The following is a 72,089-nucleotide window of genomic DNA, read 5'->3' as shown; positions in this document are numbered from 1 at the left end:
TTCTCTTCTTCTTTCATATTAGAGTAGCGAGTCGGTATATCTTTGACATCTAGCTTGATGGGTTGAATGTCAGTGCTATCATTAATTTGAACCATTGTTGCTAAAGTAGCTAAGGCATCAGCAATCAGATTTTTCTCCTGAGGTAAATGATCAAATTGAATATCTTTGAACTGATTGATCAACTCTAAAATATACTTACGAATAAAATGAGTTTCGAGTCTCTCATCTCCCATCCTTCTTTTAATTGATATATAACTAGAGCTGAGTCTTCAAACACTTTTAATGCTTTAACTTTTCTAACTATAGCAGCTTGTAAATCCATGATACATGCCTTATGTTCAATGATGTTATTTGTGTAATTAAAATTCAATCTCGTTATTAGAGGGTAGTATTATTCTTTAAAAAAAATTTGAATTGCCATAATCCTATGTCCTAAGGTATTGACGACTCCATCAAAATACATTTTTCAATACTTCTCTTTATGTTTTTTTTCTCTAATTGGGAAACAGTCATCAGATCTTCATTGAAAAACTTCAATCTCATTGGTTCATAATCTTTGATAGCATGATCTATGAGAAACTCGGCTATGACACTCTCTTTTACTGTCTTTTAGCTTACATATATGATATCATACTCCGAGAGCATTACTTGCCACCTAGTAATTCTCTCAGACATAGAAGGCTTCTTGAATATGTATTTAATTAGATCTAGTTTTACTATAAGCCAAATGGTTTGATAGAACATGTATCATCTGAGTCTTTTGATAGTCCAAACTAATGCACAACACATTTTTTTCAAAGAAAAATATTTGAACTTATATTCTGTGAATTTTTACTCAGATAATAAATAGCTTTATCTTTTCAATCATATTTATCTTGCTGCTCTAGCACACATCTCATTTAATTCTCACACACTGTTAGGTATAAAATTAGAAGTCTCATTGGAACAGGTGGCACCAATAATGAAGGATTTGATAAGTATTACTTAATTTATCAAAAGCTATTGGCATTCCTCATTCCATTCCCCAGGGTTGTTCTTGTGGAAAAGCTTAAAAATGAGATCACATTTATAGATAAGCTGAAACACGAACCGTGAAATGTAGTTCAATCTTTCTAGAAAACTTCAAACTTCTTTTGGTGTACTCGAAGGTGACAAATTTTCAATGGCCCATATTTTATTTGGATCAATTTCAATACCTCTTTCACTGACCATAAAGCCTAGTAACTTTCCTGTCTTTGCCCCGAAGGTGCACTTGGCTGGATTTAACTTGAGTTGGAATTTTTTTAACATTTCAAATAGCTTTTTGAGGTTTGTGACATGATCTACATCTTCTCGAGATTTTACTATCATATCATCCACATATACCTCAATTTTTTTGTGCATCATGTCATGAAAGAGTGTCATTATAGCTCTTTGATATGTTACCCTGCATTATTTAACCTAAAGGGCATGACTTTGTAGTAAAAAATTTCTTACATGGTCACAAAAGTGATCTTTCTATGTCATCTATGACCATCTTTATTTGGTTATACCCTGAGAACACATCCATAAAGGAGAACGTTGAATGTTTAGCCGTATTATCCATCAGGGTGTCAGTATGAGGTAAAAAAAAGTTATCCTTTGGGCTAGCCCTATTCAAATCATGATAGTCTACACACATTTACACCTTCCCATCTTTCTTAAAGACTGGTTGGCTACCCATTTTGGATACTTAGCCATTTGCAAGAAACCTACATTAAACTATTTTTTCACTTTTTCTTTAATCTTTAACAGTATTTCAGGCTTCATTCACCTTAGTTTCTGCTGTACTAGCTTACACTTTGGCTTCAGAGGTAGTCTATGCTCTGTTAACTCTATACTAAGCTTTGACATATCTTGGTAAGACCAAGCAAACACATCTACAAATTCTTGAAATAGATTTTTCAAACGTTGCCTGTCTTTCGATGAAAATGAGGTGCCAATTTTAACCTCTTTCTTATTCTCCTCATCTCCTAAATTCACCTAGTCAGTTATCTTCTGATGATGCTTAATTAACTTACTTTCTTGCTTAATCAATCTCATTAGGTCCGCAGGTATAACATACTCTTCAAAATCATCTTTATTGTTAAGTTCATCTGTGTTAATTGAACTCTTAAAATTAACCTCTTTATCATTATCATAATTATCTTATTGTTCATTTAAAGACTTGAAATTGAATGAAATGAGATATGTTGGCAAGATGTGTTTAAAAAAATAAAAAAATGACAATAATAAGGGCACAAGAAGAAATGAATAAAAATGCATTCTTTTTAATTTTTATTAAAATAATAAAAGATATATGGTCTAAACAAGAAAGATCACCCTAATACCTTGGGTAATAGCTATTGGGATGTATAATTACATTGAATTAGTCTCAAGGGTAAAAGGTATTTCAATGATACTCCAATTGTTAAGCTCATAATATGACGGACAAGGACGGACTTATCCTTTTTATTCAAGCTCCTTTTCATCTTCAATAGCATGGATGGACAAACAATTGAACGAATATTTCTTCCATACTTTGTTCAAAATCTCTTTTTGAATTTGAGTACATAAATTCTCCAAGCCTGAAGGTCTCGTGCAAGTGTGGGATGATTATTAGTCTTGCTATTTTACCTGCTTCTTTTCTCCCGATCTCTTATCCTTCTACTTCATAGCTTAAGCCTAACCTTTCACTGTTGTCCACCATTGTTGGGGGCTTTCTTATTCCTTGTAAGTTTTTATCCAGTCCTACTCTAGGATGCCAGCCCTTATTGATGACTTGACTCAACATTATCTTTAAAAATTATCGATTTTTAGGTTCTTTTCTTATAGAATTGACTAGTTCAAAAGATCGATAGGAATATTCCATTACTTTTTCAGCAGCTTCTACATATGGAGCATTTAAGGGTTGGGTCACTAGCATGTCTTCTTTCCTAATACCACTACCAATCGACTTTTTATATTAAACTTGATTTTTAGGTATGGGGTAGAGGGCACAACATCTTGCCATGTGAACCATGGCTTTTCTAGTAGACAATTGTAAGATAGAGAGATATCCATCACTTAAAACTTCATATTAAAAGTGCACAGTTTAATTTGTAAGGGCATCTCGATATCTCTCAAGACTTTTCGTTTGGTTTCATCAAAAGCTCATATGACCATTTAACTATCATTCATATGAGAGTAATCGATAGGCAACCTCGTCAAAGTTGACATGGGCATGACATTGATAGTGAGCTATTATCAATAAAGACTTAGCTATGATATGGCTCTTACACTTGACTGTGATGTACAGAGCCTTGGTGTTTTCTCTTCCCTCTGAAAAAATCTCTTCATCACTTAATGATATATAATTTGACATGACCAGATTTTTGGCTAAATGGTTCACATACTTGACAGACATATTATGTGCCACATATGCCTGGTTTAACACCTTCAACAAGGCATTTTAGTGTGGTTTTGAATTTAATAATAGTGATAATAATGAGATTTATGCTAGTATCTTGTTCAATTACTCAACCATTGAGTATTCATTATGTTTTACCAGCTTTAAGAATTCACAGGCTTCTTTTTCTGACATCGACTTTTGAGTTTCTTTTTCAAGCACATTTGGATTATTTTGTTTGTCTTTCATCTTAGCTTTCTCCCTTCTAGCCCTTTCTAATATTTTAAGAGTGTAGCATCTTTCACTTCGGGTGATGCCTCCTACACTAGTTATATTGGTAGTATCAGACTTAGAAGCATTCTCTTCTTACCCTTGAACTATCGTATCGTAGCCATATTTCTAGGGTATAACTTTATCATCCTTATATGGAATGAAGCCAGGATTTTAAAAGTTACTGGCCTGAAAATGAGTTTGTCTATAACAGACTTTGGCTTGTTCCTACAATGAATTGTTACCGACTTTAGAAATAATTTAATAGGCCTATCAGTTATAGATACTTCAACACTCTTTGAGACCTCTCCCTCTTCATAGAGTTCTATTTGGTATGAATCCATGAGCTTTTGTACCTATTGGCAAAATTACTCATAATTTTTAATAGAGTGGCTAATTGCCCTACTATGATATTTACAGGTTGTACCTGCTACATATGCTCCATGATAACCATACGAACCTACTAGTTGTATCATGTTAACTTTCCATAAAGCATCAAATAGTTGACTGAGAGGTGTCTTAATATTTACCACTTTTCTCTTCAAATGACACTTATGTTCCTTACTCAGAGCATTCATGTTATGATTAGGTAAATGATTGTCATTAACATTTGGTGTAGTTATCCCTTCTGTATCGAAGCTAATCATTCCATCCTTGATCAATCATTGCACTTTATATTTTAGAGCAATGTAATTCTTAGTGAAATGATCGATAATCCCATAATGATAGTTACAATGGGTTGTGGGATCATACTACTTAGGGTAAGGTGGCTTGAGTGGCTCTAGTCGACTAGGACCAATCAAATGATTGTTGTAAAGCTCACGATATAACTTTGTATAGGTAATAAGAATTGGATCAAATACAAGCTTTTCACGAGTAGTTTGTTACTCCCGTGAATCACCTATTGGGCTAGCCAGATGGGTTTAAAATCTTGAGATAGGTTAAATGTTAAGACTATATGTGGTATTTTGAGGTCTAAAAGAGGGCTGATATGTTTAGGGGTAAGATGACTACGGGATTGGTTGGTATGGGTAAAGGGAAGCATTATTCATAGTAGGATAATATGAAGATAATCCTTATGGTGGGTAGGGTTGATAACCTCTAAATTGTTGCCTATCAAAGCTCACAGCTTCAGCTTCAGTCTCTTTCTTCTTTGGAGCTCTTTTAATGGATGCTTTCCCTCTCTCTAACTTGTCATTCTTGATGGCACTCTCAATAATTTCTTTCGAAATCACCATATCGATGAAATTCTTGGTTGCATTCCCTATCATCTTTCATAATAAGGAGATTTCAGAGTCCTAATGAATAATACTGTATTTTTCTTTTTAGTTAGAGGAGGTTGCACTTAAAAAGCTACATTCTTTCACCTTTGGACGTATTTTTTAAAGGACTCATTTACCTTTTTTTTCATGTTCTATAAAGATAAAAGATCAGGAACCAAATCCATGATATACCGATATTGACTGATGAAGTCATGGGCCATATCACTCTAGGAACGGATGTGAGTTCTATCTAGTTGGATATACCACCTAATAACGGAACCTGTAAGGCTATCTTGAAAAATATGCATTAGTAGTTTTTCATTATGGGCATGGACTGCCATCTTCTAACAGTACATGATAATATGAGTCTTTGGGCCCTTCGTATTTTGGTACTTTAAACTTTAAAAAAAAATCACATCCGAGACTAAGCAAAGCCTAACAGCATCGATAGAACCATAAAATCCAATTCCTTCTACAGCTCGTAACTTTTGTTCCAGCGCACTAATCTTCGAGTTTTTCTGAGATTTAACCACTTTTTACTATTTTTTCTCTTTTTCTTTCAAGTCATCCAGATCAAGAACTTTGATCGGTTCTATTATCGTTTTAATAAAAATAAGATTCACATAGCTATGGTAATGCCCTAAGTTCGAAGTTGATGGCATTCCAGGGTATACAAGATATGTAAACTGCTGTGGCGATATATCCTGTATGGATTGGGCTTATTGTGAATCAAAATCGAGAAGATGTAGAATGTTAGCCATTTCTTATGATGGAGGACCCTGTTGGCTTGTGTTCTCTTTCATTCCCTTTCCCTTGTTTAACTTGTTGAGAGCATGCAAATCTTACTCAACTCATTTTCAAGCTGTTTTATGCTTTTTCTATTTTTTTAAGTCGATGAGAGTTTTCTTACTCCATTTTTCTGGCTCTAGCTCTTATATTATATCGGTGGGTAAGGTTTCTACTAGATGGAGCTATCTTTGAACCTTAAATACCATATTTTAGAATTAGCAGGTTTATACAACTATCTCATGAAAACCTAAAATGGTTATTTTGTTAAATGTAATGAATGAGAATGTAATGAATGAAAATGCATGCATGCGAAGAACATTTGCCTTAAGACAGTGTTCAACCAAAAGATTTCATTTATTCCAAAAAACTTTGTTTACATAGAATTTATCATCCTAGAGTTATAACCATATAATCATTTGATCTGCTTATACTGGTATCTTATTTTCTCAATGAAATTCAGTAGGGTTATCTATGTTCCCCTACTGGGGCCACCACTTATTTTAATATTTCTGCTTCTTCAACCATTTCTCTTGCTTTACATACCCATTTGCAAATTTGGGTTGTTAAGTGCTCAATATACTTCTGTCTTCCTAGGTTTTCCTTTTTACCACACCATACTTGGTATGATAACTCTTTACGCTCTCTAACCAATGCAACAATATAGTCTTCTTGTTCATTCAACCTTTGTCTCAACTTGCTTAGGTAGTTGTTCAACATGTTATTTTTTATCTGTACCTAGGTATTTTTTTTTAATTTAGCATATTCTTGCTTCAATCATTCACTTTCATTTGCCAACTGAATGATTGTTATCTCTTTAGCTTTTACCTTTACACATAACTTATGTTCATGGTGTAGCTCCGTTAGCTTTTTGACAGTTATATAACGTTCTCTAGCAATCTTGCAAACTTTGACTTCATGCTTTTCAGCTCTATCTTTCATTAATCTCTCCCCTCTTGAAGCTTCTGAATCTCTTACCTTAGCCTATCCTTTTTTATCTTGAATTTTTTCTTCACAAATTCTAATTCTGATGGTGTTTCTTCAAGCATTTCTCCTGTAGGTTATAAAAAATCTTCAAAAGTGAATACAACTTTTTATCCTCATCTTGATCTTCAAACTAAGTACCCATAAGTGACTTTATTAGTGAACGGTCCAAGACTCACCTTATGAGGGTTTTTTCATGCTTTAATCACATCTTTGATCATCTGAAATACTTTTGGCTCATTATAAGAAAAATCTAACTAATGAAGCTTGTGTCATGAGAATGAATTGTTCTGCCTCAACTGTCTTCTCACTAGAAGTGGCGCATAACTTGTTATCCCCTATAAACCCAAAAGTAGGACCATAGTGTTATCTCCACACTGATATAGCATAAGTTCATGATTCATCCACAAGGCCAACCATTTTACCTCGGTGCTTATCATCTTTGTTAAAGATGCTATCCATTCTTTTTTAGACTTTTGTTATGGCCACTCACTTTCATAAAATTCTTTGGTTAGAACTCGATTGTGGAAATAAAGTTTCAAGAAAACACATATTTTACACTCGAAGTGGCTTTTCATCCATAGGTACAATAGTTGTATATAGCTTGTCAAACGCCCTCCATTCTGGTGATAATAACTTAACGATCTAATGGTCTCTGCCAATATCATTATTGATGAGTTGTAGCCATTGATCACACTTTTGAATAAGTCAACCACTACTATTTCAATATAACCCAAAACCTTCGAAAAAATCACCATTTCATATATGGCTAAGGCAAACATGTCTAACCCCTGCTCCTCGTCAACATGTTGTACTAGGAAATCATGAAAGAACTTTCAAGATAGGCAAACTTGCTCTTGTTTCTTCCTTGTATGAGAATCCATAATCTTCTTGTTTATCCCCATAAGATGGGCCAGATTCTTACGGAATGTTGATTTATGTTTTTTGACATATATATTATCAAAACCCTGGAGGTGCAGACTCAACAAAAGTCAAATATTCTTCAATGATCGGTGTCATATCAACTTCATTGAAGGTGAAACACTTGTATGAAGGATCCTAAAATTACACTTAAGCTCTAATTAATTGATTATCAACATTCACTGCAATGAGGTGTGCTATATGTCCATGCCTCTCGCAAAACTCCTCTTATCTTGATGGACTCATCTTCTTCCATATATCAAGCAAATCCTCTAAATTATTTTGTTTGAGGAGGATGTATGTTTCTTGAGATAAAGTGAAAGCATAGTTGATTGGTAGAGAATCCTTCTCCTTTTATTGAATCTTTTCTGACTAAACCTTTACTTCGTTAGGTGACTTACAATGAGCTAATACAGATGAAGAGCAAAATAGTCATTCTGTGAAGTCCATGAAAAATAGATCGTCTTTCAAGCAAGTGTTCTTTATGAAACTTTATGATATGAGCATGAATCAATGCAAAAATGAATAAGAGAAGAGGTTAGTATACCAAATAAAGATAAATAAATAAATAAATAACTAAATAAATTAAAACATCACACATAATAAGAGGAACGAATCCTATGCTTTTGGTCAATTCTAAAGGGAAGAAGATGGCTCTATCTATAGGTTAGGTGTTTCTAAGGTTCACTATATGTGGTTCAAGGTCAAACTCTAAAAGATTCCCAAATTGCTCCTCACATCATTGTCCATCACAGATTAGTAAGGCACCTCAATCCTCACTCATTACAGGTTGCAACGAAAAAGATTCAATTTCAGTGGGAGTATTTTGCTAGCCACTATGGAGGCATTAAAACCTCACGAAAGCATAGGTACTTTACTCCCTCCTAGAGGAGTGGAGCTCGGGTATAGAGCTCATGTTATGCTTATGCATATGAATGACATCATAAGCAAAATAAAGGAATAGAGTGAATGAATGAACAAAGATCTTTAAAAAAAATCAATTTTATTAAGCTTTTGAATAACATAAACTTATTTGTTGGCCTAACTCTTAGCTTGTCCCTAATGAAGTCACCAAACTATCATAACGTCTAAATCTAGGGATCTATCACTAGATATTGACTTGAGGAGTTATCACCAATCTTTTTTTATTTAGGTACAATTGGCCACTTGACTGAATCTGTCTATTTTTAAAAAGAAATCCTAGGTTTGGCTTAGGTATCTTTAAAAGGTAGATTCAATGTTTGCGAAACCAACACTAGGTCTGAGAGTACAATTACATGTGGGAAAGGTTATAGCACCTTCACAACGCTCATCGAAAGATGATACTAACTCAATTTTGTGTTATCCATTAAGCTTTAAAAATTTTATCAAATGATTAATTATTGAAAATAATTTTTAATTGACTCCAATACTTTTGACAAAAAAATTAAGAAATTTCTCACTTCAAGAATATACAAAAAATCTATTATTTCTCTTACAAAAGCTTCATCATTGAATTATTTAATATTAAAAATTTTTCAAGAAAAGAAAAAACAGAAAATGAGAAATGAATGATGATTCGACTTTCAATATAGATCTTTTTTTAGTTTTATAATAAAAAACTCATGCTTTTATACAAGGAAAGATGATACCAACTCAATTTCGTGTTATCCATTAAGCTTTAAAAAATTTACCAAATGATTAATTATTGGAAATAATTCTTAATTGACTCCAATACTTTTGGCAAAAAATTTAAAAAATTCTCTCACCTCAAGAATATATAAGAAAACTATTGTTTCTCTTACAGAAGCTCCATCGTCGGATTATTTAATATTAAAAATTTTTCAAGAAAAGAAAAAAGAGAAAATGAGAAAGAAATGATGATTCGACTTTCAATATAGATATTTTTTTTTTGTTTTATAAGAAAAAACTCATGCTTTTATACAAGGAAAGATGATACAAACTCAATTTCGTGTTATCCATTAAGCTTTAAAAGATTTACCAAATGATTAATTATTGGAAATAATTCTTAATTGACTTCAATATTTTTGGTAAAAAATTAAGAAAATTCTCTCACCTTAAGAGTATACAAGAACACTACTATTTCTCTTACAGAAGCTTCATCGTTGGATTATTTAATATTAAAAATTTTTCAGGAAAAGAAAAAAAAGAAAATGAGAAAGGAATAATGATTCGACTTTCAATATAGATCTTTTTTTTGTTTTATAAGAAAAAACCCATGCTTTTATACAAGAAAAATTGATACTTTCAAATTCTCCTTAAAGCATTTTAAGGTTTTTTTTTTTTATTTTCAAGGAAAATTGATATTTTTAACTTTTCCTTAAAATTTTTTTTTGAAAATTTTATTTTTAAGGAAATTTGTACTTCCAACTTTTTCTCAAAAATAATTTTTTTTTAAATTTTATTTTCAAGGAAAATTGATACTTTCAACTTTTCCTCAAAAATATTTTTTTTAGAAATTTTATTTTCAAGAAAAATTGATACTTTTAACTTTTCCTCAAAAATATATTTTTTAAAATTTTTATTTTTATATTTTCAAGAAAAATTGATACCTTCAACTTTTTCTCGAATATATTTTTTAAAAATTTTATTTTCACGAAAAATTGATACTTTCAACTTTTCTTCAAAAATATGTTTTTTTTGGAAATTTTATTTTAAAGAGATCATTGAAAATTAAAGAATGTTTAATTAAATGAATAAATGATTTCAATTTAATCCATAGATAAATTGGCAAAAAAAAAATCATATTAATAGATAAATAACAAAAAAATAAAAAAATAAATAAAAAAAACCTTGGAGCTGCTCGGTTCAGCATGACAAAAGTGCGGCTTGAGAGACAGAAGCGACGGTTGGCTTGATACGCGGCTTGGCTCAATTGCTCAACAACGGCTAAACGAAATGTGTTGAAACACTGTAGGTTTGGTTCGATTTCGAGCGATGCGTGGATCTTGTCCCTTTTCAACTTCCCTAAAACGGCATCGTTTTCAAGTAGTATAAAAGGTAAAAATTTTCCTTTTTCGTCAGATGCTTCACTCCTTTCTCTCTCTTCCCTTCAATTTTCTCTGTATCTCTCTTTAAAACAAAGAACACCGGTGAAATTCTCGCCAGTTTTTGGGTTTTATTGCCAGAAATTGGATTTTTCACCAGAAAAGTCATCGAAAAACTTGAATTTTACAGAAAAATTCACTGGTATTTGGAATTTTTTAAAAATTTTTCAAAAAAAAAAATCACCAAAAATTTTTAAAAATTTCTAAAAATCTTAAGACCACTTATGCACCTTTTAAACACCTTTTTTTGCTTTTCTTTTCTCTTTATTTACTTTCTGTGTCTGTGTCTGTCTGTTCTGTCTCTGATCTATGGATATTTTATAAGGTGAAATCTGAATGCCCTAAAACTAGATGGGATTTCAATCCCTTTTAAGTTTTAACTCCAGGCTTTAATCCAACTAAAATGCCTCAACCTAATCCTACTTAAATTCAACCATCTTTTTTATTTTTTTATTTTTTCATAGAATCACTTAGACCCCCTAACAGATTGGAGTGTCTACAAATTTTAAATGAAAGTGTTCTAAAATGAATTAATTATTTGAATAAATATTTTTATAAAGAAATTTTGAATATTAAAATTCGATGAGATTAAAAAAGTAATTCTAATAAAAAATAATGATATTAAAGATAGAATAAATATGAAAAAATGCAATATACGTGTCATTATATTTGTAAAAAAGTATAGATAATACTAATAACATAAATAATAAAAAATAAATTTTTAAAAGAATTTTGTAGTTAGAGTTGAAAAAAAAAGTTATATAAAAAATGAAATATAATAAATTAGTTTATTACTCGTGCAATACAATAATTGTCTTCAATTATTTAAATGTGTGTAAAAGCATAAATTAACATTCTTTAATTATTTATATATTCAAAATATATGTAAAATACATATAATATAATTAAGATATCAAACCATTATAGAATTAAAATTTTTTATTAAAAATTTAAAAAATTTTTAAAATATGAAAAATCCTATTTAAAGAAGAATAAAATATTCAAAAGATATCATATATATAATATATATTATATTAAAAGTAAAGAATGCAGTTAAATATTAATCTAAATGTCAAGGTCTCGTACAAAGTGCTTACATATTCATCTATTCTCTATTAGCATCTAATATTGGAAACAACAAATTTTATATATTTTAAAAGAGAAAGATGTAAATAAGCTTTAAAATAAAATAGTAAAATATCTAGTTGCCAATTATTCTTTGTATAAAATTGGTGCATGTAAAACTATGACATAGTATCATTGCTTATGATACCACCACTTAATGCTTGCAAGTAAATTTATCAATCATCATTTTTATTAGTATTATGAAACATAAAACCTATTTTAAAAATTAAAGTGATTATTAAAAAAGTAAATTTAATGTAGATGTTTGTAAGTTAAAGTTAAGAAACTTACCATCAACAGTTATAAAAGAGAAAAATAAATATTTTTGTAAATTTTAACTTTATACTTCACAAAATATAAAAATGTAAACATAAATATTTGAGAAAAAATGTAGAGAAATATAATTGGCTTTAAGAGTTTCATTGAATTGTTTACTCTAATATGTTATACGTGATTTTAATTATTATTTTAATAAAATTTAATATATCTCAATATTTTGATTCAATAAATTTTTAAGATTTTAAATATTAAATAACATATATTTTTAAATCAAAATCTTTAATAATAATTTTTTTAGTATAATTTATCTTTCTAACATTGTTGCTTTTAAATTTAAACGTATATTTTAATACTGATTTTATTTCTACTACTAAGACGTTATCTAATATCACCTCTACGGTTATTTTCAATCTCAACGGATATAATTTCAGTCTATATCTAAATTAACCATCATTTAAATATCTAAGTTGGGATAGACGAGAATTTGAATGATAGATTTTAAGCAGCTCTAAATTGGCCAGATCCGATCTCGGCTTTTGAAACAGGTAAATGGTTTAAATGGAGCGCATCAATTAGGCGTGGGTACGAAATCAGGTTTGGACTTTTGACAGCAATTTATCATTTGAGCACGGTGCGTGGGTGTCTCATCCGACAACGAAGCAGCTGAAGGAAGAAGAATTGGAGCTTTCTGTTTGTTTTTTTGATGACGACGACGACGATGATGATGATGATGATGAGGGGTTGGAGAAGCTCTATGCTCTCTTCTTTTTCTTCTGCCTTTGATCATCTTCGACAATTGGGATCGGGTAACCCTAGATCTGCCACTTCTCTCTTTTATTCCCAAATCTCTTATTTCTCTACTACCCATTGCAAGAAGAAACCCAAGTATGTGTTTGATCAAATTGATGGTGCCTTAAACAAGTTTGATGAGATGCTACATATGCATCCACGTCCTTCTATTGTGGAATTTAGTCAATTATTAGGGGCCATTGTTAGAATGAAGTATTATGAAACTGCGGTTACTCTGTTGAGAAAAATGGAATTACTAGGAATTAATCCTGATGTTTATACTCTCAGCATTTTGGTAAATTCTTTTTGCTGCTTGCATCGTGTGGATTTTGGGTTTTCGGTTTTGGGGAAGATGTTGAAGTTGGGCATTGAACCAGATACTATAACACTCTCCACTTTGATCAATGGACTTTGCATTGGAGGTAAAGTAGCTCAAGCTGTGAGGTTGCTTGATGACATGATTCGAGAAGGGTATCAGCCTAGTTTAATCGCTTATACTACGATAGTAAATGGTCTTTGTAAAATCGGTGAAACTATTCGGGCTATTAGATTGCTAAGGACTATGGGAGAAATAGGTTATGCACCTAACATTGTAACATACAGCACTATCATCGATAGCCTTTGTAAGGACAAGAATGTAACCGAGGCTTTGAAGCTTTTCTCTGAAATGAGAGGTGAAGGCATTCCACCTAATGTTTTCACTTATAATTCCTTAATTCAGGGTATGTGTAATTCATGTCAGTGGAAGGAGGTCACAAGATTATTGAATGAAATGATGGCGAACAATTGCAAACCTGATGTCATCACATATAATATTGTGGCTGATGCCCTTTGTAAAGAGGGTAGGGTTTTAGAGGCTCAAAATATTTTTGATAGAATGATTCAACAAGGTGTTGAGCCTAATATAGTTACCTATTGTTCATTGATGGATGGATATTGTTTGCAAGGTAAAATGGGTGCAGCTAGAAAATTATTCAATTCAATAACTAACAAGGGTTGTGTACCTAATGTATTTAGTTACAGCATCATTATCAATGGATATTGTAAAGCTAAAAGGATTGATGAGGCAATGGAACTTTTTCATGAAATGACTCGAAATGGATTAATCCCTAATGTTGTTACTTACAACACTCTTATAGGTGGCATGTCACGGGTTGGAAGACTTGCATTTGCACAAGAACTTTTGAAAGAAATGAGTGCTCGTGGCCTAGTTCCAAACGCGATCACTTATTGTACTTTGTTGGATGGCTTATGCAAGCGTGGTCATATTCATAAGGCATTGGGACTTTTTCATGTAATGCAGAATAGTGGGTTAGATCCTAACATTGTCCACTATTCTATCTTAATTGATGGCTTGTGTCGAGTTGGGCAACTTAAAGTTGCAAGGAAATTATTTTGTGCTCTCAAAGTCAAAGGGATACACCCTAATGTTCACACCTATAATATAATGATCAGAGGACTTTGTAAAGAAGGGCTGCAGAATGAAGCATACAAACTGTTTAGTGAAATGGAAGTGGATGGTTGCATGCCAGATAGTTGCTCTTATAATGTGATGATTACAGGATTTCTTCAAAACAATGACATATCAAGGGGAATACAAATTCTTCGTGAAATGGTTAACAAAGGATTTTCTGCAAATGCATCTGTAGCAGCCATGCTAGTGGATCTAATGTGTCGTGATTCAACGGCTGAATATATTCGTGCAGTAGTTCAGAAACTTTGAAGACTATCAAAGTTCTAATATGGAGTGATTTCTTCCCAGCCAATATTAGTGCAATATATCCAAACAAGTTTTATAATCTGTCGGGGTTGCTAATAAATATCTAAGCAGTCCCTAATTCCATCATATGAACTTCCATATGGATGGCAGTATTTTACTCCTTGATTAGGCATTAGGCTGCATGCAAGTATCCTATTAAATTCAGGAAGAGGGCTGATTTTGAATTTTTCAGCCTGCGGGTACTCTTTTTTCTTCTGTTTTTCTCCTCCTTTTTTTATGTTTTTTTTTTTTTCTTCTAGGACACCTATAGGTATAGCAGTTTTAGGCTCTATTAATGGTTTACCATTCATTCTAGTTTTGATAATCTTGCAAAACGTATAATATTCTCCTTTGCAGAACAAATGTCAATGCTCGTTCATCCTGCTTTATAATCATATCGTCTTTTCCTGGTGGTGTTTCTTTGGAACTGGAAGCATTAGAAAGTTTTTTGTTGTGAGTTTTGTTGCATGGAAATGAGATATTTGGTTTGAATTGAAGTGAATGGTATAGAATTTAAATAATTCTTTTTTATTAACATAAATTTCCATTTGAAATGCATTTCCAATGCTCAGATGGCGAAGTCACCAGAGCTATCTCCTGTGGTGGTGCAGGATTTCTGTTGAGCCTCCACCATTTGGGGAACTGGCATGGCTAGCCACCTTATCTGCTCTAACTGAACATCTTACAGGGATAGGATCACATTGTGGAATTGTATGTACTGAAATTCAAAAAATTTCCCTGGATCTGTTATGAATTGACATGATTCTAATATAATGCATCTCTGTTTTCCTTTATTCTTCTTATCATATAAATTTATGTAGTTATGTTCTTATAGTTTTCCTCTCGATTTTTCCTCTACTTTATAGTTCCTAGTGAGGGACTTTGAACAATTTGATTAAACTTCTTGCCTTGCAATTTTCTCTTTTTGGTTGGTGTCATTTCTTTTGTGCTACTTGCCTTACTCTTTGCTTATCATTCTCAGATGTATAGTACAAATTTCATAGCAACAAATGCATGCCAGAAACTACTTATTTTTCTTAATATAAATTCCAGATCAAAGTGGACATAAACATTGAATGGGATTTATAAATGGATCACTGAATTATGGTTTTACCTCTGTCATTTCATGATCTGAACCTATAAAACTCGTTTGTGTTTGCTTGCAGTGACACCACCTTGGGTGTTTGCCACGATGATTTTAATACTTTCTTTAGTGAGACTGGGTCTGGCAAGCATGTGCCAAGAGCTATATTTGTTGATCTAGAGCCCACTGCCATTGATGAAGTTGGAGGAGGGACTATTAGACAACTCTTTCACTCAGGGCAACTTATTTCTGGCAAGGAAGATACTGCTAATAACTTTGCTAGAGGACATTATACAGGTACAAGCATCTTTTCTGCATTTCCACAGTGCTGGCAATTTTGTTATATTTGATCACTGGCTTAAACTTCTTTGGTGTTGTATACTGCAGTTGGTCAGGCAATTGTGGATCTTTGCCTTGACCAAGTGAGAAAATTGGCTGATAACTGCACTGGTTTGCAAGGATTTTTTGTATTTAGTGCTGTTGGCAGTGGAATTGGTTTTGGTTTGGGCTTGTTGCTTTTGGAGCGCTTGTCTGTAGATTATGGAAAGAAGTCAAAACTTGGCTTCACCATCTACCCTTCTCCTCAGGTAATTTCTTGAAGACTTCAAGGAAAAGTACAGGTTTCTTTTACCCTATGCTTGAACTATTATGTTTGTGCTATTCACTGAACAATTATCCCCAACTGTGCAGGTTTCTACTGCTGTTGTGGAACTTTATAATAGCGTGCTCTCAACTCATTCCCTCCTTGAACACACATGTTGCTGAGCTTCTTGACAATGAAGCTATATACGATATTTGTAGGAGATCCTTAGACATTGAAAGACCAACTCAAACGAACTTGAACCACTTGATATCCCAAATTATCACTTCTTTGACCACTTCATTGAGGTTTGATGGTGCCATAAACATGGACATCGCAGAGTTTGGACATTTTAGAGTTTCAGAATAACCTCTTGCTGTATCCTTGTATCCATATCATGCTCTCATCATATGCCCCAGCAATCTCAGCTGCAAAGGCTTACCATGAGCAGCTATCAGTTCCTGGGATTACAAGTGCTGTTTTTGAACCATCAAGCATGATGGCTAAATGTGATCCAAGGCATGGGAAGTACATGGCGTGCTGTTTAATGTACCTAAGGATGTCAATGCTGCTGTTGCTACCATCAGAACTAAGCTGACAGTTCAGTTAGTAGATTGGTTAGTAGACATCTCTTACATTTCATTTCCAAATAATTATGTATAAGGAATCTGATTATCATTAGGGCACAGAGTTCACCAAGGGGAAAACATTGATTTTGCCTTCGGTTTGTTATCTGAATGATTGCGATGCATCTTTTATTTGAGGTGCCTCACTGGTTTCAAGTGTGGTATCAACTATCAGCCACCCACTGTGGTACCATGGGGTGATCTTGCTAAGGTACAGCGTGCAGCATCCATGATCAGCCACCCACTATGCATGATTGGCAGAGGTTTTCTCCCGAATTGACCACAAGTTTGATCTCATGTATGCCAAGAGAGCATTTGTTCACTGGCATGTAGGTGAAGGAATGGAGGAAAGTGAATTCTCAGATTCCCGTGAAGATGTTGCTGCTCTCTAGAAACAGAAGATTACTAGATCTATATTTCATGAAAGCAGCAGCTAATGGTCCATCATGTTCCTCAACTCATTTCAGTTCATCAGCTATTCTTATTCTTGTAAATTTGTGCATGTGTACTTCATGTCTTGAATTTGTCTACCTTTGTATGTCTTTGCTCTGAACGTGGGTGGTTTCAAGTCTAGTTGTGAGAACCTATAGTTTCTGTGTTATAAGATGTGGCCCCTTTCAATGTCTAATAAAGCTTCTGCTTTGTGCCACGATTTATATAATGCAAGTCGAAATTTCCCAGAAAAATAACAGAAACAATAAGAAAGTAAAGATTTCCCAATTTTCTGTTTGGTGAGTGATTAAATGTTTTGCTACAGACTGTATAGAAACAGAAGTTTTCCATTTAAGAAAAACAATATTTAAAAAAAATAATAAGGATTGATGAATAAGGTCCAACATCTTGTTAAAAAATTTTTAATGATTTTTTTTATATATGTAATTACTAATCTTGTTTATTCATCAAATAAATAACTTAACTAGATGAAAACTTTACTTATTTTTTCCTATTATAAAGAGAGACAAGATTTAATGAAATTTTTATTTACAACTTGTGAAATTCGATATTAAAAATAATTTATTAAAAATTTTAATCTAAAATTGAAATTCATAAATTAAAAGATTTTAAATTAAAAGTTTTATTAAATCATTTTTAATATTAAATTTCATGAATTTCATTTAAATTATTTTATAAAAAAAATAGCTATCTTGACTTGTGAGCAATTTTGTAAAAGTTCAAAAATAACTTAATTAATCAACTATTTACTTATGTTTTTGTATTTAAGATTGCTTAGAATTGAAATTTTATTATTAAAATTAAAATTTTAACATTTTATTAAATTATTGACTAAAGACTTTTTTAAATCTAATGTCTAAAAATACTAATTAATTTCTATCAACAACAAATTTTATTGGTCAATGGTTGTCAAACTTGATTAAATAAAAAGTGGATTTTGTTAATAATGATCTTGAGATAGTTTTTAAAATTAAAAGTTTTCATGGAGTGGACGGCTAATTCTCTCTCCCTATTTTTTTTATTTTTTATTATTTTTTTATCCATGTCAATCTTCATAAGTTTCTTTCTTCAAAAGTTTTAGACTTTTTTTTTAACCTTGAAAACTTTTTTCCCAAGAGTTAGCATTAACTTTAAGAAAATGATAATTTTTGTTGAGCTAAATGCTCAAATCAAAATCAAACATTTAGATGTTTGCTCAATTTAGGATCAAACGTTTTAATTCATACAAATAAATATCAAACGTTATTGATTTGTAACAATATACGATTTATTTTAACGGTAAAAGGAATGTGCATCTTAGGCGCCGTTATAACACGTAAAAAGAATAGGAAACGACTGATGAGGAAAAATTATGCTGATTTGGATTTTTTTGGTCAAAAACGCCTTGAGTACTCCCATCATAAAAATTTATGAAGGGATTATTGAAGGCATTTTTGGTGAGAAACGCCTTTAATAACCTCATTAAATATTTTTTGGGTATATTTAAGAGATTTTTGATGAAAAATACATTAAATAATCATATCATAAACATTTATGAGAGGATTATTGAAAGTGTTTTTTGCCAAGATTGCTTGAATTTTCTTTGGGTTTGCCTCTATCCCCCTCTTATTAATTATATAGCTGAGAAATTTACCCGACACAACTCCAAAGGCATACTTGTTCGAGTTAAGCCTTATACTATATTTTTTAAATGTGTTAAAGGCCTTTTCAAGGTCCTTCAAGTGTTTAGCCAGGCTCTTTGCTTTTTACTATTATATCATCCACATATACCTCCATATTATGATCGATTTAATTTTTTAAAACCTTGTTGACTAGTCTTTAATAGGTTACCCCTACATTTTTCAAAACAAAAGGCATCATTTTGTAGCAATAAAAACCCTTTTTCAGTGATAAAAGCCATTTTTTCCTCATATTCCTTCAATATTTTAATATGGTTGTAACCAAGGTAAACGTCCATAAAACTAAAAAGGCTATGCTCAGTATTGTCATCCACTAATTGATCTATGTTAGGGAGAGCAAAACCATCTTTTAGGCATATTTTATTAAGGTCGGTAAAGTCAACATACATATTTTATTTTTCATTGTATTTCTTGACCATGACTACATTGGCTATTCATTCGGGATAGTAAACCTCCCTAACGAAACATGTTTGTAGTAGTTTAGTGACTTCATCCTAAATAGCCTTTTACCTTTTAGGGGTAAAAATCCTATTATTTTGTTGAATTAGTTTCGTATTAGGTTGGTATGCAACCTATGGACTATTACCTCGATGTCAATACCAGGTATATCGAATGGTGTCCAGGTGAATAAGTCAATATTATTCCTCAAAAGTTGGATTAACTGCTAATTATATTCAAGTTTAATTCTAATCTATATATATGTTTTCCCAGAATGGGATGAATACAAAGTTTTTTCCTGACTCAGTTTAGTTTTCATTTGCCTCAAGTTTTTGATCAATTATTTTTTTGTCTAGTTAAATTAAAACCACTTTTTGTGGAGACAAATCTTGATGTGACAGATAGTATATTATTGATAAAATGATTAGAATGTAGAACTAAAAAAATGTGTGTATATTTCAATTCAATTTTTCAAATTTTCTTTTGGCTGACATGTTAGCTTGATCCCATTAACACGTGAATATTCATTAGCTTAAGAGCTTTGTCATTTTCAAGATCTATTTAAAAATTAAAAAAATTATTGTTATCTTTTGTTGGAATGGAGCTTAAGAGCATAAAGCAACTTAAAGGAGTGTTTCTATCAGGTCGATTTTTTATTGTTGTAGGTGCTTACTCTTGTTTTCTTGCTTCTCTTTGGTTTCTATTGTTTGCTTCTCTTTTTTAACCTTTTCAGCCTCAGTTGAATTGTCAGTCTATTTTTCAGCCCTTCATTTCATTATTGTAACATAGCATTGTCATGCCATGAAGTGGTCTCTTCTTACTTCTTCAATCCCATAAAAGGTTGGAAACTTTACTTTTAGATAGGGAGCTAAACCCATAAGCCACATAATAAACTGACAAGGTTAGCTCAGTATCACGTTACAAGTAGATATGATATCTATAACCATAAATTCTATGATTGATGTGATCGTTCTCGATTTTATCTCCAAAGAGATTAGTAGTTTGATAGTTCATTTAATTGTTACTTATTCATTTCCAAATTCAATAAGGGTAATAGTGATCAGCCGTAGCTAGTTTTCCCTAATTTCTATCTTTTTCTTGTTGGCATGGTACGAGACATCAGTTAAACTTCTATTATTGAACAAGATCTTTCTAACCACATAATTATACACTATTACTATGATCACTATAGCATCATCGTAAATGATTGGGTTTCTTTTAAGTCCTTCGAACTGATTAAGATTGGTTTGTCCCTTTAGTCTTTTTTTTTTGAGAAATCGATAGCCATAACCATACCTTGGTCAAATTTTTTTTTCATCGAAGTGGAGCTTCATTCAGTGGTCACGTTAATTACCATGGTAATTGATCTATTATTCGTAGCTTAACCCTTATTCTATCTTTACTCATTTATCAAAACTTTTCATCTTTTGTTTTCCTCTGGCCCACCTTCTCTATCATTTATGGGTTTTCTTCAATCCCTTATGTAGTATGATCTACTCTGCCTTTACCTTCATTGGTCCACAAACCTCGATAGTTGACTTCTTTTGATTAGAGCTTCAATATCATTTTTCAGGTCAAAACGATTTTCGGTGTTATGATTTATGTCTTTATGGAATATACATCTTTTGATCAAATCCCTTATTATGTTTTGCCTCAATAGCTTCGACCATTTGAGCTCCAGATTTCTTTCAATTTGCATTAAAATCCTCTCTCGATAAGATATTCGATATTGTGTAGGTTTTTTTTTACTGGAACTCTTAGCATTGTCTCATTTCCCTTTTGGGAGAGGATCGTAAAATTTTTTTCCTTTTTTACAACCATGGAGGACGGATAAGCTTTTCTCACCTCAATCGCAGAGAAAAGGGATGAGCTTCTCTTACCTCAGCTATTTCTCATCGTAGCTTTAGTATTTATGTATTTCTTAGCTACAAGTAGCACATCGACAAAAGTTTTGGGCAGCTCTAAGGACAAGGTCAGCTCAAGGTGGTACTCTCTGTCATTGAGCCCACTTGTTAAGGTGGCTACAACAACCGTTTGTTATAGGTCTTTCACCTATATGGCTTTTCATGTTAAAACGTGTGATATAATCCTTTAAAGATTCATTCAAACCTTGATGAATCGACATCAGGTGCAATGTCATTTTTTCATTCTTCAGCTACTCACAAATCAGGACAGGAATGAGCGGCTAAGTTATTTAAATGATGTGATCGAATTTAGCTTTAAGCTATTATATCAAGACCAAGCTATGCCCTAGAGGGTAATAGCAAGCCCTCTACATATCATAGCTTCGTCTGCACCATGCATCATCATATTCTAATTTTCAAGTATTTGAATTTGCATGGTTAACCTAGATATGATAACCCATGCAACAAAAAAATGAAAAATAGTAGTAGAGACATGAGACGGATATTAATGAAAAGTTGTCTTTTATTCTATGTATTCAATCAAGCGCAAATAAAAGGAAATATCACATGTTGTGAATTTGCTTCCTTGCGTAACATGTAGAATAGCATTTTTATTCTTGAAGAAAGAGCTGGAACTGATGATTTTCTGTATATATAAGAAAGTAGCAATTGATAAATATGAAACTTTCTATAACATAACATAATAGAAGCTCATTTATCTCATTGGGCTTTTCTAGATTTTAAACTTTTGTTTAAGGCTTTTTACCCTTTCACTTTAACATTCATAACATGATCTAAAGCACAATTGATTCCCCAATAATTGAGTAATTTGATCTTTCATTAAAATATATCAATTTTTAAAATATGAGTGTAAAATAAGAAAGCTGTCAAATGATAGCAATTCTTTGTAATGAATTATCAAATACATTTAATGCAAATATCTTAATATAAAATCATTTAATCAAATAAATAATAAAAAAAGATTTCGAACCATAATTGAGTGCTACCAACATATTAACAAGAAGTAAGAGCTTTGAACCACATTTCAGAGAGAAAAGAATAACAAAGTTCAAATAGACAAGCCTAAAGCTTATAAATTTTATCATTTTAACTACAAACTAAATTATCATGGTTGAAACTATGTATCATTTCAATCCTACAGAAGAGTACAACTAAGAGTGATTTTTGTCCACTATTGAATCTTAATTGAATTGAAATATGAGTAATTAAAGTCATATAAAGTGTTAGACCTTTTTATTAATTGATCATATGAACTATTACTCTTATACTAAACAAAATTATCTAAATGATAGTATGAGGTAATCATTGGTCTACTTTAACAAATAGTCCATCAATGGCATAAAAGGTTTTGTAAAAATTTGTCATACATACTACAAGATAAAACATTCACAACAAAATATTATCAGTTTTAATGACAAAATTTTACTTTTGATCTTGGCCTTCTTAGTGCAATTCTATCGATTTTGCGAAAAATTTATCCGATCGAGGCACTTCTACGTACAAAACTTATTTTACTTTTAAAGTAGTTGAAATGGAAAATAAAGGATGTTAGTATGATAAGAATGAATAATAAATTATATTCATTACAACATATATATCCACCTAAATCCATTTTCATAACACACATTCATGGATAGATTATGTAACAGAAAAATAAAATAAAATAATTTAATTTATTTATATTAATTTTGATTAATACAATAAAACCATAATATTTCAATAATTAATAATGTATAAATTTCACTAAACTATCAAATATATATAAGTTATTTCAAAACAAATATAAATCTTAATAATATATAAATTACTTCAAAATGAGATAATTATTAGTAATATATAAATTATAACCTCAAATCAGCATAAATAATTTTAATTTCTATAATTATTATTAAAATGTAAAAAATATCAAATATAAAACATCAATCAAAATATATTTAAATCTTAATATACATTAAACCCAAATTAACTAATATAAATCTTAAACATAAAAAAGTTAATAAATTTAAAACAAAACCCAACAAATCTCAATAAAACTTTCACAAATAAAAAATAAATAACTCAACAAACGAAAAAATCCATAATAATACTAAAATAAAATAAAAAAATTAACAATACTCAATATTAATACTCAACAAAAAATCCAACAAAAATATTTAACCAACAATTTTCAACAAAAATTTAACCACAACCCAAACAAATTTCAACAACTATAAAACCAACAAAAACTCAACAAATTGATATTCAAAACCCAAATAAATTTCAACAAATGAATAACTAACAAAACCTCAACACATTAGTAATTAAAACTCAAACAAGTTTCAACAAATTTATAACAAAAAATTAAACCCTAAACTCAACAAATATATAACATTAAATACAACATAAAATAAAATAATTAAAAAAAAAACTTAATAGATGGAAGAGACACATTTATGTCGGTCGATGCACTTGGATGGCGGTGTAAGATGGCAAGGTGGCAGGGAGAGAAGGAAGGAGAGAGGGAAGGGGGAAGAAAATTAGGGATTTAAGAAAGAAATTGGGGGAAAAATGAGTTGCCTCAATAGGGGATTTGAATTTTTGTAACTCTTCGCGATGATTTTACTGACGAAAATTTCGTCAATAATATTAAAAGTTTTTAAAAATACTTTTAACGATGATTTTAGCGATAGAATTTCCATTGGTTACGTCAAAAAAAATTTTTTTCAAAATTTTTTACCAATGAAAATTTTCGTTGGCAAATCTATCAATAGCTTTTAATGACGAATTTATAGATGAAAAAAATTCATCGATAAATTTGGCTGCAATTCACTTCACACTTTTAGTGACGGATTATCAACAGATTTAATTTCGTCGGTAATTTGTTCAGTAATCTATTAATAAAAGTGTTTTCTTTTTAACTTTATCAAAATTTTGTCGGTAATTAATGACGAAAAAATTATGTTTGTAAAATTTTGTCGATAATGCTTAAAATTCTAGTAGTTATTAAACTACAAATTGTTTAGTGAAGGTAACTAATCCAATTTTCATGTACCCCATTAAATCAAGTTTATAAAAATTATCTTGATATCTTAATATGATATCATTATGAATTTTGTAAATTTCAAGTATAATAAATAACTTTTTATGTAAATTAATGTAAACTTAATAATGCAAGATTTTGATCTTTTTAAGGCAAAATTCCCTAAAAAGGAATGCATGTGAGCCAAAAGCCGAGTTAACCAAAACAAATATGTTGTAACATTAAATGCAACATCAAATTATACAAGTTCTTAAGTGTGAGTTTGTATAAAAGTCTTAAAATTTTTAAAAAAATTTTGTTGTAATGTCTAGATCTAGGGATCTATTACTAGATATTAACTTGAGGAGTCACCATCAATCTTTTTTTGTTTAGGTGCTATTGGCCACCTAACTAAATCTGTCCCTTTTTAAAGAGAAATCTTAAGTTTGGCTTAGATATCTTTAAAAGGAAGATTCAATGTCTACAAAACCATAACTAGATTCAAAAGTACGATTACGTGTGAAGAAGGTTATAGCACCCTCACAACGTCCATCGAAAAATGGTACCAGCTCAATTTCGTGTTATCCATTAAGCTTTAAAAAATTTATCAAATGATTAATTATTGGAAATAATTCTTAATTGACTCAATACTTTTGGTAGAAAATTAAAAAAATTCTCTCACCTCAAGAGTATACAAGAAAACTACTGTTTCTTTTATAAAAGCTCAATCGTCAGATTATTTAACATTAAAAATTTTTCAAGAAAAGAAAAAAGAGAAAATGATAAATGAATGATGATTTGACTTTCGATATAGATCTTTTTTTTTTGTTTTATAAGAAAAAACTCATGCTTTTATAAAAGAAAAATTGATACTTTCAACTTTTCCTTAAAGCATTTTAAGGTTTTTTTTTATTTTTTATTTTCAAGAAAATTGACACTTTCAACTTTTCCTTAAAAATATATTTTTTTAGAATTTTATTTTTAAGGAAATTGGTACTTCCAACTTTTCCTTAAAAATATTTTTTTTTGAAAATTTTATTTTCAAGGAAAATTGATACTTTCAACTTTTTCTCAAAAATAGATTTTTTGAAAATTTTATTTTCGAGAAAAATTTATACTTTTGACTTTTCCTTTAAAATATTTTTTTTGAAAATTTATTTTAAAGCGATCATTGAAAATTAAAAAATGTTTAATTAAATGAATAAATGATTTCAATTTAATCTATAGATAAATTGGCAAAAAAAATCATATTAATAGATAAATAACAAAAATAAAAAGAAAAAAATATAAAGAAAACCTTGGAATGGCTCGGCTCAGCGTGACAGAAACGTGGCTCGAGAGACAAAAGTAGTTGGACGGCTTGATTCATGGTTCGGCTCAACGGCTCAACAACGACTAAGTGAAACGAGTAAACAAGTTGAAATGTTTTTTTGCTTTTTTTTTTCTCTTTATTTGCTTTCTGTGTTTGTGTTTGTCCATTTTGTATATGATATATGGATATTTATAGGGTGAAATCCGAGAGTACTAAAACCAGATGGAATTTTAATCCCTTTTGAGTTTCAACTCTAAGCTTTAATCCAACTAAAACGCCTCAACCTAGTCCTACCCAAATTCAACCACCCTTTTTTTCTTCATTTTTCTAGCTTTTTCATTTTTTTTTATTTTTTCATAAAATCACTTAGACCCCTAGACAGATTGGGGTATCTATAGTGCCTCTCTTTCCACATTTTTTGTGAAACAAGAATTGTACAAAGACATAGATAATCCAATCCACTCAACACGTATTTTTTTTTTTAAAAGTAAACAAAGCTCCTCTAAACAGAAGCTCAACGACTTTGAGAAAAATAAATGCTCTTCTAAATAAAGGCTCTACAACTTTTGAAAAAAATGATGCTCCTCTAAATAGAGGCACCACAACTTAAAAAAAAAAATTGCTCCTCTAAACAGAGGACCACAACTTTGAAAAATAAATTGCTCATTTAAACAGAAGCACCACAACTTTAGAAAAATAAATTACTCCTCTAAACAGAAGCACCATAACTTTGAAAAATAAATTGCTCCTCTAAATAAAGGCACCATAACTTTGGAAAAATGAACAAGGTTCTTATAATTAGAGGATCAACAACTTTGAAAAAAATAAACAAAGCTCCTTCAATCAGAGGCTCAATAGCTTTGAAAAAAATAAACAATGCTATCGACAATCATGTCCAGAGGAGTTATAAATTGTGTTTAAAGGAATTTTAGGAGATTATGCCCGAAGGTCTTACAAATCGATCATAATACTAAGAGATATCATTGTTCAAAGATTAGAATCTTACCTCACAAGCTTTTTTTCAAACGAGAATTTGAAACTTTTACATCGAAAAGTCTTCATATTTGTCTTCTCTATGTGGGATCCTGAAATATCTCTATTTCTTGAGTTTATGCACTAGACTTTCTAAATGTTGTATATGCTATGCACTAGACATTTAAAAATGCAATGCATGCTATACAAATATTGATTAATTGTCGTACTCAAGCTTTTTAAGCTCTTTTCTTGGGCCACAAACCCTTTAACCTTCAAATACTAAGACCATATGAACGTGACTCTCAATCATCCCTCTCATTTCATTCTCATATTCTTTTTGCAAGAAATCTCTTTTCGAATTCAATGTCCTTATCAGGAACTAAACATTTTAAAATTTTTTTATCACTCTCAACCTTTCCAATGTAATGTCGAAATCTTTCATGCTATTATTCATTTATCAATTATTATTTCAACCTCAAAAAGTAAAAATGCACTCACACATTTGTTTCAGTATAAGGTATTAAAAAAAGTAAGAATGGCTGAAAAATAATCAACAAAAAGAAAAACTCAAAGAATGAAGTGGAATATCTTTTATTAGCAAAAATGCTGGCAAACTTTGACACATAAAAGAAAACAAAAGAATTACAATGATGGTTATGGGGAGACAATGCCCAAAAATAAACAATCAAATAATCATGATAACATATCTCAAAGTTTTTTTGAAAAACTCAACCACCCGATGCACTTAACAACTTAGAGCTCTTCAGAATATGCTAGCCTCCATGCCAATGAATTTTTAGATTTGATGCTGTATTTTCTTTACCTAAGCTGCCTTCTTAGGTTTTCAACTTAGATAAACCCTTTTTGACTCAAACCGTCTTTTTGGAGTTTTTGCCTTAAGTCCTACTTTTTTCATTTTTCATTTTTATTTTTATTCTGTTCTTTTTATTTTTCCATTTTTTGCTTTTTTTTTTCAAGCATAGTATTTTTGCACAGCATCAGAATTTATAAGATGAGGCAAATCATTTCTATCTATCTCATCTAATATCAATGCTTTGCTTGAGAAAGCTTATTTCACGACATATGGTCCTTCTTAATTCAAAGTCCATTTTCCTCTATTATTGTATTGACTTAGGAAAATTCTTTTCAAGACCAACTTTTCTTCTCAGAAACAACTAGGTCGAACCATTTTATCATGAGCCCTCATTATTCTTTTTTGATATAGTTGACCATGGTATGGCATTGTGAATCTCTTTTCTTAAGTGAAATTTAACTGTTCATAATGCTCTCGAATCTATTCAACTTTTTTCAGTTCAACCTCTTTTAGAACCTTTAAGGACGAGATTTTCACTTTCATTGGTAATACAGCCTTCATCCTATAAACCAAAGAGAATAGGGTTGCCTCAATAGAGGTACGCATTGATGTTCGATATGCGTATAGCACAAATGATAACTTTTCATGCTAATCTTTATAGGTCTCGATCATCTTTTCAAGAATTTTTTTATATTCTTGTTTGTCGCCCTAATTGTCTTATTTATTTTTAGACTGTATGACATTGAATTATGATGTTTGATCTTATACTGGGCATATATTTCTTACATTTTTGGACTGTATGTCCCTTGTTTCCCATTTACCTTTTAATTGATATATAACTAGAGCTTAGTCTCCAAACACTTTTAATGTTTTAACTTTTCTAACTATAGTAACTTGTAAACCCATGATACATGCCTCATATTCAATGATGTTATTTGTACAATTAAAATTCAATCTCGCTATTATAGGGTAGTATTGTTCTTCAGAAAAAATTAGAATTGCCCTAATCCTATGTCCTAAAGTATCGATGACTCCATCAAAATATATTTTCCAATACTTCTCTTCATGTTTTTCTTTCTCTAATTGGGAAACAGTCATCAAATTTTCATCAAAAAACTTCAATCTCATTGGTTAATAATCTTTAATAGCATGATCTATGAGAAACTCGACTATGGCACTCTTTTTTACTGCATTTTAGCTTACATATATGATATCATACTCCGAGAGCATTACTTACCACCTAGCAATTCTCTCAAACATAGAAGGCTTCTCGAATATGTATTTAATTAGATCTATTTTGCTATAAGCTAAGTGGTGTGATAGAGCATGTATCATTTGAGTCTTTTCGTAGTCCAAACTAATGCACAATACATTTTTTCCAAAGAAAAATATTTGGACTTATATTTTGTGAATTTTTACTCAGATAATAAATAGCTTTATCTTTTCAACCATATTTACTTACTTCCCTAGCACACATCTCATTTAATTCTCACACACCGTTAGGTATAAAATTAAAGGTCTCTCTGAAACAGGTGGCACCAATAATGGAGGATTTGATAAGTAATACTTAATTTTATCAAAAGCTATTGGCAATCCTCATTCCATTCCCTAGGGTTGTTCTTGTGGAGAAGCTTAAAAATAGGATCATATTTATAGATAAGCTGAGACACGAACCACGAAATGTAGTTCAATCTTCATAGAAAACCTCAAACTTCTTTTGGTGTACTCGGAGGTGACAAATTTTGAATGGCTCGTATTTTATTTGCATCGATTTCATTACCTCTTTCACTGACCACAAAGCCTAGCAACTTCTTTATCTTTGCCCCGAATGTACATTTGGCTAGGTTTAACTTGAGTTAGAATTTTTTCAACCTTTCAAATAGCTTTTTGAGGTTTGTGACATGATCTACTTATTCTCAAGATTTTGCTATCATATCATCCATATATACCTCAATCTTTTTATGCATCATGTCATGAAAGAGTGCCACCATGGCTCTTTGATATGTTACCCCACATTCTTTAACCTAAAGGGCATGTCTTTATAGTAAAAAGTTTCCTACATGGTTACAAAAGTGATCTTTTCCATGTCATCTATGGCCATCTTTATCTGGTTATACCTTGAGAACCCATCTATAAAGGAAAACGTTGAATGTTTAGCCGTATTATCCACTAGAGTGTCAGTATGAGGTAAAGAAAAGTTATCATTTGGGCTAGCCCTATTCAAATCACGATAGTCTACACATATTTGCAAATTTTGATCTTTCTTAAGGATTGATACTATATTGGCTACCCATTTTGGATACTTAGCCATTTGCAAGAAACTTACATCAAACTATTATTTCACTTTTTTTTTATCTTTAGCAACATTTCAGGCTTCATTTGCCTTAGTTTCTATTGTACTAGCTTACACTTTGGCTTTAGGGGTAGTTTGTGCTCTTCTAACTCTATACTAAACCTAGGCATATCTTGGTAAGACCAAGTAAACACATCTACAAATTCTCGAAATAGATTTTCCAAATGTTGCTTGTCTTTCGATGAAAGTGATGTGCCAATTTTAACCTCTTTCTTATTCTCTTCATCTCCTAGATTCATCTAGTCAGTTATCTCCTGATGATGCTTAATTGGTTTACTTTCTTGTTTAATCAATCTCATTAGGTCCGGAGGTATAACATACTCTTCAAAATCATCTTATTATCAAGTTCATTTATGTTAATTAAACTCTTAAAATTAACCTCTTTATCATTATCATAATTATCTTCTTGTTCATTTAAAGACTTGAAATTGAATGAAATGAGATATGTTGGCAAGACGTGTTTAGAAAAATAAAAAAATGATAATAATAAGGGTACAAAAAGAAATGAATAAAAATGCGTTCTTCCTAATCTTTATTAAAATAATAAAAGATATATGGTCCAACCAAGAAAGATCACCCTAATGCCTTGTGTAATAGCTATTGGGATGTACAATTACATTGAATTAGTCTCAAGGGTAAAAGGTATTTCAATTATACTGTAATTGTTCAGCTCATAATCTAACAGACAAAGACAGACCCATCCTTCTTATTCAAGCTCTTTTTCATCTTCAATAGCATGGATGAACAATTGAGCGAATGTCTCTTCCATACTTTGTTCAAAATCTCTTTTTGAATTTCAGTACATAAATTTTTCAGGCCTGAAGGTCTCGTACAAGTGTGGGATGATTATTAGTCTTATTGTTTTACTTACTTTTCTTCTCTCGATCTTTCATCCTTCTATTTTATAGCCTAAGCCTAACCCTTTCACTGTTATCCATCATTGTTGGGGGCTTTCTTATTCTCTGTAAGTTTCTGTCCAGTTTTACTCTAGGATACCAGCCCTTATTGATGACTTGACTTAACACTATCTTTAAAAATTATCAATTTTTAGGTCCTTATCCTACAGAATTGACTAGCTCAAAAGATTGATGGAACACTTCACTACCTTTTTAACAGCTTTCACATATGGAACATTCAAGGGTTGGGTCACTAGCATGTCTTTCTTCCCAAATTCCACTACCAATCAACCTTCTACATTAAACTTGATCTTTAGGTGTAGGGTAGAACGCACAACACCTTACCATGTGAACCATGGCCTTTCTAACAGAGAACTATAAGATAGAGAGATATCCATCACTTGAAACTTCACATTAAAAGTGCACAACCTAATTTGTAAGGGCATCTCGATATCTCTTAAGACTTTTCATCTGGTCTCATCAAAAGCTCGTATGACCATTTGACTATCATTTATATGAGAGTAGTCGATAGACAACCTCGTCAAAGTTGACATGGGCATGAAATTGATAGCAGAGCTATTATCAATAAAGACTTTAGCTATGATATAGCTCTTGCACTTGACTGTGATATACAAAAACTTGGCATTGTTTTCCCTCCGAAGGAATTTTTTCATCGCTTAATGATATATAATTTGGCATGACCAGGTTTCTGGCTAAATGGTTCACATACTTGACAAACACATTATGTGCCACATATGCTTGATTTAATACCTCCAGCAAGGTATTTTAGTGTGGTTCTGAATTTAATAATAGTGATAATAATGAGATTCGTGTTGGTATCTTATTCAATTGCTCAACCATTGAGTATTCATTATGTTTTACCAGCTTTAAGAATTCACAGGCTTTTTTTTCTGACACTGACTTTTGGGTTTTTTTTTTCAAGTACCACATTTGGATTATTTTGTTCGTCTCCCACCTTAGCTTTCTCTCTTCTAACCCTTTCTAATTTTTTGGGAGTATAGCATCTTTCACTTCGGTTGATGCCTCTTCTAGTAGTTATATTAGTAGTATCAGACTTAGAAGCATTCTCTTATTAACCTTGAACTATCGTATCATAGTCATATTTTTAAGGTACAACTTTATCATCTTTATATGGAATGAAGCCAGACTTTAAAAGTTACTGGCCTAAAAATGAGTTTGTCTATAACTGACTTTGGCTTATTCCTACAATGAATTGTTATCGATTTTGGAAATAATTTAACAGGTATGTCAGTTATAGATACTTCAACACTCTTTGAGACCTTTTCCTCTTCATAGAGTTCTATTTGGTATGAATCCATGAGTTTTTGTACCTCTTGGTAAAACTACTTACAATTTTCAATAGAGTGGCCAATTGCCCCACTATGATATTTGTAGCTTGTACCTGTTACATATGCTTCATGATAACCATGCAGACCTACTAGTTATATCATGTCAGCTTTTCATAAAGCATCAAATAGCTGACTGAGAGGTGTTTTAATATCTACCATTTTTCTCTTTAAATGATGTTCATGTTCCTTACTCAGAGCATTCTCGTTATGATTAGGCAAAGGATTGCCATTAACATTTGATGTAGTTATCCCTTCTGTATCGAAGCTAATCATTCCATCGTTGATTAATCATTGCAATTTATGTTTTAGAGCAGTGCAATTCTTAGTGAAATGATCGGTAATCCTATAGTGATAGTTACAATAAGCTGTGGGATCATACTACTTAGGGTAAGGTAGCTTGAGTGGCCTTAATCGGTTAGAAGTAATCAAATGATTGTTGTAAAGCTCACGATATAACTTTGTATAGGTCATGAGAATTGGATCAAATACAGACTTTTCACGAGTAGTTCATTACTCCCGTGAATCACCTATTGGGCTAGTCAGATGGGTCTAAAGTCTTGGGGTAGGTTAAATGTTAAGACTGTATATGGTATTTTGAGGTCTAAAAAAGGGTTGATATGTTTAGGGGTAAGGTGACTATGGGATTGGTTGGTATGGGTAAGGGGAAGCATTATTCATAGTAGGATAATATGAAGAATATCCTTATGGTGGGTAGGGTTGATAACCCCTAAATTGTTGCCTATCAAAGCTTACAGCTTGAGCTTCAGTCTTTTTCTTCTTTGGAGCTCTTTTAGTGAATGCTTCCCCTCTCTCTAACTTGTCATTCTTGATGGCACTCTCAATAATTTCTTTCCAAATCACCATATCGATGAAATTCTTGGTTACATTCCCGATCAACTTTTCATAATAAGAAGATTTTAAAGTGCTAATGAACAATACTGTATTTTTCTTTTTAGTTAGAAGAGGTTGCATTTAAGAAGCTACATCCCTTCACCTTTGGGCGTATTCTTAAATGACTCATTTACCCTTTTTTTTCATGTTCTGTAAAGATAAAAGATCAAGAATCAAATTCATGATATATTGATATTGACTGATGAAGTCATGGGCCATATCACTCCATGAATGAATGCGAGTTCTGTCTAGCTGGATATACCACCTAGCAATGGAACCTATAAGGTTATCTTGGAAAATATGCATTACTAGTTTTTCATTATGGGCATAGGCTGCCATCTTCTAACAGTACATAATAACATGAGTCTTTGGGCACTTCGTATTCTGGTACTTTGAACTTTGAAGGAAAAACCACATCCGGGACTAAGTAAAGCCAGCAGCATCGATAGAACCATAAAATCCAATTCCTTTTACAGCTTGTAACCTTTGTTCCAGCGTGTTAATCCTTGAGTCTTTCTGAGATTCAACCACTTTTGATTGTTCTTTCTCTTTTTCTTTTAAGTCATCCAGATCAAAAATTTGGATTGGTTCTACAACCTTTTTAATAAAAATAAGATTCACATAGCTATGGTAATGCCCTAGGTTCGAAGTTGATGACATTTCAGGGTATACAAGATATGTGAATTGTTGTGGCGGTATATCCTGTGTGGATTGGGCTTATTATGGATCAAAATTGAAAGGATATAGAGGATTAGCTACTTCTTGTGATGGAGGACCCTGTTGGCTTGTGTTCTCTTCTATTTTTTTTCTTTGTTTAACTTGTTGAGAGCATCCAAATCTTACTCAACTCATTTTCAAGCTTTTTTTTTTATGCCTTTTCTATTTTTTTAAGTCGATGAAAGTTTTTTTGCTCCATTTATCTAGTTCTCGCTTTTGTGTTATATTAGTGGGTAAGGTACCTACTGGATGAGCTATCCTTGAACCTTAAATATCATATCTCAGAATTAGTAGGTTTATATGACTATCTCATGAAAACCTAAAATGGTTATTTTGTTAAATGTAATGAATGAGAATGCAATGAATGAAAATGCATGCATGCGAAGAACATTTACCTTAAGATAGTGTTCAACCAAAATATTCCATTTATTCCAAAGAACTTTGTTTACATAAAATTTATCATCTTAGAGTTATAACCATATAATCATTTGATCTACTCATACTGGTCTCTTGTTTTCTTAATGAAATTCAGCAAGGTTGTCTATGTTCCCCTACTAGGGCCACCACTTATTTCAATGTTTCTGTCTCTTCGACCATTTCTCTTGCTTTACATACCCCTTTGCAAATTTGGTTGTTAAGTGCTCAATATACTTCTATCTTCCTAGGATTTCCCTTTTACCACACCATACTTGATATGATAACTCTTTATGCTCTCTAACCAATGCAGCAATATAGTCTTTTTGTTCATTCAACCTTTGTCTCAACTTGTTTAGGTAGCTATTCAACATCTTATTTTTTATCTGTACCTAGGTATTTTCTTTTTCTAATTCAACATATTCTTACTTCAATCACTCACTTTCATCTGTCAACTGAGTGATTGTTATCTCTTTGGTTTTTACCTTTACACATAACTTCTTATGTTCGTGGTGTAGCTCCGTTAGCTTTTTGACAGCTATATAACATTCTTTAGCAATCTTGCAAACTTTGACTTCATGCTTTTCAGCTTTATCTTTCCATTGATCTCTCCCCTCTCGAAGCTTCTGAATCTCCTACCTTAGTCTATCCTTTTCGATCTCGATTTTTTTCTTCACAAATTCTAATTCTGATGGTGTTTCTTTAAGCATTTTTCCTGTTGGTTATAGAAAACCTTCAAGAGTGAATACAACTTTCTATCCTCATCTTGATCTCCAAACTAAATACCCATAAGTGACTTATCAATGAACGGTCTAGGACTCACCTTGTGGGGTTTTTTCATGCTTTAATCACATCATTGATCCTCTGAAATGCTTTTGGCTCATTATAAAAAAAATCTTACTGATGAAGCTTGTATCATGAGAATGGATTGTTCTGCCCCAACTCTCTTCTAACTAGAAATGACGCATAACTTGTTGTCTTCTATAAACCCAAAAGTGAGACCACAGTGTTATCTCCACACTAATATAGCATAGGTTCATGATTCATCTACAGGGCCAACCATTTCACCTCAGTGCTTATCATTTTTGTTAAAGATACTATCCACTTTTTTTTAGACTTTTGTTATGGCCACTCACTTTCATAGAATTCTTTGATTAGAGCTTGATTGTGAAAAAAAAAGCTTCAGAAAAACACATATTTTACACTCGAAGTGGCTTTTCATCCATAGGTACAATAGTTGTATACAGTTTGTCAAACGCCCCCCATTCTGACGATAATAACTCAACGATCTAATGGTCTCTGCCAATATCATTATTGAAGAGTTGCAGCCATTGATCACACTTTCAAAGAAGTCAACCACTGCTATTTCAATATAACCCAAAACCTTCAAAAAAATCGCCATTCGTATATGGCTTAGGCAAACACGTCTAACTTCTGCCCCTCATCAACATGTTGTACTAAAAAATCATGAAAGAACTTTTAAGATAGGCAAACCTGCTCTTGTTTATTCTTTGTATGAGAATCCATAATCTTTTTATTTATCCTCATAAGATGGGCCAGATTCTTACGGAATGCTAATTTGTGTTTTTTGACATATATCTTGTTAGGACCCTAGAGGTGCAAACTCAACAAAGTCGAATATTCTTCTATGGTCGGTGTCATATCAACTTCATTGAAGGTGAAACACTTGTACGAAGGATCCCAAAATTGCACTTAAGCTCTAATTAGTTGATTTTTAACATTCACTGCAATGAGTTATGCTATATGTCCATGCCTCTCGTAAAACTCTTCTTATCTTGATGGACTCATCTTCTTCCATATATCAAGCAAATCCTCTAAATTATTTTATTTGAGGAGGATGGATTTTTCTTGAGACAAGGTGGAAGCATAGTCGATTGGTAGACAATCCCTCTCCTTTTATTGAATCTTTGCTGACTGAACCTTTACTTCGTTGGGTGACTCACAAGGAGCTAATACAGATGCAGAGCAAACTAGTCATTCTGTGGAGTCCATGAAAAACTCTTTGTTGAAGATTGTCTTTCAAGCAAGTGTTCTTTATGAAACTTTATGATATCAGCATGAATCAATGCAAAAATGAATAAGAGAAGAGGTTAGTATACCAAATAAAGAGAAATAAATAAATAAATAAATAACTAAATAAATTAAAACATCACACACAATAAGAGGAATGAATCCTATGCTTTTGGTTAATTCTAAAGGGAAAGAAATGGCTCTATCTATAGGTTAGGCGTTTCTAAGGTTCACTATATGTGGTTCAAGGTTAAAGTTTAAAAGGTTCTCAAATTGCTCTTCACATCATTGTCCATCACAGATTAGTAAGGCACCTTAATCCTCACTCATTATAGGCTGCAACGAAAAAGATTCAATTTGAGTGGGAGTATTTCGTTGCTACTACAGAAGCATTAAAACCTCACGAAAGCATAGGTACTTTACTCCCTCCTAGAGGAACGTAGCTCGGGTATAGAGCTCATGTTATGCTCATGCATATGAATGACATCATAAGCAAAATAAAGGAATATAGTGAATGAATGAACAAAGATCTTTAAAAAAAATCAATTTTATTAGGCTTTTGGATAACATAAACTTATTTATTGGCTTGACTCTTAGCTTGTCCCTAGTGGAGTCACAAAACTATCATAACGTCTAGATCTAGGGATCTATCACTAGATATTGACTTGAGGAGTTACCACCAATATTTTTTTATTTAGGTACAATTGGCCACTTGACTAAATCTATCCATTTTTAAAGAGAAATCTTAAGTTTGGCATAGGTATCTTTAAAAGGTAGATTCAATGTCTGTGAAACCAAAACTAGGTCCGGGAGTACAATTACATATGAGGAAGGTTATAGCACCTTTACAATGCTCATCAAAAGATGGTATCAACTCAATTTCGTGTTATCCATTAAGCCTTAAAAATTTTACCAAATGATTAATTATTAAAAATAATTTTTAATTGACTCTAATACTTTTGGCAAAAAATTAAGAAAATTTCCTTACCTTAAAAGTATACAAGAAAACTACTATTTCTCTTACAGAAGCTCCATCGTCGGATTATTTAATATGAAAAATTTTTCAGGAAAAGAAAAAAGAGAAAATAAGAAAGAAATAATGATTTGACTTTCAATATAGATCCTTTTTTTGTTTTATAAGAAAAAACTCATGCTTTTATACAAGGAAAATTGATACTTTTCACTTTTTCTTAAAATTTTATTTTTGAAAATTTTATTTTTAAGAAAATTGGTACTTCCAACTTTTTCTCAAAACTTTTTTTTTTTTTTGAAAATTTTATTTTTAAGAAAAATTGATACTTTCAACTTTTTCTCAAAAATATTTTTGTTTTGAAAATTTTCTTTTTAAGGAAAATTGATACTTTTAACTTTTCCTCAAAAATATTTTTTAAAAAATTTTTATTTTTATATTTTCAAAAAAAATTGATACTTTCAATTTTTCTTCAAAAATATTTTTTTTGAAAATTTTATTTTAAAGAGATCATTGAAAATTAAAGAATGTTTAATTAAATAAATAAATGATTTCAATTTAATCCATAGATAAATTGGCAAAAAAAAAAATCATATTAATAGATAAATAACAAAAAAAGAAAGAAAAAAATAAAAAAAACTTTGGAGCTGCTCGGTTCAGCATGACAAAAGTACGGCTCGAGAGACAGAAGCGGCAGATGGCTTGATATGCAGCTTGGCTCAGCGGCTCAACAACGGCTAAACGAAATGGGTTGAAACGCTGTAGGTTGGGTCCAATTTCGGACAACACGTGGATCTTGTCCACTTTCAACTTCCCTAAAACGGCATCGTTTTCAAGTAGTATAAAAGGTAAAAATTTCCCTTTTTTCGTTAGATGCTTCACTCTTTTCTCTCTCTTCCTTTCAATTTTCTCTGCATTTCTCTTTAAAACAAAGAACACCGGTGAAATTCTCGTCAGTTTTTGGGTTTTATTGCCAGAAATTGGGTTTTTCGTCAAAAAAGTAGCCGAAAAACTTGAATTTTGTCGAAAAATTCATTGGTATTTGGAATTTTTTAGAAATTTTCCAGAAAAAGAAAAAAACTCACCAAAATTTTTTAAAAATTCCTAAAAATCTTAAGATCACTTATGCATCTTTTAAACACATTTTTTTGCTTCTCTTTTCTCTCTATTTGCTTTGTGTGTCTGTCTGTTTTGTCTCTAATCTATGGATATTTATAAGGTGAAATCTAAGTGTCCTAAAATTAGATGGGATTTCAATCCCTTTTAAGTTTTAACTCCAAGCTTTAATCCAACTAAAACGCCTCAACCTAATCTTACCTAAATTCAACCTTTTTTTTTTCGTTTTTTCATTTTTTCAGCTTTTCTATTTTTTATATTTTCATAAAATCACTTAGACTCCCCTGACAGATTGGGGTGTCTACAAATTTTAAATGAAAGTGTTCTAAAATGAATTAATTATTTAAATAAATATTTTTATAAAGGGATTTTGAATATTAAAATTCGATGAGATTAAAAAAGTAATTATAATAAAAAATAATGATATTAAAGATAGAATAAACATGAAAAATGCAACATACGTGTCATTATATTTGTAAAAAAATATAGATAATACTAATAACATGAACAATAAAAAATAAATTTTTAAAAGAATTTTGTAGTTAAAGTTGAAAAAAAATAAAAGTTATATAAAAAACGAAATATAATAAATTAGTTTATTACTCGTGCAATACAATAATTATCTTTAATTATTTAAATGTGTGTAAAAGCATAAATTAACATTCTTTAATTATTTATACATTCAAAATATATGTAAAATACATATAATATAATTAAGATATCAAATCATTATAGAATTAAATTTTTTTATTAAAAATTTAATAAATTTTTAAAATATGAAAAATACTATTTAAAGAAGAATAAAATATTCAAAAGATATCATATATAATATATATTATATTAAAAGTAAAGAATGCAGTTAAATATTAATCTAAATGTCTGTTGATGAAAGGTCTCATACAAAGTGCTTACATATTCATCTATTCTCTATTAGCAGCCAATATTGGAAACAACAAGTTTTATATATTTTAAAAGAGAAAGAAGTAAATAAGCATTAAAATAAAGTAGTAAAATATCTGGTTATCAATCATTCTTTGTATAAGATTGGTGCATGTAAAAACTGTGACATAATATCATTGCTTATGATATCGTCACTTAATGCTTGCAAGTAAATTTATCAATCATCATTTCTATTAGTATTATGAAACATAAAACCTATTTTAAAAATTAAAGTGATTATTGAAAAAGCAAAATTAATATAGATGTTTGTAAGTTAAAGTTAAGAAACTTACCATCAACAGTTATAAAAGAAAAATAAATGCTTTTGTAAATTTTAACTTTATACTTCACAAAGTATAAAAAAGTAAATATAAAGATTTGAAAAAAAATGTAGAGAAATATAATTAGCTTTAAGAGTTTCATTGAATTATTTACTCTAATATGTTATACGTGATATTAATTACTATTTTAATATAATTTAATATATATCAATATTTTGTTTCAATAAATTTTTAAGATTTTAAATATTAAATAACATTAATATATATATATATAAATTAATTTACTATTATATTTTTAAATCAAAATCTTTAATAATAATTTTTTTACTATAATTTATCTTAGTAACATTGTTGCTTTTAAATTTAAACGCATATTTTAATACTGATTTTATTTCTACTACTAAGACGTTATATCACCTCTACGATTATTTTCAATCTCAACAGATATAATTTCACTCTATATCCAAATTAACCATCATTTAAATATCCAAGTTGGGATAGACGAGAATTTGAATGATAGATTTTAAGCAGCCCTAAATTGGCCAGATCCGATCTCGGCTTTTGAAACAGGTAAATGGTTTAAATGGAGCTCATCAATTAGGCGTGGGTCCGAAATCAGGTTTGGACTTTTGGCAGCAATATATCATTTGAGCGCGGTGCGTGGGTGTCTCATCCGACAACGAAGCAGCTGAAGGAAGAAGAATTGGAGCTTTCGGTTTGTTTTTTTGATGACGATGATGATGATGATGATGATGAGGGGTTGGAGAAGCTCTTCTCTCTCTTCTTTTTCGTCTGCCTTTGATCATCTTCGACAATTGCGTCGGGTAACCCTAGATCTGCCACTTCTCTCTTTTATTCCCAAATCTCTTATTTCTCTACTACCCATTGCAAGAAGAAACCCAAGTATGTGTTTGATCAAATTGATGGTGCCTTAAACAAGTTTGATGAGATGCTACATATGCATCGACGTCCTTCTATTGTGGAATTTAATCAATTATTAGGGGCCATTGTTAGAATGAAGTATTATGAAACTGCGGTTACTCTGTTGAGAAAAATGGAATTACTAGGAATTAATCCTGATGTTTATACTCTCAGCATTTTGGTAAATTCTTTTTGCCGCTTGCATCGTGTGGATTTTGGGTTTTCGGTTTTGGGGAAGATGTTGAAGTTGGGCATTGAACCAAATACTATAACACTCTCCACTTTGATCAATGGACTTTGCATTGGAGGTAAAGTAGCTCAAGCTGTGAGGTTGTTTGATGACATGATTCGAGAAGGGTATCAGCCTAATTTAATCACTTATACTACGATAGTAAATGGTCTTTGTAAAATAGGTGAAACTATTCGGGCTATTAGATTGCTAAGGACTATGGGAGAAATAGGTTCTGCACCTAACATTGTAACATACAGCACTATCATCGATAGCCTTTGTAAGGACAAGAATGTAACCGAGGCTTTGAAGCTTTTCTCGGAAATGAGAGGTGAAGGCATTCCACCTAATATTTTCACTTATAATTCCTTAATTCATGGTATGTGTAATTCATGTTAGTGGAAGGAGGTCGCAAGATTATTGAATGAAATGATGGTGAACAATTGCAAACCTAATGTCATCACGTATAATATTGTGGTTGATGCCCTTTGTAAAGAGGGTAGGGTTTTAGAGGAGGGTAGGGTTTTAGAGGCTCAAAATATTTTTGATAGAATGATTCAACAAGGTGTTGAGCCTGATATAGTTACCTATGATTCATTGCTTGATGGATATTGTTTGCAAGGTAAAATGGGTGCGGCTAGAAAATTATTGAATTCAATAACTAACAAGGGTTGTGTACCTAATGTATTTAGTTACAACATCATTATCAATGGATATTGTAAAGCTAAAAGGATTGATGAGGCAATGGAACTTTTTCATGAAATGACTCGAAATGGATTAATCCCTAATGTTGTTACTTACAGCACTCTTATAGGTGGCATGTCACAGGTTGGGAGACTTGCATTTGCACAAGAACTTTTGAAAGAATGAGTGCTCGTGGCCTAGTTCCAAACGTGATCACTTATTGTACTTTGTTGGATGGCTTATGCAAGCGTTGTCATATTCATGAGGCATTGGGACTTTTTCATGTAATGCAGAATAGTGGGTTAGATCCTAACATTGTCCACTATTCTATCTTAATTGATGGCTTGTGTCGAGTTGGGCAACTTAAAGTTGCAAGGAAATTATTTTGTGCTCTCAAAGTCAAAGGGATACACCCTCATGTTCACACATATAATATAATGATCAGAGGACTTTGTAAAGAAGGGCTGCAGAATGAAGCATACAAACTGTTTAGTAAAATGGAAGTGGATGGTTGCATGCCAGATAGTTGCTCTTATAATGTGATGATTACAGGATTTCTTCAAAACAATGACATATCAAGGGGAATGCAAATTCTTAATGAAATGGTTAACAAAGGATTTTCCGCAAATGCATCTGTAGCAGCCATGCTAGTGGATCTAATGTGTCGTGATTCAACAGGTGAATATATTTGTGCAGTAGTTCAGAAACTTTGAAGACTATCAAAGTTCTAATATGGAGTGATTTCTTCCCAGCCAATATTAGTGCAATATATCCAAACAAGTTTTATAATCTGTCAGGGTTGCTAATAAATATCTAAGCAGTCCCTAATTCCATCATATGAACTTCATATGGATGGCAGTATTCTACTCCTTGATTAGGCATTAGGCCGCATGCAAGTATCCTATTAAATTCAGGAAGAGGGCTGATTTTGAATTTTTCAGCCTGCAGGCACTCTTTTTTCTTCTGTTTTTCTCCTCCTTTTTTTTTTTTCTTCTAGGGCACCTATAGGCATAGCAGTTTTGGGCTCTATTAATGGTTTACCATTCATTCTAGTTTTGATAATCTTGCAAAACGTATAATATTCTCCTTTGCAGAACAAATGTCAATGCTCGTTCATCCTGCTTTATAATCATATTGTCTTTTCCTGGTGGTGTTTCTTTGGAACTGGAAGCACTAGAAAGTTCTTTGTTGTGAGTTTTGTTTCGTGGAAATGAGCTATTTGGTTGAATTGAAGTGAATGGTATAGAATTTAAATAATTCTTTTTTATTAACATAAATTTCCATTTGACATGCATTTCCTATGCTCAGATGGCGAAGTCACCAGAGCTATCTCCTGTGGTGGTGCAGGATTTCTGTTGATCCTCGACCATTTGGGGAACTGGCGTGGCTGGCTGCCTTGTCTGCTCTAACTGAACATCTTACAGGGATAGGATGACATTGTGGAATTGTATGTACTGAAATTCAAAAAATTTCCCTGGATCTATTATGAATTGACATGATTCTAATATAATGCATCTCTGTTTTCCTTTATTCTTCTTAACATATAAATTTATGTAGTTATGTTCTTATAGTTTTCCTCTCGATTTTTCCTCTACTTTATAGTTCCTAGTGAGGGACTTTGAACAATTTGATTAAATTTCTTGCCCTGCAATTTTTGCTTTTTGGTTGGTGTCATTTCTTTTGTGCTACTTGCCTTACTCTTTGCTTATCATTCTCAGATGTATAGTACAAATTTAATAGTAACAAATGCATGCCAGAAACTACTTATTTTTCTTAATGTAAATTTCAGATCAAAGTGGACATAAACATAGATTGGGATTTATAAATGGATCACTGAATTATGGTTTTACCTCTATCATTTCATGATCTGAACCTATAAAACTCGTTTGTGTTTGCTTGGACACCACCTTAGGTGTTTGCCACAATGATTTTAATACCTTCTTTAGTGAGACTGGGTCTGGCAAGCATGTGCCAAGGGCTATATTTGTTGATCTAGAGCCCACTGTCATTGATGAAGTTGGAGGAGGGACTGTTAGACAACTCTTTCACCTGGAGCAACTTATATCTGGCAAGGAAGATGCTACTAATAACTTTGCTAGAGGACATTATACAGGTACAAGCATATTTTCTGCATTTCCAAAGTACTAGCAATTTTGTTATATTTGATCGCTGGCTTAAACTTCTTTGGTGTTGCATACTGCAGTTGGTCAGGCAATTGTGGATCTTTGCCTTGACCAAGTGAGAAAATTGGCTGATAACTGCACTGGTTTGCAAGGATTTTTTGTATTTAGTGCTGTTGGCGGAGGAATTGGTTTTGGTTTGGGCTTTGTTGCTTTTGGAGCGCTTGTCTGTAGATTATGGAAAGAAGTCAAAACTTGGCTTCTCCATCTACCCTTCTCTTCAGGTAATTTCTTGAAGACTTCAAGGAAAAGTACAGGTTTCTTTAACCCTATGCTTGAACTGTTATGTTTGTGCAATTCACTGAACAATTATCCCCAATTGTGCAGGTTTCTACTGCTGTTGGGGAACTTTATAATAGTGTGCTCTCAACCATTCTCTCCTTGAACACACAGATGTTGCTAAGCTTCTTAACAATGAAGCTATATACGATATTTTTAGGAGATCCTTAGACATTGAAAAACCAACTCAAACAAACTTGAACCACTTGATATCCCAAATTATCTCTTCTTTGACCACTTCATTGAGGTTTGATGGTGCCATAAACATGGACATCGCAGAGTTTGGACATTTTAGAGTTTCAGAATAACCTTGTATCCATATCATGCTCTCATCATATGCCCCAGTAATCTCAGCTATAAAGGCTTACCATGAGCAGCTATCAGTTCCTGGGATTACAAGTGCTGTTTTTGAACCATCAAGCATGATGGCTAAATGTGATCCAAGGCATGGGAAGTACATGGCATGCTGTTTAATGTACCTAAGGATGTCAATGCTGCTGTTGCTACCATCAGAACTAAGCGGACAGTTCAGTTAGTGGATTTGTTAGTAGACATCTCTTACATTTCATTTCCAAATAATTATGTATAAGCAATCTGATTATCATTATTACATAGAGTTCACGTAGGGGAAAACATTGATTTTGCCTTCAGTTTGTTATCTGAATGATTGCGATGCATCTTTTATTTCAGGTGCCCTACTGGTTGCAAGTGTGGTATCAACTATCAGCCACCCACTGTGGTACCATGGGGTGATCTTGCTAAGGTACAACGTGCAGCGTGCATGATCAGCCACCCATTATGCATGATTGGCAGAGGTTTTCTCCCGAATTGACCACAAGTTTGATCTCATGTATGCCAAGGGAGCATTTGTTCACTGGTATGTAGGTGAATGAATGGAGGAAAGTGAATTCTCAGAAACCCTTGAAGATCTTGCTGCTCTCTAGAAAGACTATGAGGAAGTTGGGGCAGAAGGTGCCGAAGACGAAGAAGAACCAGAAGATTACCATATCTATATTTCATGACAGCAGCAGCTAATGGTCCATCATGTTCCTCGACTCATTTCAGTTCATCAGCTATTCTTATTGTTGTAAATTTGTGCATGTGTACTTCATGTCTTGAATTTGTCTGCCTTTGTATGTCTTTGCTCTGAACGTGGGTGATTTTAAGTGTAGTTGTGAGAACCTATAGTTTCTGTCTTATAAGATGTGGCCCCTTTCAATGTTTAATATAGCTTCTGCTTTGTGCCATGATTTATATAATGCAAGTCAAAATTTTCCAGAAAAATAACAGAAACAACAAGAAAGTAAAGATTTCCCAATTTTCTGTTTGGTGGGTGATTATATATTTTGCTATGTAATTTGAAACAGAAGTTTTCCATTCAAGGAAAACAATATTAAAAAAAAAAAAGGATTGGTGAATAAAGTTCAAGTTGTTGTTAAAAAAGTTTTAATGAGTTTTTTTTTTTTTTTTATATGTAATTACTAATCTCGTTTATTCATGAAATAAATAATTTAACTAGATGAGAACTCTACTTTTTTTATTTCCTATTATAAGGAGAGACAAGGCTTAATGAAATTTTTATTTACAATTTGTGAAGTTCAATATTAAAAATAATTTATTAAAATTTTAATCTAAAATTGAAATTTGTAAATTAAAAGATCTTAGATTAAAAGTTTTATTAAAATTATTTTTAATATTAAATTTCACAAATTTCATTTAAATTTTTTTTATAAAAAATAGCTATCTTGACTTGTGAGTAGTTTTTTAAGAGGAAAAAAATAAATTAATTAATCAACTATTTACTTATATTTTTGTATTTAAGATTAAGATTGTTTAGAATTGAAATTTTATTATGAAAATTAAAATTTGAACATTTTATCAAATTATTGACTAAAGACTTTTTTAAACCTAATGTTTAAAAATACTAATTAATTTCTATCAACAACAAAATTTTTTGATCAATGGTTGTCAAACTTGATTAAATAAAAAGAGGATTTTGCTAATGATGATCTTGAGATGGTTTTTAAAATTACAAGTTTCCATGGAGTGGGTAGCTGATCCCTTTCCCTCTCTTTTTTATTTTTTTATTATTTTTTTATCCATGTCTATCTTCATAAGTTTCTCTCTTCAAAAGTTATCCTTAGAGTTGAGCATTAACTTTAAGAAAAGGATAATTTTTATTGGGCTAAATACTCAAATCAAAATCAAACGTTTGAATGATTACTCAATTCAAGATCAAACGTTTTAATTCATACAAATAAGGATCAAACGTTATTAATTTGTAACAATATAAGATTTATTTCAACGGTAAAAGAAATGTGCATCTTACGCACCGTTATAACACGTTAAAAGAATAGAAAATGACTGATTTGAAAAAATCATGCTAATTTGGACTTTTTTTTTTTAATAAAAAACATTTTGAGTAATCACGTCATAAAAATTTATGAATGAATTATTGAAGGTATTTTTGTTAGAAATGCTTTTAATAACCTCATTAAATTTTTTTTTTGAGATTATTTAAGATATTTTTTTTTATCAAAAATGCCTTGAGTAATCATGTCATAAACATTTATAAGGGGATTATTGAAGGCGTTTTTAGCCAAGATTGCTTGAATTTTCTTTGGGTTTGCCTTTATCCCCATCTTATTGATCATATAGCTAAGGAATTTACCCGACATAACTCCAAAGGCATACTTGCTCGAGTTAAGTCTTTTATTGTATTTTTTTAAGGTGTCAAAGGTCTTCTCAAGGTCCTTCAAGTGCTTAGCCAGGCTCTTTGCTTTTTACTATTACATCTTTCATATATAACTCCATATTATGGTCGATTTAATTTTTAAAAACCTTGTTGACTAGTCTTTAATAGGTCACCCCTACATTTTTCAAAACAAAAGGCATCATTTTGTAGTAGTAAAAACCCTTCTCAGTGATGAAAGCCATTTTTTCCTCATCTTCCTTCAATATTTTAATTTGGTTGTAGCTAGAGTAAGCATCCATAAAATTAAAAAGGCTATGCTTAGTATTATTGTCCATTAATTGGTCTGTGCTAGGGAGAAGAAAACCATCTTTTAGGCATACTTTAGTAAGGTCGGTAAAGTCAACATACATATTTTATTTTTCATTATATTTCTTGATTATGACTGCATTGGCTATTCATTTACGGTAGTAGACCTCTCTAATGAAACATGTTTGTAGTAGTTTATCGACTTCGTCCTAAATAGCCTTTTGCCTTTTCAGGGTAAAAACCCTATTCTTTACTGAATTGGTTTTGTTTTTGGGTTGGTATGCAACTTATAGACCATTACCTCGATGTCAATACCAGGCATGTTGGACGGTGTCCAGGTGAATAGGTCAATATTATTCCTTAAAGGTTGGATTAACTACTTTTTATATTGAAGTTTAATTCTAATCTATATATATGTTTTCCCAGAATGGGATGAATACAAGGTTTTAACTGACTCAATTTGATTTTCATTTGTCTTGGGTTTTTGATCAATTTTTGTTTTGTCTAGTTAAGTTAAGATTGCTTTTTGTGGAGACAAAACTTGACATGATAGTTTATATATTATTGATAAAATGATCAAAATGTAAAACTAAAGAAAATGTGTATATTTCAATTCAATTTTTCAAATTTTCTTTTGGTCGACATGTTAGCTCGATCCCATTAACACATGAATATCCATTAGCTTAAGAGCTTTGTCACTTTCAAGATTTTTTCAAAAATTACAAAAAATTATTATGTATCTTCTGTTAGAGTGGATCTTAAGAGCTTAAAGCAGTTTAAGGGAGTGCTTCTATTAGGTTGATTCTCTATTGTTGTAGGTGTTTACTCTTGTTTTCTTGCTTCTTTTTAGTTTTTATTGCTTGCTTCTCTTCTTTAACAATCTCAGCCTTAGTTGAATTGCCAATTTGTTGTTCAACCCTTCATTTCATTATTGTAACATAGTATTGTCATGCCATGGATTAGTCTCCCTTTACTTCTCTAATCTTATGAAGGTTGGAAACTTTGCTTTTAGATAGGGAGCTAAGCCCATAAACCATATAATAGACTGGCTAGGTCAGCTCGATATCATGTTATAAACAGATGGGATGTCTATAACCATAAATTATATGATTGACGTGATCATACTTGATTTTGTCTCCAAAAAGATTGGTAATTTGATAGTCTATTTAATTGGTACTTATTCATTTCCAAATTCAATAAAGGTAATGGTGATTGACTGTAGCTAGTTTTCCCTAATTTTTATTTTTTTCATGGTGGTGTGGTACAAGATGTAGATTGAACTTTTATTAGTGAACAAGATCTTTCTGACCACGTAATTATACACTATGACTGTGATCATTATAGCTTCTTCGTGAGGGATTGGGTTTCTTTTAAGTCCTTCAAATTGAATAAGATTAGTTTGTCCCTCTCGTCCTCTAGTCTTTCTCTTTTTTTTGAGAAACCGATAGCCATGACCATACCTTGGTCTAATTTCCTTTTGATAGAAGTAGAGCTTTCCGTAATGGTCATGTTGATTACCTTGGTAATTGATCTATTATTTGCAGCTCAGCCTTCGTTTTATCTTTACTCATACATCCAAACTTCTCATCTTTTGTTTTCCTTTAGCCTGCCTTTTATTTCCTTTATGGGTTCTCTTCAATCTCTTCTATAGTTTGACCTACTCTACCTCTACCTTCATCAGTCCACAAACCTCCAAAGTTGACATCTTTTGATTAAAGCTTTATTATCATTTTTCAAGTCAAAACAGTTTTTGGTGTTATGACTATGTCTCTATGAAAGATACATCTGTTAGTCGAATATTTTACTGTGTCTTGCCTCAATGGCTTCAACCATCTGAGCTCTAGATTTTTTTTTAATTTGCATCAAAATCATATCTCAGGAAGGTATTCAGTATTGTGTAGTTTATTTCTTCGCTAGGACTCTTAGCCTTATGTCATCTCTCTTTTAGGGGAAGATCGTAAATTTTTTTCCTTTTTTATGACCAAAGAGGGGGGATAAGCTTTTCTCACTTTAGTCACAAAAGAAAAGGATGAGATTCTATCACCTCAGCTATTTCTCATTATAGCTTTAGCATTTATGTATCTCTCAGCTACAAGTTGGACATCGACTAAAGTTTTGGGCAGCTTTAAGGACAAGGTTAGCTTAAGGTGGTATTCTCTATCTTTGAGCCCACTTGTTAGGGCGACTACAATAGTTGTTTGTTACAGATCTTTCACTTGTAGGACTTTTGTGTTAAAACACGTGACATAATCCTTTAAAGATTCATTCAAGCCTTAATGAATCGACATCAAGCTTAATGTTATCTTTTTTTTCTTTAATTACTCACAAATTAGGACAGGAATGGGTGGCTAAGTTCTTCAAATGATGTGATCAACTTTAGCCGTAGGCTGTTATACCAAGATCGAGTTGTGCCCTTGAGGGTAATAGTAAGGCTTTTACATGTTATAGCTTCGTCTGTACCATACATCATCATATTGGTTCTATAAAATTTTAGATAATAAAAAAGATTAAAAGTATTGCCATAAGTTTCTAAGGTCAGCATTTTGAATCTCTTTGAAGGCATAACTTTGTCAATTTTTTCAGTGAAACGTGAGGTCTCCAAAAATTAAAGCTCATCCCCAAAAGCTATCGCCTTTGTTTTTAGCTCTTTCTCTATAGCTTGTATATGAGCTTTTAGGTTTTGCTTGGATAGCTTTCTAGGTTAGTTTGTTTTTATTTTTGGATTGTGGCGTGTGTTGAGTTATGACTCGAGTAGTGGTGAGCGGCTAGAATATCATGTTCTTCTTTCTTAGAGGCTGATAAGGTTTCTATTTCTTCATAACTTGGTTGCCTTTTTACGACTTGTCAATAAAGTGACCATGTCAGGCACCTTTGAGGCCTGTGGTAGGGTTATAGTCTATAACACTTGCTTAAGGGCTTGTATTTACTCAATTAGCACTTGAAACTGCTTTATGGTCAAACCAGCCTATTGTGGGCAAGTCGGTCTGAGTAATGGCTATTGTATGTTTTTTTTTCGATTGGAATGCTATCTTTCCTTCCTCTAAAGCTCTCTTCCTTGGTAGCATTGTCTTATGCCTAGCTAATAAATAAAAATGTCCTTACCTAGCGTTCCAAATGTTGGTGCTGAGTTTAAACGTGAGGATACCCTTGGAAGGATAAGAAAGCCAATAAAATAGTTAGGTGCAAAGGTAGGGAGTGTTTCTTGTGTTTGTACTTTAACACATAAGTCGGAGATCAAAATAAAAGAGGTTAGAAAGAAATAAAAGTAAAGGATTAGGGCTTGATGGAACCTGTGATGATAAAGCATGGATAATTATATTTATAGATGAGAGACAGGAAACTAATGGGAGACAACAATGACATGGCCGAGCCAACATGGTACTGAATATGTCAGGTTGACCTGATATGTTAAGTCAACTCAAATATTTGAAATGCCCCTAGTTGTCTGCTAGGAGTATCTAATGAGGAAAAAGACCATGCCCTTTGGACCACTAAATACCCCCAACACATCGAATAAATATTACAAAAAAAATATTATTCAATTTTTACACTTTAAAGTGAATCCATTAAACTGCAAGCTATGACATCCCTTGTTACTTCCATTTCATAATCCATTGAATTATTTAATTAATCATCACCACCATCACTTTCTCCAACATGTATGTCTTCTAACTCACTAATATTTTATTTTGTCACATCACTATTCTCATAATCCATGAAATTTGCATTTGCTTGACCTACATGTTTTCGAATAAAATTGTGTATTACAATTGTAACATCAATAATCAACCTTTTCTTTTCAAAAGAATAACTTAGCATATCTCTTAAAATGTCTTATTTTTTCTTTAATACACCAAAAGTTTGCCTAATCATACTACGTGTAGCGATGACTATGAATGATTTAATATCTCTTTCTTATAAAATATAAATCTAACTCGATAGAAGTCAAATAAATGATATCACTTTCTTTTATATAGCCCAAAAATAATTTTTATTTGAGGATATCCAAAATCAAAAAGATAATATTTTCCTACATGTCACAAGATAATCGGCAAGCAACTTATACTATAGCTTAGTAAAAAAATAAATAGAGAAAAGAACATACCATTTGATGGGTGTGGAGATTTTAATTTTGGATCTCTAATTGCATTAAGAAATATTCTTATGTGCTGATCTTTCCCATCTAGTTATGGTGAAGCACATATTAGATTCGCACATAGTTGTAAATATTTTAAGTTGGGAAACCTTTTCTTCCTATGTATGAAATTTGTTCATGTGGTGGAAGAATAGTAGCAACATTTGTACCATCAATTACACCTATACAATTCTACATAAATAATCATAGTAATGTTCATAATTCTAATAAAATAAATACAAAAAACTATAAAGTTATATTTTTAAAAATTTACTTTAAAATGCGACATAGGTCTAAGATTATTACATATTTGTTCAGATATTAAACTAAATGATCTATCATCAAGTGCAATTATATTAATGGTCATTATTGAAACTTTTTAAAGCATAATTGCAAAAGAAAGCTTATTATCAGCCCTAGAACTTTGAAATCGTTCTTGACATCTATAAATTTTTGCACCAAATGCCAACACATATAAAAAGATAGCCAACATCCCATGAGAAGACATATTCCTCAAACTTTTTAGATTGTATCATGTTCCCAAAACCCTTAACAAACTTTTAAATATAGTTATTGACATTGTAAAATTAATTATGCAACATCTTTCAAGGCCATTAAAAATCTCTCGCACCTATGCCTTGCCTTTTGTTTTGAATTCATGCATGATTGTTTCCATATATATTTCTCATAATACAATTGAATAGAAAAAGTTACAGTTTGGAATAACCTCTTAAAACTTTCCATACGTTTTAAAATCTTTCTTTTTCCCCTTTCATCATCACTTTCATCATCAAAATTGTTGAGATTACTATTACTCATTCATTATCTATGAAAAGATTTTGAAGAAAAATACTTAAATATTTCAGTAAACAATCAAATCATTCAAAATAAACTAGGCATTAAAAAAAATAATAATACATGTAGAGTGTTAATCACAAATATCATTGATTTACCATGAATATAATAGATTTCAATATCACCCAAACATAAATAAATCCATTAAAGTACACATCAACATTATAAGAATGAAATCCATGATACCTAAAAGTATCCAATACAAAACAAAGATTCAACGCAACAACTAAAATAAAAAAAACTGAGAGAAATTCAATAATGCATCTTCTAAGGTCCAAGGTGACTAAAAAACATAAAACTCTTTTCCATTTGCCTCTTAAGTAACCAAACTTTGATCTCAGTAGATATTGATAAAAACATAGTTCAATTTTCTTTATTAACTTATAGCTTCAGAGAGAAAAAGTAAAACTGATTGGCTTTAGGAACTTCTTCTATCAAGTTATCAAGTACTTTGATTGCTTATAGAAAGCTACATGAATTCGTAATTGGAGTCAAACTAGAAATAACTTCACTCATATATTGTTAGCTATATTGTATGATTTATCTATTTGGCTAGACAATTTTGTAGATCCTCTAATCAACTTTGATAACATTTTTTTTTTACCAATTTTAAGATAAAAAAATTTTAGGCAATGAATTTGCTTTTTTGGTGTGATTGTTGCATAGGCTTTTAAGGCTCAGATTGAAGATTAAGAGTTTGATCATTTTTCATATAAATCATTTGTATTCAATAAGTCATCTGCTACTTGATTTGGCATTACAACTCATTCTACATATGCTTTAGGTGCCTTATTATCATCCTTAGACAAATCGCTAGGGAGTATGACCCATGCTTTGTCATTAGTGGTAACTATTATCATAAATATGTGGTCTAACTTGCCTTTTAATTCGAGATCAATACATATAATTTTAAAAATTTGAGTTTTGGTCATAACTTACACATAAGTTGATTGTATAGTAAGAAACTAAGGAAAGCTAAATAAATTAATAATAAAAGTTTCATTATAAGAATTTTTAATGTGCCTTTATCATATCCTCCCACCATTCTTCAAAGGCGTCAACTATTCCTTATATAAGATTTCACCCCGAATCAATATTTTCCCTTTAGGCTGTTTTCGTGCCTTTCATTCTTTGTTCAATATAACCCACCTATTTTTTAGTTGCTTTTGTGAATAAGCTTTACACGTATGATTCTTGAATTTGGAAATTATTCTTAGTCATCCTTCTCTTTTGAAATAAGTTCTAGGTTTATTGCCATGAAATATTTCTTTGACACAAAGATCACTAAATATTATTGTCAACCTCTAATCCCATATTGTTTTTTCCTTATGACCTTTAGATGTTTTAGTAGTTTGAACAATCTAAACATTTTTCATCTATCATATATAATATGTTTTAAAATATTTAAAAAATCAATGTCAGAGTAGACAATAAATAATCTAAAAAATAAATATTTTTTATCTACCATATATAATACATTTTAACTACTACCTTTATGGAAATTAAACTTACATGAAATATGAATATACTTTTGTGACCTATAGCTTCTCGGTATTTCAAGGTAATATTTTTAGTATTCCAAGGTAATATTTTTAGTGATTAATTCATCAGAATTACTTAGCTTAACACCTTAATTATTTTTTTATATAGCTTGACGCCTTAATTAATCATTAATCAAATGTTGTACTTGAACATACATAAAATTTTAGTACATGAATATTTATGATTTTGAAGGAGAGTTAAGAATTAAAATGGAAAACTAAAGAGGTGTATATATGTAAGATGTACTATAAGGGAAATTCACTCTTTATTTTATTCAAAATACTAAAACAAATAAGTAGACTATTTTAATTTTAGATTTTATTTATTGGATTGAAAGAAGCATTAACTAATTAAGCATCATTATAATCGGTAACAAAAACCAAAAGAAACAATAATTAATTAGTAGTAGTATTTTAATTGAAGTAAAGGTAGTCACATAAGTTGTATATGTTGCCCAGAAACAACTCAAACCCTAGCCCAACTTAAATTAATTAAAAAGAATAACACTAGCAAAAATAAGACTAAGCTAAGCACATCTAATACTAACAATCACATAATTGTTTCAAGATGCTAAAGGAGAATGAAAATGAAATTCATCAATTTAATTTGTTAAAAGGTCAATGTCGTATACCATACAAACAGCATTTATGATAAACTCATTTTCTAATCATTATGATGGAACTTAGTTTATATATATACTCTAAAATATGGGAGGAATATTTCATTATGAAGCATATTTTTCATTCTCAAACAAAGGAAATGCCATCAGTTTTGTCTATTTATCATTAAGGCAGAGCCTATTTTTCTCATCTGGTATATTTTATTTTCCTCTAAATAGGTATAATCTTCTTATAGTTTCATTTATAGTTTATCACCAATGTCATATAATCTTGTTATATGTATATGATTCATTATTCTTGTAAAAGCCAAAATATTTATGATTGATATCCTTTTTAACTATAAATTTCTAAAAATATTGATCTTATAACCTATTTTCGTAGAAACCCATTACTCAAATATTATTTTTATCCTCCAAAATACTAATCATCTTTGATAATTTAAAAATTATAATTTCAAACCTGAAACTCAAATAATAAACAATTGTATACTTTTAACAAATATAATAAAAAAAATACAAAATCAAGACAAAAAATAAAAAAAGCATTTTTTTACTGATGACAACATGCAAATGGCAGAGTTGGTTAAATGTAAACTTAATGAAATACTAGAAAGGGAGGAAACCTATTGGGCATAGAAGGCTAGAGTCAATTGGTTAAAAGATGGGGATAAGAACAATACTTACTTTATGTTTAAACATCATTTAGGAAAAAGAATAACTTTATAGGTGGGCTAGAAAAGGAAGACGAGACACAGATAGATGATGGGGAATGAATGAAACGGGTGGTGTCAGGATATTTTCAGAACATATTTCAGTCCCAATATCCAAGTAACTTTGAAAATATATAAAAGGTTGCTGAGGAAAAGGTTACACCAAATATGAATAATTCATTGTTAGCCAATTATAAAACTAAAGAAGTTTATAAAGTCATTACAAAGATGCACTCAACAAAAGCTTATGGCCCTGATGGTACGTTAGCTCTTTTCTTCCAAAAATTTTAAAGTATTGTAGGAGGTGAGTGTTGATAGTTTAAATTGTGGTGTATCTCATATTGAGTAGAAAGATCATTTATATGTAGTTTAAAAGAGATTATTTATATTATTTAAATAATTGAGCTTAGTGTTAGAATGAGTCAAGTCATTTGGACTTGTTAAGAGTTTTCTTAGTAGGTTAGACAATTTTAAAAGTCAAAGATAGGCATTGAGCATTTAGGCCTGTTGAGTAAATAGATTTAATTTTTAAATCTTTTTTTATTTTTAAATATTACTAAAATTTATTTTTATTCTAAGTAAACATGTTTGAACAGAGAAAAACATGATAATTCGAATAAACATATATAAATAGAAAAATATATCTGTTTAAATAAAGTTTATTTAAACAAGAAAAGAAAACATGACTATACAAAATGTCATGACTTTTTGAATTGGCTTGATTAGTGATTGTTCATTTATTATAAATAGATCTTTCTACTTGATCGATTTTGCTACATTTGATTTGGATACTATAGGTATAATTGCCTTTAAGATAGTGTTTTTCATGCCTCAAAGTCATATTTCTTCTTTCTTGTTATTTTTATTTTCTTAAATTTTCTAATAATTTAAAAGCAATTATGAATACTACATCTATTGTTGTCTCTACTACTACTATAGATTTGGAATCAAGCATAAAGGTTCATTTTCAAAATCAAGATGTAATCAAACTTAATCATTTTAATGGATCAAACTATACTAGGTGGAAAGACAAAATAGTTTTTTTATTGACTGCATTGAAGTTTTATGTACTTGATCCAAATTTGGAACCAATTCCAAAACCAACTATTGAAGATTCTGATACTGTTGAGGCAATAAGAAGCAAACATGAAGAAGATGAACTAGTTTGTCGATGTTATATTTTGAATTTATTATCTGATCATTTATATGACTTATATAGAAATATGAAAACACCAAAAGAGATATGGTCTGCTCTTGAACACAAATACATGAACGAAAAAAAAGGTACTGATAAGTTTTTAGCCTTGAAATATTTTGAATTTTCAGTAACTGAAGACAAACTAATCATGGACCAAGTGCACGAGTTGCAAATTCTGGTTTCTAAGTTAAGCAAGCTAGAAATTAAGGTTCTTGATTCACTTTTAAGTTGGAGTTATTTTATCAAAACTTCTTCCTTCTTGGAATGGATATAGGAAGAAAGTTTTACATTTAATAGATACTTTCACTATTGAAGAATTTCATACTCACATACAGATTGAAGTAAAAAATCGTGCAAGAGATGCACTATTTCTTAGAGATTCCAATGTGAACTATATGAGTGGATAAAATTACAGAAAAACTCACAAGTCTTTTGAAAAATTTCAAAATAATTTTAAAGTCAAGAAGAATGGATTTAAGAAATCCAAGTTTAACAAAAATAAAATGTGTTTCCATGATGGAAATAAAGGACATTTGATTAAAGATTGCAGATTTAAAAATACTAGAATTAAGATTGGTTCCAGTTTTGAAAACAAGGCAAATCTAATTGAGCAAGAAATTAATGAACTTGGTGAAATAATGACTGACATGCAAATTGGAATGATCCTAAAGTTCATATGGCTACTGTAAATAAGTCATCTAATTGGTGGCTAGATTTTAGTGCAACAATTCATGTTTACAACAACAAAAAGCAGTTCAAGACTATGAAGAATGCAAAAGACCAAAAAACATCCTTATAGGAAATCATGTTCCTGCCAAAGTGATTGGAAAAGGAACGGTTGAATTGAATATCACCTCAGGACAAAACTAACTTTACTTAATGTTTTTCATGTTCCTGAGATTAGAAAAAACCTTGTATCTACAAATCTATTATGTGAGAAAGGCTTTAAGATTGTACTAGAGTCTGATAAAGTTATAGTGTCCAAAATGATGTATTCATTGGAAAAAGGATATTCCAAGGATGGTATATTTAAACTAAGTATTAATGAAATAAATAATGTTTCTACTTATATTGTTGAGCATTTTTCTTCTTTATGGCATTCTAGATTAGGACATTTAAATTATCAATATATGAATCATATGACTAAGCATGGTTATGTAATATACCAGAATAATTATGACATTAAATGTGAAATCTGTATCAAAGCAAAAATAATTAAGAAACCTTTTTCTAAAGTTTAAAGAAATATAAAATTGTTAAAACTCGTACATTTGGATATTTATAAGTTAAATGGTTTATTAACAAGGGGAAGAAAATTTTATTTTATAACATTTATAGATGATAGTTCTCGTTATACTTTTGTTATGTAATGAGAACAAAAGATAAAGCTTTTGATAAATTCAAAGAATATAAATTAGCTGTTGAAAATAAAAAAAAAAAGAAAAAAATCAAAATTCTATGAACTAATAGGGGTGGCAAATATTTTTCAAATTCATTTTCTATTTTTGGGAAGATAATGGAATTATTCATAAAAAATAGCCCCTTATGCACTTTAACAAAATAGTTTAGCCGAAAGAAAAAATAGAACTTTAGTTGATATGGTAAATAGTATGTTGTTAAATGCTAAATTATCTTTAAATCTTTTGGGAGAAGCACTTTTATTAGCATGCCATATACATAATTGAATTCTTTCAAAGAAATTCTTGAAGACACCATATGCACTTTGGAATCATGGCAAAAAACTAAATTTGGATTATTTTCAAGTGTGGGGGTGCATTGCCTTTTATAAAATACCTAATCCTCATAAATCAAAATTAAGACCTAAGGTATTAAAAGTATTTTTTTTGGTAATGAACATTATTCAAAAGCATATAGACTTCTTGATTTAAATACTAATGTTATTGTTGAATCTATTCATGTAGAATTTTTTGAAAATAAGTTTATATGTGATACTAAAATTGATATGGAGAAACAAATTGAAATGATTCCTACAATTGAAAATAAAAGAAAAGAAAGTAATGATTCTGTTAAACTTAGAAGGACCAAAGAACTAGAAAAGAGAATCATTTGCATTCTAATTTTGTTTCTCTATTTTCTATTATCTTCCTAGTAGAAAGAAATAGAACCAAAGTGCATAATAAAACACCAAACACCAATAAAACACCAAACACAAATTCTAATGTAGATGAAAACCTAAAACATTTAATGAAGCTATGATTTTAAGAGATTTTTCTTTTTGGAAAAAGGCTATTAATGATTAAATGGACTTAATCATGTCCAATAATACATGGGTCTTAGTAAATTTACCTTCAAGTTCTAAACCTATAGGATGCAAATAGATATTTAAAAAGAAATATAACAAAGATGGTTTTATACAAACCTTTAAAGCAAGATTAGTTGCAAAAGATTTTAAACAAAAGGAACACCTAGATTAGTTTGATACATATGCTACAGTGGCTAGAATAGCATACATTAGAGTTCTTATAGCTTTGGCTTCCATTTATAAATTACACATGCATCAAATGGATGTTAAGACGGCCTTTTTAAATGGTGACTTAAAGGAAGAAGTATACATGGAACAACCATAATGTTTTATTCTTTTAGGTAATAAGAATAAAGTCTGTAAATTAATTAGATCACTTTATGGGCTAAAGTAAGCTCCTAAACAATGGCATAAAAAATTTGATTCAACCATAGAACCAATGGATTTAAACATAATGCAGCGGATAAGTGCCTTTACTTAAAATTTACTAAATAATATTGAGTTATAATATATTTCTATGTAGATGATATGCTAATTTTTAGTACTAATATGATTGGCATAAATGAAACCTAAAGGTATCTAATTTTTAATTTCAAAATGAAAGATCTAAATGAAGTTAATATCATTTTAGGAATTAAAGTTAAGAGATATAACAATGGTTTCATACTTAATCAAAGTCATTATGTTGAGAAACTGCTCAATAAGTTTAAATATCTTAATATAAAAGAAATCAAAACTTTATATGATATAAGTATAAAATTAACAGAAAATCAAGGTTATGCAATTGCACAACTTGATTATGCTAGTGCTCTTGGAAGTAATATGTATGCTATGCATTGTACTAGGCCAAATATAGCTTTCGCTTTTTTCAAGTTATCAAGATATACAAGTAAGCCTAGTTTTGGATATCCAGCTATTTTGGAAGGATATTTAGATGCAAGTCGGATCACTAGTATAGTGACAATAACTCTATTTCAAGATGCATGTTTACTTTTGAAAGTGGTGCAATTGGTTGGGCATCTAAGAAACAAATATGCATTTGACATTCAACTATAGAATCTAAATTTAGAGCTTTAACTACAGCAGGCAAGGAAGCTGAATGGCAAAAAAATTTATTAATGGATATAAAGTTGTGGCCATAACTAATGATAGCCATTTCTTTGTATTGCGATAGTCAAAGTACTATGTCTAGAGCTTATAGTGAAATTTATAATGAAAAATCTAGACATCTTAGTATAAGACATGATTATATCAGAGAATTGATAAAAAAGGGGCGGTAATTACCATAATACATGCTAAATTTGCTAACAACTTAGTAAATCCTCTTACCAAGGCGCTACCTAAAAATTTGGTAGGAAGTACTACAAGTGGAATGGGTTTAAAATTCCTTTTAGACACCAATAATGGGAACTTAACTTTGAATTAGTAACTTCTAATTGTAAAGTTTAATAGGTAACAACAAGTTATTGTTATGTATCTGTAAACACTAGTCAGCCCATTCTAAATATTTGAGATACGAGTGAAAGCCATTAGCATAAATGAGATGACATTGAACTTTTATGGAATCTATAATTAAATTTCTATAGCAATGGAAACATAAATAAGAAACTCTACCTATATAAACATAGAAGTGCTGCCATAACAAAATTGGAAACATTCTTGTAAACATTTATGAATAAGGATAATCATGCTATAATAGTGCTAAAGCAGTTATAAACCTCTGACAGATTAAATAAGTATTATGTGTGTTATATCTTTAATTTTAACACTAAAAATTGGGGTTTAATTTACAAACACCATTAACTTCATTAAATTCTAAGGTATATACACTAATTGAAGGTTTAAATCGAAAGATACCTTTTCGTATTTATAATATTTATTTGTGTGAAAAGTTTAAGATTAAGCACCAAAATTATAATAAACTAATGGAGAATTGTTGGTAGTTTAGAATGTGGTGTATCCCACATTGAGTAGACAAATCATTTATATATCGTTTAAAAGAGATTACTTATGTTATTTAAGTAATTGAGCTAATTGGTGAAAGGGGGAATTGTTGGTAGTTTAGAATATTATGACTTTTTTAATTGGCTTGATTGGTGATTGTTCATTTATTATAAATAGATTTTTCTGCTTGACCAATTTTAATACTTTTGATTTGGAGAGTTTTATAACGCTTTGTTGTATTCTATAGGCATAATTGCTTTTAAAATAGTGTTTTTCACACCTTAATTCCATAATTTTTTCTTTCTTATTATTTTCGTTTTCTTAAATTTTCTAACAGTGAAGTGGTCTCTTATTGTTTATCTTTCTTGAATGGGAACTTCTGTATTGAGGAGGTTAATAAGACATATTATCCTTAGTCTAAAAATAAAAAACCCTAGAAAGGTTAGTAACTTTAGACTTATAAGCCTTTGTGATGTCATTTATAAGATTATAGCAAAGGTCTTGGCAAATCATTTGAAAGGTGTTTTACCATCTTGCATTAGCTAGAATCAAAGCACATTTGCTCCTGAGAGATTGATAATAGATAATATCCTTACAGTATATGAGCTGTTTCATAAGATTAGGATGAAGAAGAAAAGAAAAGAAGGTTGGGTGGCTCTCAAACTCAATATGAGTAAAACATATGACAGGGTTGAATGGAGTTTTTTAGAGGCCCTGATGCTAAAGCTTGGATTCCATCATCAGTGGGTGTTAACAATTATGTGATGCATCACTTCTATCTCTTACTCTGTTGTAGTGAATGAAGAGGTCACATATATTTTTCAGCCATAATGAGGATTGTGCCAAGGAGACCTTTTATCGCCATATCTATTTCTTTTATGCTCAGAAGGCTTTTTTGTACTTTTACAACAAAAACAAAAAGAGAACATCATAGATGGCATAAGTGTTAGCAAAAATAGGCCAAGAATGAATCACTTGTTTTTGACAGATGATAATTTGCTATTCTTAAGAGCAAACCAATTTGAATGCAGAGCAGTGAGGAATGTGCTAAAGAGGTATGAGAAAAGTTCAGGCTAGATGATTAATATGGAGAAATCATTGATCCTTTTTAGTAGAAATGTTGGTGAGGATGGAAGACAAAGGGTGAGACAAATTTTAGAAGTAAATGAAACTCTCAACCCTGAAAAATATCTTGGGCTACCCATAATGGTAAGGAAGAATAAAAATTCAGCCTTTAAGTTCATTTTTTAGAGAATCAGGTAAAAAATCAGTTCTCAGAGCTATAAAATGTTATCCATAAGGGGTAAGAAGGTTTTTATTAAAGAGGTTTTACAAGCACTGGCTTATAGTATGAGCTATTTTCCTTTTTCATGAGGTTTTTGCTAGGAGATAAATAGTATGATATGTGCATACTGGTGGAGCTCCAGACAAAATCAAAGAGGTATCCACGGGTTTAGATGGTATAGAATATGTACAGGTAAAAAAGAAGGTGGTATGCAATTTAGACATTTTAAGTATTTCAACCAAGCTTTACTAGCCAAACAAGGATGGAGGTTGATTTAAAATAGTGAATCATTGCTACACAGAGTATTAAATGCTAAATATTTTCCAAAAGGGAAATTCCTAGAAGCACAGCTAGGTCAGAATCCCTTAATGGCTTGGCGAAGCATATGGAGTATGAGGGAAGTACTACAGCTAGGTTTGAGATAGAGAATGGGTAATGAGAGACATATTAACATTTGGAATGATGGTTACTTGATAATAGTAGGCTCATTGCAGAGAGAAATGACCAAAGTCAATTAAGAAAGGATTCAATAGTTAAAGCTTTTGATAGATAACCACTAAAGAGCTTGGAATGAAGAATTAATATTCTCCATATTTTCGATAGATAAGGCAAAGATTATATGCACAGTACCATTAAGTAAATAAGACCATGCAGATGTCTTAAAATAGGGTTTAGAGAAAAATGGTACATTTTTTATTAGAAGTACATACCACAGATTGCTATGTAAAGATAGGGAAAATAATGGGGATACAAGCCATAAGGATGAAGTGCAGTAAGAAAGAAACAAGGGAATTGAAGGAAGCTGTGGAATGCCAAACTTCCAAACAAAATAAAGATCTTTGGGTGGAAGCTTAATAATGGGTTCTTACAGTTTACAACATTTTGAAAAAGTAAAAAATAGATGTTTATAGTGTATGCCCATGATGTTGAAGAGTGATTCAAAATTGAGTTCACGTTTGGGCTCAATGTCTTGGTTTTTAGGATATAGTTGGTAGTAAACGTTGGTTTTTAGGATTAGTTGATAGTAGTTATTAAATATGGTTGGGTTATTCCTAATATTCAACCACTTTCTCCACTTTTCCATCATCTATTAACTGTTTGAGATTTTACTCTGTTAGTTATCTTGTAAGCCTATTAAAAGGTTGATTGAATTTAATAGAAATGAAGAGTAATTTGTTTACAATTACACAAAAATTAGTTATTTCTTTTGAGTCAGTGATTTAATTTTAGAAAACCCACTTCATTCCCTAACAAATTTTTGGTATTAGAGCCTTAAAATCCTTACCCATATTTTGTATCCACTGAATTGTCAACGATGGCAGTGAATGGTAGTTCAAATGTAACCCAACCTCTCATTCCTATATTTTATGGAAAACATTATGACTTCTGGAGCATTAAGATGAAGATACTTGTCAAATCTTAAAATCTTTAGGATTTTATAGAGATCGGATACGATAAGAATGATAACAATGAAGGACGGTTGAAAGATAATAAGAAGAAAGATTCCAAAGCCATATGTATCATTTAGAAGATAGTTCACGAAATACTTTTCTTCAGGATTTTAGTAGCCAACACTTCAAGGGAAGCATGGAAAACCTTACAGAAAGATTTTCAGGGCTTTTCAAAAGTTATTGCTATAAAACTCTGAATTCTTCGGCATGAGTTTGAAACTTTGATGATGACAAGTAAGAAAATAGTACAATATTTTTTTCTAGAGTAATTTTTATTGTCACTTAACTGAGATCTTATGTTGATAAGATTACTGACGAGACTGTTGTTTCCAAAGTCTTACAAAGCCTAACTCTAAAGTTTGATCATATAGTTGCTACAATAAAGATTTGTCTATTTTTTCCTTTGATGAACTAATAGATTTTTTATAAGCTCATGAGGCAAGGCTAAATAGATCACAAGAGAAGACTGATAAGAAAGCATTTCAAATGAAAAAAAAGGGAAAACTAAAAAGGAAGTGTCTGTTGGCCAAGAACATGGTAGAGGAGGTTTTCGTGAAAAAGGACGTGGCAGAGGTAGAGGAAGAGGCCGTTTTGATGGACAAGAGAGATAGTTTATTGGTGAGCAAAAATAGAACAAAAACACTGTCCAGTGTTACCATTACAAGAAATTTAGGCATGTAAAGGCAAATTGTTAGAACCAAGTGAGTTATGTGGAGGAAGAAAGCAAAGAAAGTAAGTTATTCATGACCAAATAAAGTAAGTTATTCATGACCCATTTACATACTAATGAAGTTTCAAATGATGTTTGGTTTGTGGATAGTAGGTGCTCTAAACACATGACCCTCAATAGATCGCTGTTTAAAGATCTTAATGAGTCATAAAAGTTGTAAGTAAGACTTGGTGATAACAAGCAAATGCAAGTTGAAGAAAAATGTACCATTATAGTGAAGGCAAGCAATGGTAAAATAAAATTACTTTCTGATGTCCTTTTTGTTGTTAATTTGGCACATAGTTTGTTCAGTGTTGGACAACTAATGGCTAGTAGATGTACAATTGTGTTTGAAAATGGAGTATGTGTGATTAAAGATAAATTTGGGTAACCTATGGTGAATGTGCATATGACAAAAAATAAGATGTTTTCACTTAAAATTTTTAATGTAGAAAAGCAAGCTCTTATTGTTAGCAGTAAGGATGAATCAAAATTGTGGCATCTGTGATATGAACACTTCAATATCAAAGGCTTGCAATTACTAAGTAAGAAAGGTATGATTTTTGGATTACTTCAAATTGGATCTCTTGATTTATGTGAAGGGTGTATTTATGGAAAACAAATAAGAAAGTCATTTCCAAGTGAATAGTCATGGAGAGCCTCTGAATGCCTTAAATCGATACATGTCAATCTATATAGGCCTATGAGCATTACATCACTAGGTGAGAGTAAGTATTTTTTTGCTCTTTAATGATGATTATAATCGAATAAGTTGGGTTTATTTTCTAACCAATAAGTCAGAGACTTTTGAGAGTTTTAAAAAATTCAAGGCTTTTATGGAAAAGCAAAGTAGAGCTTTCATAAAATACTTTTTGTACTGATCAAGGAGGAAAATTATTATCTAATGAGTTTAACCTTTTTTATGAGGAAAATGGCATTCACAGGGAATTGACTGCATCATATACTCCAAAGCAAAATGGTATAGCTAAAAAAAAAATCGTACTATTGTGAAAATGGCTAGAAGCTTGTTGCAAGTGAGAGGATTACTAAATCATTTTTGGGCTGAAGTTGTGACAACTACTATTTTCTTACTGAGTCTTTCTCCTACAAAAGCAATCCTCAATCAGACACCTTATGAAGCTTGAAAAGGTACAAGGTCGACGATAAACTATTTGAGGATTTTTGGTTGTGTTACTTATGCTTTGGTTAACTTTCTGGCTCATCACAAACTTAAGGAAAATTTTGAAAAATGCATTTTTGTGGGATATTGCATTTAATCCAAAGCATATCGTCTATATAATTCTCTTATTGGCAAGGTGATTATTAGTAAAAATGTAATCTTTGACGAAGATACAAGTTGAAAGTAGAATGGAAAAAATAAGACTACTTAAATTATGATTCCAAGTGAAAGTGAGAATCCAAGTGAGAATGCAGCAAATAAAGATGTCGAATCAACTCCCACAAACTCTTCAGGCAATTCTTATTCACTGACTTCCTCATCTCACTCCTCACTTCTAACCCATGACACAGTAGTTCACCTTCCTTAGAAGAATTATTAGATGAAAAATCTTCAAGAAAGTTTAGATCTTTGAAGGATATTTATGAAACTTGTCAATTTGCTCTCCTTGTTTCAGATCCTACAACTTTTGAAAAAGTAGCAAACCAAGAAGAATGGTAGAATGTAATGCAAGAAGAGATGATGGCAATTCAGAAGAATGAAATATGGGAGATGGTAGATCTACCTAAAGAAAAAAATGTAATTGGCCTCAAATGGTTGTTTAAAATGAAATACCACGTTGATGGAACCGTACAAAAGCACAAAGCCCAATTAGTGGTGCAAAGATGCTTATAGTAACAAGGTATTGATTTTGAAGAAACTTTTTCTTCAGTTGCTCGATTTGAAATGGTGTGAATTATTTTAGCCTTAGCTGCACAACTTCATTGCCTTGTTTATCAATTTGATGTCAAGTCTACCTTTTTAAATGGAGACTTGAAAGAAAAGGTGCATGTTAGTCAACCTAAAGGGTTTGTGATCAAAGAGAAGGAGACAAAGGTGTACAAGTTGAAGAAGGCACTTTACGGGTTGAAACAAGCACCACGGGCATGATATAGTAAGATTGATAACTATTTTTGTCACAATGACTTTACAAGGAATGAGAATGAGATTACTTTTTATGTGAAGAATAAAGGAAATGATGATATTATAATTGTTTGCCTTTATGTTGATGATATTATTTATATGGGCTCATGTGATTCTCTTGTTATTGAATTTAAAGCTAACATGATGAAGGAATTTGAAATGTCAAACATGTGTTTGTTGCTATTTTTTTGGGCTTGAGGTGAAGCAAGGGGAGGATAAAATTTTCATTTCACAAATGAAGTATGCAATAGATCTACTTAGAAGATTTAATTTGCTCAATTGCAATCTTGCTGCCACACCCATAAATATGAATGAGAAGTTACAACTTGAAGATGGTTCAGAAAAGGCTAATGCAAAGACTTTTAGTAGCTTATTGATTTATCTTACCCATACTATACCAAATATTGCATTTTCTATTGGTGTAATATCCAGGTTTATGCAAAGTCCCATAAAACATCATCTTGGAGCAACAAAAAGAGTCTTTCGTTATATTGCTGGAACTAGTGATTTTGGGATTTGGTATTGCAAATTACAAACTTTAGGTTATATGGATTCACTGATAGTGATTGGGCAAGTTCATTGGATGATCAAAAGAGTACTTCAACAAGTGTTTTCACTCTTGGATTAGGTGTCATCACATGGAGTTCAAAGAAACAAGCTACAACAACTTTATCATTTTCAGAAGCTGAATATGTAGCAGCAACTTTTGCAACTTGTCAAGCAATTTGGATTAGAAAAGTTCTTGCAGATCTTTGTCAGGTCAAGATAAAACAACTAAACTTTTTTTGTGACAATAAGTCAGCAATTGCTATGACAAAGAATCCGGCATTTCATGGGAGAACAAAGCATATCAGCATTCACTTTCATTTATTCGTGACTTAGTTGCAAATGGTACAATCAAAATGGAGCATTATGAAACGAACGAGCAGCTAGCAAATTTTCTTACCAAAGCACTTTCAAAACAGAAAATTTTCAATTTCAGATTACATCTTGGAGTATGAGCGTTGAAAAGTTATTCAAAATTGAGTTTATGTTTGGGCTCAATGTCCTGGTTTTTAGGATATAGTTAATAGTAGACGTTGGTTTTTAGGAGTTGGTAGTAGTTGTTAAACATGGTTGGGTGATTCTTAATATTCAGCCACTTTTTGTACTTTTTCATTATCTATTAATTGTTTGAGTTTTTTACTCTGTTAGTTATCTTGTAAGCTTATTAAAAGGTTGATTGAATTTAACAGAAATGAAGAGTAATTTGTTTACAATTATCCAAAAATTAATTATTTCTTTTGAGTCTGTGATTTAATTTTAGAAAGCCTACCACTTTCCCAACACACGATGTGGACAGCATGATGAAACTATTGGTCATGCAATATGGGAGTGCCAACAAGTGCAGGAGATATGGAGATGTGAGGGAGTTTCCTCAAGATGGACAAAGAAGCGACGACCAGAGGACGGCGAAATTTTGAAGAAATAGCAAACAAGACCGATACGAAGGAATGAGAATATGGTCTGGTCCTGCGTTGGGTAGCATGGAATGACAGGAACAAGGAAATTAAAGAAGGTGTTAGAAAAAGCGCAGCCTCACAGGTGCACTTTGCGAGAGCCTACCTCCAAGAATTTAAGCTGGCTAATGCGAGTCGATCGTCTGATCGTGAGGGTGTTGAGGAAAAGTGGGAACCACCATCGAGGGGAGAAGTGACGATTAACTTTGATGGGGCACTAAATTCAACAGCTGGAATAGGGGGTGCGGGAGTGGAGGCCAGGAACGAAAATGGGATAGTGCTGGGATCTGCTGCAGCAAAGGTGAATCATGCAAATGACGCACACGTGGTCGAGACTCTCGCTGCCTGGACAGTGATTGAATTGGCTGAAGAATGGGGGCGGATACCATCATTCTAGAGGGCGATGCACTGAGGATCATTAAGGAAATACAAAGCGAAGAACCTAGTCTCTGTAGCTAGCAATACATTGGCAGATATTAGGTCGTGCCGCACACTGTTCAAGCACATGAGTGTTAAACATGTCAATAGAGAAAGGAACGGTGTGGCTCATAGACTCGCGCAGTATGCTTTGAAGAATAGTGTAAGTGAAAGGTAGCTTGGGGAATGCCCTGTCTTTCTTCAAGATGTTGTAAAGGCAGATTTTCAAGTTATATAATAGTGGAACTTTTGTTCAAAAATAATAATAATAAATCAAAACTTTTTTTTTAAAAAATTGCTCAACATTTTCTGTGATTAAGTGATAAGTAGGTCTATACCTACTTACCTTATTCAACACCTTTTGGTTAAAAAAAATATTTTTAAGTGGATTTTAAAATGTATTATCAAACACATTGAAAAAATATTAAAGTGTTAAAAATTTTCATTTTCAATGTAATGAAAATTTTCAATGGTTTATCAAACAAGTTTTAAGTTAATCTTATTTAAAAATATTATTTAATTAAATTAACTTATATTTTTCTTTCAACTATTGATTCTTTTCTTTTAATTTTTACCAATTAAAAGTAACTATAAGATTACATTTTTTGCAAAAAAAAAAAAAAAAAACTTCTAAAAATTTAATTTTCAGTAGCATACCATACAATATTTATATAATAAATTAGTATTTAAATTTTTTTAAACTGAAAATTTAATATTTAAAGTATTAAATTTATCAAAAGGCAACTAAAAAAAATAAAATATGCATTTACATACACAAAATTATGCAGAAATTCGATACGACAGAAGCTTCTCATTGCAGACGACAAGTCTCGAGATCATAAACAGAATTGCAGTATACCAGTTAAAGTAGAATTAGAAAGAATGGAACTCAAACTCTCATTAAAAAAAGAAAAAAGGAATGAAGAATAAATCAATCATTATATGTAATTTTTATAATTTTAGAAGATTTTTATGTAACTTTGTCAATTGAATTTGTATCATTTACTATTTATTGTGACATCAAATTCAAGCAATTTCTTTTGACTAATTTTATGCGCACCCACTATCTGAGTGAAATAATAATTAATCTATTATTAAGAAAAAAAATTAGAAATTACAATTATTTCAATATGAATTTAATAGACTGATTTCATTTTCTAATTTAAATATTTTTTATAATTTATATTATAAAATAAATTTACCTATCAATAAATATATTTATTAATTTAATAATTTAATTATATTATGTTATAAAATAAATAAATATTACTAATATTTTATAAATTATTATATTTAAACAATCATAAAATTATTAATTTATGTAACTATTATAATATGCAAGGTTATTTTTATATTTTTTAAAAAATAATATTTAATTTTTAGTAATACCAAACACAATGAATTTTAATTTTTAAGAATTAATTATTGTTAACTAAACAAAATAATTTTAAATTACGAATGTTAAAATCACCTTGATATCAAAATCATTTCGATAATTATATTATTATGATGATCTTGTAAAAAATATCAAACGTTACCTTAGAAATGAGAAAAAAAATAATAATGAGCTATAATAAATTTCAAACTATTTAAATTAATCTATTATTTATAAGAAAAATCAAAGGTTAAAATAATAAAAAATTCTTCAACTTTACAGTTTTACTTAAGTAAAACTTTATATTTTTATTATATTAAAATAAGTCTTTAATCTTTTAAATAAGAGTATATTTAAATACATTAAAAGTACAAACGTTTATTTAAGAAAAGTGAAATATTATATGGATTTTTTTAGTATTTTAATCAAAATTAAAATACTAAAATTGTCATAAATATATATATAATTTTCTTATGTGTTTTTTTTTAAATAATTATTGAGCTGAATTGGTGTCAATTATCCGATGACACCAAATTCAATAAAAGATTTTATTATTAGTATAGGTACAAAGATGTTATTATTATTATTATTATTATTATTATTATTTGTGTGTGAATAGATATTACTTCTTTTGTTTTATTTTTTAATCAATCTTTTTATTTTTGATGTTTCAAAAAAAATTTTAACACTTAAAACTATTGTGTTTTATATTTTAAATTTATCTTTTAACATTAAAAAACGTAAAATATCAACTTTGTAATATTTAAAGAATTTTAAATACTAAAATTAAAGATTTTCCTTAAAGTTTATAAAAATCAAATATAAATAAAGAAAATGAGACAAAAAATGAGTAGCATGAAAGATAGAATTAGCAACTCGTACACTCGTATCTTATAAAATATTAATAATTTATTTATTCATGTTATTTTTTATATAATATTATATGTTATAATTCGTGTTAATATTAAAATATAAAATATATATTTTTATTTTTTTAAATCTATATATATTTTATATTAAAATTTTTAAATTTGTCAATTTATTCATATTAATTTTATGTTGTATTATCATATTATATTTTAAATTATCCGATATAATCAAAGACTAAAGTGTGTTTGGCATTAGATCTAGCTGTTACCAACAGAGACGTGATTATTTATCTAACTTGCTATAATAAAATCTTGATTCACATATTTGTCATGTGAAAACCGGACCAGTTGAATATAGTGGATTTTCAGAATTCAGATTCCATGTATCAAAATTTCAAGCAACAATTAACCTGGACAAAATTGACAGTATTTCCAATATGTAAACCAAAGAGACGTAAATCTTGCCGTGTGAAAATTACTAGAAACAAGTCTTTGTGATAGACTTTTGAGTTTCCCGTTGGACAATACTGAAGACCGAATAGATTGATGGGTAGCTCAAACAAGCACATCGTAATGCTTCCAATGATGCTAAGGGCCATCTCATACCAAATCTAGCGCTAGCAAGAAAAATCCATCGGTGGACACGCTTCAAAATCACCATTGCTACTACCCCTCTCAATATCCAATATGTTCCTACAACCACCGTCAATGATTCAAGCACCACAACCTAGACCGACTCTTCTAGGATCCACTTGGCCTACAGATCCCTTTTGGTAGCGTTATCGATCAAACCAAGCTGCCCAACACTGATCTGAATGCTGAGAATTTGGCATTGGATAAAATGGATGATATATTTAGCTTAATGATGAGCCTTGAAGCCCCATTTCGTCGTTTATTATTGGATATAAAGATAAGAAGGCAGGCCTCCCCTTTGACAATATCTGACACTTTGATGGGATGGGCTGTGGATGTTGCCAAGAGTATAGGCCCTATCAGTGTTACATTTACCTCTATTGGTGGGCATGGTGGTTTGGCTTATTTCTCTTTGTGGTTGAATCTTCCACATCAGCAAAGCAAATTCTGAAGAATTTATTCTATAAGGGTTGTCTTATGTATACACTTAATTTTGTTTAAGTATAATTCGATTAGTTGTGAAGTTTTTAAAATTTGATCCAATTCAAATTCAATAATTTTGGAATTATGACAAGTTTTAAAAATTAAATTTGAGATTAATTTGATCAAAATACCTCAAAATTAAACTTGTTCAAATCTAGTCAAATAAAATTAAATTTAGTCAAAATCAATCAAATTGGATTTAACTTGACTTTAATTTTTAAAATTCACAATCAAATAGGACTAAATAGCCTTAGGAATGATATTTGTGGTTTTAAAGTATCGAAAACTTTGATTACACATTGAGAAAGATAAAATTATTAAAATACCCTTCAAGGATAATTTTGTAATTTGACTTTCTCGATGTTGGATTTTCGTGAAAACTTTCAGATCACATTCAAATATTATTTTATGATTTTTTATGCTTCAAAAACCCTGATTACATCTTATGAGGTGTGAAATTACTAAAATAACCTTAGGGGTATTTTAGTAATTTGGTCTTTTGAGGCTGATTTTTCACAAAATGCTCCAAATCATAATTTTATATTATTTTATGATTTTTTGTGCATTAAAAACCTTGATTGCACCTAAAAATGTGTGAAATTACTAAAATACATATATGGGTATTTTCATAATTTAACATTTTCGAGATTAGTTTTTTGCAAGACATTCTAGATAATGGTTTTATATTATTTCATGATTTTTTTTGCATTAAAAACTTTGATCGAATCTCAAACTATGTGAAATCACTAAAATACCTTTAAGGGTAATTTTATAATTTAACATTCTCTAGGTCTATTTTTCACAAAAACTTTCATATCATAATTTCATATAATTTTAGGATTTTTGCTTATTTAAAGTCACAAAAATGAAGAAAGGATAATGGTTCTCTAAGAAAATTAGATAAAAGGTGACAACTTTCTAATGGGGTAAAATGATCTTTTCACATAGTTATAGTAGCATTAAAAATGCAACCTTTGGCTATGAGCATTTTGAACTATGAGATTATCTAAAGGGTATTTATTTGTGAAAGGCGATTCATTACAAGAATAAATAAGAGAGAAAGGATGGATTTTAGATGAAAAATGCATCTAAGGGCTTGCATACATTTTGCATAAGAAATTTATTTATCTTTTAGGGTTGGAAAAAAAAATGGCAACTAAGGCATAGGGTGCAAGAGAAAAAATGGAAAAAATAAAAAA

The 72,089-nt window shown here is 30.8% G+C and overlaps 2 protein-coding genes and 2 pseudogenes across 6 annotated transcripts; all 4 read left to right on the top strand.

Moving 5' to 3' along the window:
• The first annotated feature begins 12,545 nt into the window (after positions 1 to 12,545).
• LOC111296910 (uncharacterized) lies at positions 12,546 to 15,914 on the top strand. Of its 3 annotated transcripts, XM_089769197.1 has the most exons (3): positions 12,546 to 15,111; positions 15,219 to 15,318; positions 15,774 to 15,914. In XM_089769197.1, exon 1 carries the CDS (start codon positions 12,763 to 12,765, stop codon positions 14,569 to 14,571), a length of 1,809 nt encoding a protein of 602 aa, XP_089625323.1. In that variant the 5' UTR covers positions 12,546 to 12,762; the 3' UTR covers positions 14,572 to 15,111; positions 15,219 to 15,318; positions 15,774 to 15,914. The 3 variants fall into 3 exon arrangements, with proteins under 3 accessions (XP_089625323.1, XP_089625322.1, XP_089625324.1); XM_089769196.1 differs by having other exon boundaries at positions 12,546 to 15,318; XM_089769198.1 differs by lacking the exon at positions 15,219 to 15,318 and having other exon boundaries at positions 12,546 to 14,807; positions 15,774 to 15,907.
• On the top strand, positions 15,757 to 17,617 carry LOC149515622 (tubulin alpha-5 chain pseudogene; annotated as a pseudogene). Its single transcript, XR_016326320.1, has 3 exons — positions 15,757 to 15,988; positions 16,079 to 16,278; positions 16,382 to 17,617. The product of XR_016326320.1 is annotated as a tubulin alpha-5 chain pseudogene (transcript).
• A 22,363-nt stretch (positions 17,618 to 39,980) lies between these two features.
• On the top strand, positions 39,981 to 42,400 carry LOC111297953 (uncharacterized). The gene is made up of 2 exons (XM_089769199.1): positions 39,981 to 40,950; positions 41,448 to 42,400. The coding sequence occupies exons 1-2, from the start codon at positions 40,419 to 40,421 to the stop codon at positions 42,014 to 42,016; spliced, it is 1,101 nt and encodes a 366-aa protein (XP_089625325.1). The 5' UTR covers positions 39,981 to 40,418; the 3' UTR covers positions 42,017 to 42,400.
• LOC111297951 (tubulin alpha-3 chain-like) lies at positions 39,981 to 44,988 on the top strand (annotated as a pseudogene). Its single transcript, XR_016346866.1, has 6 exons — positions 39,981 to 40,293; positions 42,398 to 42,750; positions 43,216 to 43,416; positions 43,507 to 43,707; positions 43,811 to 44,305; positions 44,453 to 44,988. The product of XR_016346866.1 is annotated as a tubulin alpha-3 chain-like (transcript).
• The last annotated feature ends 27,101 nt before the right edge of the window (positions 44,989 to 72,089 follow it).

This window comes from Durio zibethinus, chromosome 12 (assembly GCF_047325235.1).
Source record: "Durio zibethinus cultivar Kanyao isolate XHJ-2024 chromosome 12, ASM4732523v1, whole genome shotgun sequence".
Classification (NCBI taxonomy): Eukaryota; Viridiplantae; Streptophyta; class Magnoliopsida; order Malvales; family Malvaceae; genus Durio; species Durio zibethinus.
The sequence above is the reverse complement of the archived record's forward strand: the minus strand, read 5'-3'. Positions and strand labels throughout refer to the sequence as shown.

Bases quoted from the DNA above. Each gene is read 5' to 3' on its own strand.
- LOC111296910 (XM_089769197.1), top strand. From the start codon at position 12,763: ATGACGACGACGACGATGATGATGATGATGATGAGGGGTTGGAGAAGC.
- LOC111297953 (XM_089769199.1), top strand. From the start codon at position 40,419: ATGCTACATATGCATCGACGTCCTTCTATTGTGGAATTTAATCAATTA. The intron at 40,951-41,447 runs GTGAAGGCATTC...GGCATGTCACAG, and splicing joins GCTTTTCTCGGAAATGAGAG to GTTGGGAGACTTGCATTTGC.